The following is a 59,169-nucleotide window of genomic DNA, read 5'->3' as shown; positions in this document are numbered from 1 at the left end:
GAGCCGGCCCTGGTTAGAATGAATCCAATTCATTTAGCCATTCAAGTATGAGCACAGAAATATGTATTTGTCACTGAAAGCTACAGAACTCTGGTGGTTTGGTTTGAAGTATCGTTATTAGAAAAATTGTGACATTGAAGTTCAGGATTTAATCCTCTTTCCTTGCTTTTTTTTTTGAGAATATCAGGTGATCATATTTTGAATTTCCCTGGATACACATTTTCTGTTTACCACCACTCGCATAAACTCAAGCGTAACTTGCAACACTACATGACTCAAATAAAAATATATGCTTTAAACTCTCAAAGCTTAATTTTTGCAGCTGAAGAATAGAAGTAGATTTTTAGTGGTGTAGATTAGTATCATGTACAAATAATGGTGGTTACTTATATGTTTGCTGCAGTGCATTTCTTAGACTGGATGAAGTATTTACTACTACAAGAGCTTAGTTCAACCCTTTAAACAGGCTGTGCCATGTATTCAATATTGTGCCATAAAGTATTTAGTTGATTAACACTATATTAGTAATTAGAGAGCGCCATTTTTCTTTCAGCACCGCTAAGTGAAACACTTTTGCTTCATAATATACAATTGTGGTTGCTTTGGCCTAATGTAAGAGTCTTTCTGACTCTTTGACTTCGTACTTATTTGAGTGTTGAACTTATTTATACTTGAGTCTTATTTTATTCGCACATTAAAGTGCTGTATTATGAACACAACATACTGAAATGATTTCAAGTTGCCTATATTGTTTTTTTTACTATAGAAACCTGTCTATTAGTAAGCAATGACATTAAAGGAATAGTCTGATGCTTTAGAGACTTTGCAAGAATTTTGAGAAGAATGCTACTGCTTAAATTGTTTTAAGATAATTTCATAAAAATGTTAGCTTACTTTAAGATAAGCACCATAAATGGGGGGAGCAACTAACCTGCCCGGAGGCCGCAACAGACTGAGCTAAGTAACATGTTAAATCTAATTTAGGCTTTTTAATTATTTGAATTGTGAAAATATCATTTATGGATTGTTTATTGTGTTTATACAAGCCTCTGTTTATTCCTTCTTCTTCTTCTCTCAACAACCCAGAGCTAGTTAATGAATAAACCGAAGAACAAACTTGCACCTCTAAATGCACAGACACAAATCACTTATGTACCTGCATGAAAATATGGGACATTTAATACATTATTTATAGATTATTAAAGTCCTATTATTTAATAAAACAAGTTATTGGGATACGTTCAAGGTGAAATCTGATTTTTGTTGTTGCCATCACAGGAAGTTATGATTTGGTTGTGATAGAGAAATGTTGTTTTATAAATTGTCTGAATGTATGCATGAAGTGGGTTTGATCAGTGAGACGCTCCCTCTGATCTCTGTTTGAAAGATTATACACTTCAGCTTCCTTCTAACTGGCTTTTGAGACCTGACCAGATTGAACAGATTGGCGGAGTGTGGCTTCAAAGTGAGTAAAGAAAAACTGCAGTTGGTCCGGCCAGAGGTAACATTCCTGGGCCGGGTGATCGCACACAGATCAGTGGGGTTAATGAACACACACAGAGATCAAATTCTGACACATCCAAAACCAAGAACTGTGAAGGAGTTGCTTTCCTTTCTTGGCTTGACAGGTTACAGCAGGCAGTTCATTCCGAACTATGCGGGTAAAACTGCCCCTTTAAGGGACCTGATCAAGAAAGTTGGTGTTCGAAATCTGAAGGCTGAATTGCCTTGGACGCCGGACACAGAGACAGCGTTCATTTCGCTAAAACAGGATTTGTCAAGAGCCACAGATCTGGCCACACCTAACTATGATGAGGCATTTTATCTTGATGTTTCAGAAACAAAGGGAGTTGTGAATGGTGTGTTGTTTCAGAAAAAAGGGGGAGGTAGAGATGTACTTATGTATGTCAGCATAAGATTAAATTCAACAGAAGCAAGGCATCCCACATGCACACAACACGCAGCAGGAGTAGCAAAGATAATTCAGAAAACAGCACACATAGTGAGGGAACACCCACTGAAAGTGCTTACCACACACAGTGTAGTGGCCTATGTGAACTCACAGGTATTCACAATGACTCCACTGACGCAACAAAGGTTGAGCAAAATTTTAGAGGCGCCAAATTTGACATTCACACATGAAGGAATAAATATGGCAGACCTAATGGGGTCAGGAGAACCACATGACTGTATTAAGAAAGCCCAAGTTGAAGCAAAAATCAGGGAAGACCTGAAGGCAGAGCCCATACATGGAGCTGAGGACTGGTTCATGGATGGATGCTGCCACAGAGATGAAGAAGGATTGAAAGCGGGCTATGCTGTAGTCTGTAGAGTAGGAACTGAGTTTCAGGTGAAAGAAGCAGGAAAAATTGAGGGACAACAGTCGGCCCAGAGAGCTGAAGTGATAGCCCTAACTCGAGCCCTGAGGTTGGCTAAAAACATGAGAGTGAACATCTACACTGACTCAGCATATGCGTTTGGAGCAGCTCATGTGGAACTGGCTCAGTGGAAGAGAGCCGGGTTCAGAACGGCCACTAATGCACCCATCTGTCACAAAAAGGAAATGGAGGAACTGGAAAAGGCCCTGGAGGACCCAGACGAGGTAAGTATTATAAAATGCAAAGGCCACTCACAAGCAGACAGTATGGTGGCAAAAGGAAATCAGAAAGCTGATGAAGCCGCAAAGGAAGCAGCAGGCTACAAAGGACAGAGACAAATGGTGCAGGTAACCCCAGAAGAGGAGGTTAGCACTAACAGCATGGAAGAAGTTAGACAGGCGCAGGAGGAGACATCCCAAGAGGAAAAGGGGGTGTGGGAAAACAAAGGAGCCTGGCAAGATGGTGGTTTGTGGAGGGGGCCAGATGGGCGTCCCGCTTTAACGGCCAAAATGGCGGAACAAAAGGTGAATGAGGCTCACGGGCTTGGTCACGTGGGAGTGAAACAGATGGAGAGAAATTTGTGCCGATGGTGGCATCCTGATTTGAGAAGGATGATACTAGAAAAGGCCAGAACGTGCCTAATTTGTGGGGCACACAACCCAAAGCCAGCAGTAAAACCTGAAGCTGGTAAGTTTCTCATGCCAGAAAGGCCAGGAGAAGAGGTCGTGATTGATTATACCGACATGATTGATACAGGCCCAGGTGGGGTGAGGTATTTGTTGGTGTGTGTGGATGTTCTGACTGGATGGCCCGAAGCATGGGCGACCAAACGTGAAGACGCGAAAAGCGTGATTAAGTGCTTAATCAATCATTACATTCCAAGGCATGGGTTTCCCAAGAGAATTAGATCAGACAATGGTACTCACTTCAAGAACAAAGATTTGCAAGAGGTAGAGAGGATGTTGGGAGTGCAACATAAGTTCGGGACGGTCTATCATCCTCAATCTCAAGGAAAGGTAGAGAGGATGAACCTAAATTTGAAAAACAAGTTGGCTAAAATCTGTGCGCAGACAGGGCTAAATTGGGTCGCAGCCCTGCCCATTGCTTTGATGACCATAAGATGTTCTGTTAACCAATCCACAGGTTTCACCCCTTACGAGCTGCTGACTGGGAGACAGTTTCCAGCACCCTGGACAGTGGTCCCGGTGGAGCAGCCCAGGACAAGCAACAGGTCTCATGCAGAATATTTTAATGAGTTGAAAGCTCTTGTGTCCAGCTTTACAAAACAGGTCACTTGTGAGAGACCCACGGGGAACGGAGAGGTCCCGGACGCAAAGGCAGTGTGGCTAAAGGTCATTAAGCGAAAGTGGAAGGAGCCCCGCTGGACTGGTCCGTATGAGGTGACCGCCCGGACGGCTACAGCAGTCCAGCTGAAAGGGAAAGGCGACACCTGGTACCACTGGTCGCAGTGTGCACCCGCACACGAGAGCTTGGTGGAGGAAAATTCGTCTTCAAAGAACGCAAGTGTCAAGGAACAGAGGCAGAATAAACCTCTTCACCTGTGCAACGGGCCGACCAGTAGTCCACCTGGAAGGCCGAAGAAAGAAGAGCAGCCTAGGAGGAAATCGCCGCGCCTACAGAAAGGAGTGGTAACAAACTGAGAGTTTGAAAAGGGGTGGTTTAAATAAAAAGAGTAAAAGGGAAAGAGGAAAACAGAAACAAAGTTTTAAAATTTATGCTAAGTACAAATATACATAACACAATGCCATCCCGCGAACCGGAGACTCGTGAGGAGAGAGGACTGATTAAAATGTTGCTTGTGATTGTTAGTTTGATGACTGTAATGATATTGATAATGGCCCTATGTTTGCTTGTTTATATTTTGCAGGGAGGCCCCCGCGAACTGTCTGAACACAGGGGCCAGTTGAATCCAGCACCAAAAGAGAAACCGTTTATTGAAACAGGGCTAAAAAGGAGATCAAAACGCGAGGTTTCGGGTAAAAGGGATGAGTGCCTCAGTACATATGGTGGTTTAGAGTTGAACTATGTTAATGGGTCCACAACTTCATTCACCTTTGATTTATGCGATGTTTTAAAGTGTGAAGGAGCAGATAGTAGTTGGAGAGGATATAATGTGTGGGTTTGTTGGGATTATGCAGTAAGTACACATTGTGAAAGAGGGAGTAGGCCCTTTGCAAACTGGTGTCGGAACTGGAATCAGGTAAAGGGTTACACTGGGGAAAATGGGGAAACGTCAGGACAAGGGTCAGAGAACGTGTTAAAACTCCAAAGAGATTATAGTCCATCTAAGAATCCTTTGACTATGTCACTGGGCAACTGGCGGCGTAAAAACTCTTTGTATTTAGTCTTGGGTGTGGAGACTGTGGGAACTGACCCGAAGGGGTTAATTAAAATTAACTTTCTTGAAAAGGCCAATCCCGTAAATCCCGTAGAGCCAGTTAGAGAAGAAAAGGAAATACACATGATTAACAACCCAATAAACGCTGTTGTAAATTCTACAGGAAAAAGGGGAAATGGGTCGTCATATGTGGTACCAGAGGAACAGGAACTAAAGGATAGACGAGTCCTGGCGGTGGACTACACTAGACTGAAGCCTCAGGATTTAATTGAGCGCGCCACTGGGTTCAGTGACAGTAATCTCTGGCTGGACTGGATAGCTCTAAATGCTAGGGAACAAGAGGTATCCAATTGTGTTGCTTGTGCCTCTGCTAGACCACGGTTGTTCACAGAGCCCGCTCCACTCCATCCGGAGGACAAGTGGGGTTATGATTGCATGTTGCGTATGACTAGAGGAGCGGTGAGTACTGGAGACTGCACTGTGTTGTCCAGTTTGTTTCCTCCAGTTGACAAGCGGACAAAGGCAGGACCGTTTTTGCCGAAAAAAGGTAATTATACGTGTTTTAAGTTCTCCACAGATAAAGTAATATATAACGTGGGAGAAATCGACCCAAGTTGGTGCGCTGTTACCCAGACGGGAAGAACCACAAACAATGTAAGTGATCCCAACACTTTAATTGGGACTTGGGCTAGAAGTGGACTTTATTATTATTGTGGGCACAAGACTCTTTTGGCTCGTGTTCCTCTGGGAAGTGTGGGGACGTGCGCGATGGTGAGACTAGGAGCACCTCTTATGCTAATTGGAAATCAGGTAAAAAGCATTCTACAGCACGACACACGCACATTGGCAGCTAGGCGGAAAAGACATATCCTGTCCAAAAGCGGGATTGAGGGAACACACGCTTATGACCCTAGGCTGAACTCGCCAACCTGGATTGACTCAATAGGGGTCCCCAGAGGAGTTCCAAGTGAATATAAACTCGTAGACCAAATAGCTGCGGGTTTTGAGAATCTTCCAATAATTTCTGCTCTTTTTCCAGTGACCCCGAACAAAAATGTAGACAGAATCAATTATGTTCACTATAATTTGCTGAGGCTCTCTAACCTTACCAGAGACGGGATGGAAGGGTTAGCGGAGCAGATGGGTCCGACCTCATTAGTAGGGGTCCAAAATAGAATGGCCCTTGATATGTTGTTGGCGGAAAAAGGGGGTGTATGCTCGATGTTCGGAGATCAGTGTTGTACTTATATCCCGAATAACACAGCTCCAGATGGCTCAGTGACGCGAGCTTTGGAGGGGCTAAAGAGTCTCTCTAGAACCATGCATGACCACTCGGGAATTGACAACTCGCTGGAGAGCTGGATGACCTCAGTGTTCGGACGGTGGAAGGGGCTTGCTCTGTCAATTATGTTTTCTCTATCTGTATTGGTGGGTATTTTGGTGACCTGTGGTTGTTGTCTCATTCCTTGTGCCCGAAGGTTGGTAGAGAAGGTGATTGTAAAGGCAGTGGACCCTGGGGCGGTGGCCCCTATGTCCATGATGCCAATGATGGATATGGAAGCAGTTGAGTGGACTGAGGAGTGAACAACAACATATGTATCGACCTCTGGTGTGCCAGAGGACGAAAGGGGGATTGTGGGGATGAACAAAAAGTATTTTACCAGCATAATATAATCTGCAGTATGATCATTGCTTTAACAATGTAACAGATAGCTTTAAGATGGCCTTAAGATGTTTATGCATACAAGTTATTATATTAATTTTGTATTCCAGGTGCAGTTATAACTATTTTATACATATTGCATATCTGTGCTTATTTGAGTTGATGTTCAGGTTCATTAATGGTCTAAAGCTTCACCTAGTGAGAGTGTCTAGATGATCCATGCTGAGGGAAAAACTAGAACATAGAAGGAATTGCAATACATGCTTACAAAACACTTATATCAGTTTATTTTAATATCTTTTATATGTTCATATTCTTGTATTAAGCTTTTAGTAGGGGTTCTTGATTAAAACATTTATTTAGCAGATGACATATACATAGTCTCAGTGAGCCTCTGGTCTGGTAAAAGGTCAGAAGTGCGAGAGGTGACATCGAGGCTGAGTGAGGTCGTGACACACACACTTTTAGTTAGATTTATTTAGAGGAGAGGTTAGTCATGTCTGGCTGTAACTGCAAAATTGTCTCGGTAAAAGAGGAACCGTTTCTTGGTGTCTCGGCAAGAAAGAGGAATAAGACAAGAACTGAAAGGTACACAGGAAGTGCCAGCCATGAAAATAGAAGATGATGTTCTGTGTAAAAGGTCATTGTGGTGTTGATTTGACGTATGTATAAAATGTATCTGTGACGCATGAAGGGGCGTCAGTAAACAAACCCTGATGTTATAAAATAATTGTTTGTGCTTTAGTAAGTCGAAGATCAATTGCTGTTTCCAGTGATCTTCCCACGTGTGAATTAAAATCTTCGTTTGACTTCACCCGGCCGGACCAGTGTGGTTATTTTTCGATCACCTCTTGTACCCTTCCTCAATTTTTGAACCTTAACAATTTCCACATTAATAAATGGCTTTCTATCACAATTAAGCATTTTTGTTGTACTAACGTAATTTGCATTGGTTGGATCAACTCAATTAAATTAAGTTGGACTCAACTGTAGTAAAACAGTTGATTCATCATTAATTAATCAAGTTAGTCCAACTCAAGTACATTAAGTTGGATTAACAGAATTGCTTAATGCTAAAATAAAGCAATATAATTACGTGGAAATTCTTTCCATGATTTTTTTATGTTCATTCAAAGAGTTATTTTTTTGAGTGTACTGGACTTAATTTTGTCTGGTGGCAAGAAGCACACCTCTTATGAATATAAATAAAAGAGGGGTAAATAAAGGTGATGTCAGTAAGTTGCTTCAATTGCCTTTAAATTGTAAATTAAAGACGCTACAATAATAGAGAAAAAACTCCAACAATCAGACAACCCCCTATGAGCAAGCACTTGGTGACAGTGGGAAGGAAAAATTCCCTTTTAACAGGAAAAAACCTCTGGCAGAACCAGGCTCAGGGAAGGGCATGACCAATTAAGGCTAAGGTGTAGGGGGGCATGACAAAAGACATGCTGTGGAAGAGAGCGAGAGATGAATAATATCTAATTATTAGATACTGAGTGGTGTATAAACACTTAGACAGTGAAAAAAGGTGGTGAAGAAACACTCATGGGAAGCACCCGGCACTCTAGATCTGTTGCAGCGTAACTAAGGGAGGTTTCAGGGTCACCTGATTCAGCCCTAACTATATGCATTATCAAAAGGAAAGTTTTAATCATAATCTTAAATTTAGAGAGCGTGTCTGTCTCCTGAATCCAAACTGGAAGCTGGTTCCACAGATTAGGGGCCTGAAAGCTGAAGGATCTGCCTCCCATTTTACTTTTAAGTATCTTAGGAACCACCAGTAACTCCTAGAGCATTAGAGCAAAGCACTCTAATGGGTTGATATGATACAATGAGGCCTTTAAGATGTCCTGGTCCTTTCATTCTTCAGTGAGCTGAGTGAGTATGGAGCAGTTTTAATAATGAGCGAGATACATCAGCATTTCATTGCTTTCTGCTCTCTTTCTCCCACCCAGCTACTTGATTCGTTCGGACCCTCTGGCTCACGTCCCCGAAGAGCCCCCTGTCCACAGCAGCAGCCTGAAAGAGAGACACGAGTCCAGCATGGACACCAGAGAGGACACCCAGCTCTGATACCCTGCCAACCTTTATTGCTACACTCATTAACCCAGCTTCAGCTTCTGTGGGGGTCTCGTTGCATCCATGCGGGTCCAGTCTGAAAGAGGACAATTTGTGCTACAAAGTTTCAGCACCTGCAGTCTGCCACTGTATTATACGAGTGCCTAATGTTTGTCAGGTGACAGCTGATGTCATCAGTGACATTTTCATCCTCTTGCCACAAACTCTGTAAAAATAGTGTGTTGATATTTGTGAGAGCTCTTTTTAGATAGAACTTTATTAACTTTATTAATCCCTCGGGTGGGTTCCTCTGGGAAATTCGATTTCCAAAAAAGCACAGCACCGACAGAAGTTACAGATTTACAGAATATTATATATATATATATATATATATATATATATACACACACACACACACACACACACACACACACACACACACACACACACACACATATATAAATACAGAGACAATATAAATAAAATATACGAAGGGGATAAATAGAATAAATAGGAATAAAAATAAAAATACAAGTGAAAATAGGAATAAAAATAAAAATGAGCAGTCAGGGACATGCTTGTTATGAAGTGAAGTGAGCTAACTGAAGGAATGCCAGTCAGTTTCATCAGAGCTAAAGAGCCGGCCCTGGTTAGAATGAATCCAATTCATTTAGCCATTCAAGTATGAGCACAGAAATATGTATTTGTCACTGAAAGCTACAGAACTCTGGTGGTTTGGTTTGAAGTATCGTTATTAGAAAAATTGTGACATTGAAGTTCAGGATTTAATCCTCTTTCCTTGCTTTTTTTTTTGAGAATATCAGGTGATCATATTTTGAATTTCCCTGGATACACATTTTCTGTTTACCACCACTCGCATAAACTCAAGCGTAACTTGCAACACTACATGACTCAAATAAAAATATATGCTTTAAACTCTCAAAGCTTAATTTTTGCAGCTGAAGAATAGAAGTAGATTTTTAGTGGTGTAGATTAGTATCATGTACAAATAATGGTGGTTACTTATATGTTTGCTGCAGTGCATTTCTTAGACTGGATGAAGTATTTACTACTACAAGAGCTTAGTTCAACCCTTTAAACAGGCTGTGCCATGTATTCAATATTGTGCCATAAAGTATTTAGTTGATTAACACTATATTAGTAATTAGAGAGCGCCATTTTTCTTTCAGCACCGCTAAGTGAAACACTTTTGCTTCATAATATACAATTGTGGTTGCTTTGGCCTAATGTAAGTCTTTCTGACTCTTTGACTTCGTACTTATTTGAGTGTTGAACTTATTTATACTTGAGTCTTATTTTATTCGCACATTAAAGTGCTGTATTATGAACACAACATACTGAAATGATTTCAAGTTGCCTATATTGTTTTTTTACTATAGAAACCTGTCTATTAGTAAGCAATGACATTAAAGGAATAGTCTGATGCTTTAGAGACTTTGCAAGAATTTTGAGAAGAATGCTACTGCTTAAATTGTTTTAAGATAATTTCATAAAAATGTTAGCTTACTTTAAGATAAGCACCATAAATGGGGGGAGCAACTAACCTGCCCGGAGGCCGCAACAGACTGAGCTAAGTAACATGTTAAATCTAATTTAGGCTTTTTAATTATTTGAATTGTGAAAATATCATTTATGGATTGTTTATTGTGTTTATACAAGCCTCTGTTTATTCCTTCTTCTTCTTCTCTCAACAACCCAGAGCTAGTTAATGAATAAACCGAAGAACAAACTTGCACCTCTAAATGCACAGACACAAATCACTTATGTACCTGCATGAAAATATGGGACATTTAATACATTATTTATAGATTATTAAAGTCCTATTATTTAATAAAACAAGTTATTGGGATACGTTCAAGGTGAAATCTGATTTTTGTTGTTGCCATCACAGGAAGTTATGATTTGGTTGTGATAGAGAAATGTTGTTTTATAAATTGTCTGAATGTATGCATGAAGTGGGTTTGATCAGTGAGACGCTCCCTCTGATCTCTGTTTGAAAGATTATACACTTCAGCTTCCTTCTAACTGGCTTTTGAGACCTGACCTGATTTTATGAGAAATGTGTTTGCCCCGATGAGCAGGAGGAAACTGCAGCTGAAAGTCGTCAACTTTCTTTGGTGGCCGCTGAGGCTGACTGCACGAGTGAGTAAATCCCCATAAAGTACCCTGTTTAAAAGACCATTCTTTAGAGTATTAAAAAGTATGTCTGATGCAAAAAAACATACATATATGTAAACCCATGCACCTAACACTGGTGCTATTGCCATGGTTACCTTAATTGACAGGAGCTAGTTGGTGTATACTTTGCTTCACTTCCACTGATTGGCGTCACTAAACTGGAATCTGTAATTATGCTGCTGGTGATTTTTGAAGCATTTTTAATGGAATTTTCTCGCTAAAAAGGGATTTCACATTTTTACTTGTTCTTTCAAATACAAAATGACTTGATAACATTAATGAGAGATAGGTCTGACAGATTATAGGTGAAAAATAATCACTTTTTGGGAAAACAAGGCACACGGTGAGCCATCAGTGTTAGATGGTGAGAGCAAACTTGTCGGTTGATGTACAGTAAAATTCTCCATTTTCTTTAGTGACTTTAATTTATCAGGACTTTTGTTTTTAATTTGATATTTGCTTATTCTATGTACATCATTAAGTGTATTTTCTTTAATAAACGACAATATAAAAGATCATTTACAGCAATTATAATCATTTAAAACATTTCCATATTTGTACTGGGATAGTTTTTTTTTGTTAAAGTCGCAGGGAACCACCGGAGCTATGGATTGGTTGCATATTTCCACTGGCTCCCTGTGGCTCTAAGGCAACAAAATCATCGTAATATTGTAATTAAAATGCAAATTTGATTAAAACCAAATAATCATAAATAGCCCACTGCCGAGTAGCAGTGTGGTACAATGTTTTACTTAGCTACATCTATTAGTAGTCCTGATAGTTTCATTAAGGTAATTATTAAGTCTGAAAAATATGCTGATTATTTTTAAATAATAATTGCTCAAAAAAGTCTGTTTGAATGTACAAGAGACTGGCATATACAGTTGTGTTAAAAAGAAACTTTTCACAGGACTTTTTGCAGATATATTTCATGCTTATAGAAGCACCTGAAATCACCTGCTGCAAAACAAATCCAAATCATGACCATAAATGTTGATAAGCTGCGTTTGCTTTTGTGCCAAAGGGGAGATGTTGACCATAATACAGAGGACCAGATTTGGCAAGAACCAAACAGCATATCAGCAAAAAAAAACCCGGACACTAACTGTTAAGCATGGCCATGTGAGGGTGATGGTTGTTTAGCGGGTGATTTCAGGTCCTCCTATAAATGACTGAATCATGGGATGTACTTACTGGTAACCATAGCAAACAAGTCACAGTTGTGCAGTGTTTTTCTAACTGGACTTAATTGTACTTCCTGATCAGCAACCATAACTATTGCTCACTCTCCTGACCATATGTCCTCCGCAGATCTTCATTTTCTAGCTTTAACTGCCAGCTGCAGGTGCTGACTGTGTGGCATTTAGTAGTTCTTAGCAATCCATAAAAAGGACTTGTGCATCCCCCTCGTTTAGTAAATACAGAGTGGAAACGGAGAGCAGAAAAAAGACACATTAAGGCAACTTTAGCAAGAAAATGTACCTAGCTGCATTTATTATATTTAATCAAAATAAATAAACATTCAATATAACACGGACAAGACTCAGCTCTGTATGCCTGTAACAGAACAAACCTCGAAATAGTGCCTGTTTTTTTTTTTTTTTTGTAAACATAACTTGTACGCAACGTACAAAAAATACTGCTCAAAAACGTACAAAACGCAGCAAACAAATATCAAGTATTGTGCAGTTTTCCCAAACACTGTACCAGCTGCTGACATCAGTCACTGCAAGGAAATTACTAGTGTGAAGCGCCAGAAGCGGCATTAAAAACGAACATCTCGCCAACATCCAGCCAGCGGTTATATGTGAGAGGCAAACAGCTCAGTGGCATAGACCAGTCAATTTTAGTTCAGTGATGTGAGCTAATCGGTGATCTCACAGGGCTCACATCGGAATATATGTTTATATATGTGTGCGATTATTTCCGTAGGCTGCCCTTTAATGCAGTGTTTAAATTGCTTCAGGTTTGAGATAAATACCAGTACAATTTCCCTTAAGGTAAAAACAACATTATTTTGTTTTCCACTGTAACAGCAGCACAAATACCCCCCCCCCCGAAAAACATTTGCTTGGTTGTCAGAAGATTTAAAGCATAATCAAAAGAGTAAACACATTCAGGGCCAAATGCAGAAGAACTGCAGTCTGCTCTCCCCTCCCCCTAACACAAAGACTGACGCTCTTCTCCAAACACACTAAATAGAAAAGAAGACTACCACTTGCTAACATCCATTCCACACGGACATAAAAAAAGTCTGTTCGAAGCTCCCTCGTCATAAAAACACATACGAGTAGTAGAAGAGTCCTCTGTATGCGCAGCCTGGATTAATCACAGCAGTCGGGTACTTCTTTGCCAAGCTGGAACAGTAAATGTTACAAGACACTGTCAGGTTCATCCCTGCGTGTCTACACTTGCACTTGGTACCAGTAGATTCAGTAGTGGGGGTGCTACATAAAAAGAAGTGCCTAATTAAATGTAGGATATCCCCACAAATTAAAACCCTGCAGTGTGACATACAGAATAAAAAGCTAATACAACAGAATGCAATACTTTTGAATATCTGAACCCTCTAATGACATGACAGTCGTCTCCACGCTTATTGGGGCCTGCCCAACAGTAGCAGATGGGACCAGAAATGGTTACAAATGTCCCCCTTTCTCATTTTCTTCGTGCACTCCCTGGTCTCTTGACCTGCCACAGGTGATTGTGGATGGTCAGAGCGTCCACGCTGACCGACACAGTCTTGGCGGGGATGACAGTGAACTGCTTGCGGTCTGAGCTGTACTTGTAGAGCTTGTCGATCATCTTTCGGTTGATGGTGCGCGGTCCTGTGCCTGAAAACTTGATGATCTCCTCAGTGTCCGGAGAGTACGAGTAAATGGCGCGAAACTGGCACCCGCCGTCACGGAAGAGGATGATCAGGTGATTGGACTCGCACTTTTCTAGTTCCTGAGAATTTAAAACTGAATTTTTGAATGTGGTAAAAAGTTAAAAGTACTATGCAAAAGTCTTCAGCTTCCACTTATTTCTTTGTAGTCTGCTGAAAATAGCTGCAGTGATTTATTGAAATGTGCAAACATACATGGTAATATAGTCAATATTTGGTATGACCACCTGTTCCACTGTGTTTCACATATTGTTGCATGTCTTTCCTAACCTCCTCCATATATATTAACAACCATTTAAACATTGGGATGATTTTCAGATAAAGTTCATCTGTTGTATATAGTTTTTAAGGCCTACTACTTCTTCTTTTGTCCTCCACTTGTCCACTGCACACCATGCTGAGATAGAACTTTCCAGCTGATAGCTCTTTGGGAATCACCTTATTGTTGGAAAAATGAAATTATTTGCCCAACAAATTGTGTTATCTTTGACATTACATTAACATTAAACTAATCTAAAATTGTGAGCTTGCAATTTAAAACGGGTCCTTAGCTAAGTTGTCTCTTATGTTAGAAAGTCTGGCTTCTTGAAAGGAAAATAGAAAGGAAGGACGGGTGGCTCAAGACTTTTGCATAGTACTGTTTCAATAACACGTTAAAATGTTTTACTATGATATACACAAAGTTCCCAGACAGTTTCATAGGTATTACTGCTGTGTGTTCACTGACCTCAAGAACAACGCTCTTCTGCACTTCATTAACCTTTCCGGCCAGGCAGCAGTGGGCGATGGCATTGATGATGATTGGCTTGTTGGACTTGGAGCTCGGCTCCTTGAAGAGTTTGGGACCTATAGCATATGAACCAAACCAAGAAGATCAGTAAATGACATACAGGTCTCTAACCGTTTAAGGAGTGGTTTAGGTTATAATAGAAAACAGGCCTAACTCTTTTCTTGCTGAGTTACATGGGAATATCAATGCTTCTCTCATATTTTTAAAGCAATTATAAAGCTAGAATAAGGAGCCGATTAGCCTAGCATAGCTTAGCATCAAAACTGAAGGAGGGAGTAGATGCAGTGGCAAACTGCTGTTCAAGCTTGTAGCAAAGTTTGTGAAGTCATGGCTTGAGGTCCAGTGGATATTACAATCTGTGCTTAAGGCTAAGCTAACTGTTTTGTTGGGCCTGGTTATACAGAAGAGCCATCAACCTTTTCACAGTTTCATTGACAAATAGCATAAAAACACATTTATCTAAATGTCTCTTTCATTAAGAATGTGACAAAATAGAAAATTTGTTTTGCACCAATCTTTAAAAATAAATGTTGGTTTTGTGATGATGGAAATAAATCTTTTTTTCAGCATTTCTATTCACCAGTATACTCATTCGAAGTAATGGAAGAGGCTATAGAGACGTTCTCCCAGTCCCGTTCCATGTTCCTGCTGGAGGCCCTGCTTAGGGGGAATGACTCCATAGAGCACACAGATCCAGCCCTAAAAAAATGCACCAAAATCAAATTAGTGCAAAGACAAACAACATGGACACAAATTTTCTCTGCTTTTATACAGCCAAACTCTCACCTGTTTGACTCTGCCCCTCCGGAGATAACGCTGTCTGCATCAGTTGCCAAAGAGAGCGTTGATCCTCGATGACTGCAGCTCAGATCGGCTGAAAATGGAGACAGAAGGATTTAGCATCAGCTACTTTCCTTAGCCAAGTGCTGTTTGCCCAGTTTTATGCCTGAACTACTGCACTTTCACAGCAATAATTAAAAAAAGAACAATGTAGTTAAAAAAAAGCACATGTAAGACCAAAGAGACACAATAAGCTGCACATAAAACAATAAAACAAGTGTATCAAAGCCAATCAGAAGTGTCTGCTCTGAAAAAAGACGGACTGATCTTCCTATTCTGAAATCCACTCCTATTTTTATCAGTCGTGTCCACATCATGCAGAGCAGCTTAAGAAGGTTCACCTCCCCTGCAGCCTGCTGCAGAGTCCTGGGCTTTGATCAACATGGAAACCTTCAGAGAATTACCTGCACGACACACACGCACACACACAGATACTCAGAGGACGACAACACGATCACATTTTTACTGCTTAAGTACTAGAGACACTCTTACGTGTAGCGGATCCTTTGGAGAGACCGCTGGACTCTTCACGGTGCAGCGATTTAGGCCTGTTCCTGCGGGCTTTGGTCCGTGGGCGAGGTTTGACCAGACCCTGCTCCTCCATCAGGGCTTGTTGCTTCCGCCGTAAGTATTCCTGCTTAATCAGCTCTCGCCGTGCCTTCTCTTCCTCCTTACGAATGCGATCCTCTTCAGCCTTTCGCCTTGAGCAAACAGAAGGAAAGTTAATACAGCGGCCAGATGCCCACCCACGCCTTGGACCACTCCTTATCATTTCTTAACATGTGATTTCATGTCCAAACTCACCGGGCCTCATCACGCTTGAGCTCGCTCTCAGCCTCCTGCTGAAGTTTGCGTAGTCTCGCCTCTTCGGCTTTGCGCTGCTGTTTGAGGAGGAAGGCAGCGCGACGTTTCGCCATTTCGTCCTCTGCCTTTTCATCATCCTGGAAGATTAAAGAAAAACCTCCAATATACCACACTGAAATTAAAACACAGTACAACAAAATGTGTAAACATCTTCATCTCACCTTGAAGAAGAAGCCCAACACGTTCTTCTGCTCGCCTTCTGCCACGCAGTCTGGGGCGTCTACAGTGCCATCCTCGAGCTGATCTTTGAGCTCTGACAAGTCGACTTCAATCAGCTGACCCTTGACTCTTGTGCTCTCCTCCCCACTGGCAACCTCCATCCTTGACCTGACAGCTGCGTCCTTCTCCTGCTCTCCATCCTGTGATGGAAATTGAGTCGTACTGGAGATAACTGGTGGGTCTGGTGATTTGAGTTTGTCTGAGAGGCGCCCTGTTCCCTCTCCTGTGCTGTCTTGGACCCTGAAGGTGGTGTTCCTCTGAAGGCTTCTCTCAGTCCTAGAGCTCTCAGCAGTACTCTCCACCTCCTCCCCTTCAGCACATTCTGGAAGTTGGATGTTTGATTTTTTGACACTCTTGCTGTTTTCTTTACTCTGTTTCAGCTCTGGGGCTTTGCTGCGCTGGCTGGAGCTAAGCTTGGGAGGACGACGAGTTGGTGCAGCACTGCCGGCACTGATATCTACAAAGTGAACTGCATAAGATCTGGAGTCTGAGGTAGAAGGTGTTTGTTGTGTTGGGTTTGTGTCAGGGGGTGTGCTTGGGCCTGACGGCACCAAGTCTGGAGGGGAGGCCACGCTCTGCTTCATGAGCAGGTTTTGCTGTAATGAGAGTTGCATCATCTGCTGCTGAATAGTACTAATAGCTTCATTGAGCAGCTCTATGGAACGGGAGCACTCATTTATATCAGGTTCAGCTCCGTTATCCTGGGAGAGAGCGTTTAATCTGTTGTCTGTGTTCATCGGTCCTTCCTCTCTTTGACCTCCCTTTGTTCGAACCTTTAGAGCATCAAGACAAGAATCATCTCTGCTGGTCTGGCTCTTTGATTTACTCCTGTCAGCAGATGTTAGCGCCAAGGATTCCTTGGAGTGTTTGAGGGGTAAAGGAAGAGTGTCGCTGCGCCCCCCACCCTTCTTAACAATGTTCAAGAAAGCAGCTTTCCCAAGCTTTAATCTCTGCCTGGCTGACACCGTCTCCATCTTTTTCTTCTGATATTCGATTGCGCGTCTCTGCTCTTCCAGTTGCATGTGAAGTTGCAGTAGCTCTGAAGGCACAACTGGAGAACTAAGTGCCGTATTCTTCCCCATCACAGTGCTCGGTTCTTTCCCCAGCAAACCCGAGGTGGAGTCATTCCTCAGTTGCCAGGGAGGGCAGGGGGTGACATCAGAGCCATCAGGTGTTGTCTTTTGGGAGCTGCTGGTACTTGAGTATCCGTCACGGAGACCAAGTTTGAGGAGCTTTCTCTCTGCAAAGCTGGTCATCTTGACACTGGCGCTGCCCGAAGCACTGCAGCTGCTCGCCCATGATATGGTACTAGGGCAAGGGCTAGAGCGCCCACTGCAATCTTCCTTATCCTCCCGCTCGCTTACCTTCATGTCTTCTCTGAGTTTGGCTGACTCTCCCTCTCCAAATTCTCCAAATTCAGCCGTGTCGTCCTCTTCTGGGCACTTTCCCCTCCCTCCCTTGACCTCCTCTTTCATCAGCTCCATCTGATCTTCTTCCTCTTCATCCTCCTCCAGGTCTGCGATGTCAGAGTCAGAATCGGGCCCTGCCTCTGGCATGCAATCTATGGAGAAAGAACTGTGCTGGTCTGGCTCATCTGACAAGTGAAGGAAAAAGCCTTCAGATTGCTTCTTTCCAGGCTGAGAGTCGACTGCTGAATCCTCGATCAGTTGCCTGAGAGAGCTAGGAACTGATTCCACCACTTGCGTGGGTGTACAGCTGCTGGGGGATTTCCTCTGTGAGGTCCGCGGGACACCGGCCGTTGCATTTCTTGCATTTCCCGTGCCTCTGCAGCGACTCTCACCGCTCTCCTCCTGCTTGTTCAGGCTGATGCTTTTCTCTTTGGCCATTTTAGGGATGGCAGGCAACAAAGGCTCCAGATAATAGCTGTCGCCTCGGCAGTCCAGAGTAAAAGGGCCCGCATCGAAACAGGAAGGACGAGAAGCATTACATACTTTTGAGGCAGGAGCTGCACTCTGCATTTCCAGCTCGTCCTGCTCCATGTTGCTCCCGATTCGATGTCTAGAAAATACAGAAGGATGGATAACGGCAACCAGTTCCTCCTCTTCTATTTCTTCTTCTTCATCCTCTATGCGCATGTGACTAAGCAGGCTTTGACCACTAAGTCTATGCTGAGACAGACCCGCACCCAGCATGTGTTTAGGAGTAATGCTCATTATGTTGGAGGCTAAGCTGTCTTTGCTAATGGAGCGAGCAAGACTGATACTGTCTGCATCATCCTCTGGGGCAAAATGCAGGGCATAGGATGCAGGCTGGGATAAAGGCCTGGATGAGATAATAGTACAGAAGGAGGAAAATGAGTTAGGTAAGCTGAACAAAAGAATTTGTCATACTGATAGATTCTGCAACATGAAACTGAATAAACCAATTACTGTATACCACTCACCTCGTCCTTCTCTCTGGCCAGGCCATTTTGGAGCCCTGATGTTGCGCATCTGGGCCTATCAGAGAGTTAGGCCTATGCCTTATATCTGCACAAAGAATACATGATCCATGTTAGGAAAAAATATATTTACTTCTTGACTTCAGGCAGAAACCTCAGCTCAGAACACAGATGATTTTTTTTTTACCTGGAGTGGTCTCCTCAACCACTTTCTGTTGTCTCTGTCTCAGAGGCAGCACAGATGGGCTTGTGGAGCTTGATTTAGTGCTGCATGAGAGAGATAGAGAGAGAGAGATATTAGCTGTGTAAATTATTATTGTATATCTATATCATTGTATAAATTAATAACCTCTTAATTTACTAAGTTTACATTGCTTAAATATTTAGTGCAGAGGCATTTAAAACACTACCGCAGAGACACAAAAGAGAGACACCGCACTCCGAATCATCCCACAGATCTTCATTTAGGAGAAGAGCCAAGATGATGCTTGTCTGGGTCCTGTGACCAAAGACCCAATCAAAAGCTAAACTGGGAAATATAAAAGCCAATCACTTTGCTTAAATGATCTGGTGCAATAAACCCAAGACCTCAATCGTGTCAGTAGTTTAGCCCTAATGTTGTATAATTTTGTATATGTGTAACTTTTAAAACATTAGTTAATTTTGTTTTGTTTTGTTTTTGATCTTAGGGAAAAGACAGCCAAACTCTTTTTTTCTGGACTAGTGACTCAATAGATGTTTTTTGTAATGATACCTGAGGTCAGGGCTTGTGGGCGTGGCCAGGGTGTCAGCAGAGTGCGATGATGTCAGGAAACTTCGTTTAGTGATGTTGGAGATGGGTACATAGGATCGAGAAGTTTTAGGCTGCAGCAGCAGTCTCACTGTGGAAATAGAAGAATGGCATGTTTTCACAACAGCCACTAACATTTCAGTAAATACAAATATATATATATATAGTCATCAAATCAATCTGTGTACATGTAGCGACTGTGCTTTTTGTGTTATTCAATCAAAACTGATGGATGAAGGCAGAAAGTGTGCCATACCATCTCTGATATCCTGAAGATCCCGGGGTTGAACAAAGTCTGGCTTCACAATCTCAAACCACCAAAACAGCTCGGCAATGAAGACCATCACATTATTCTGTAAGACATCAAAAACTGACGCTATCAGGAAGAAAAGCAAGACATGACAAAAAAGCAGCATAGCACAGGATCAAGGCACACTGGGCTTTATATGTATTCTTTAGATTTAATCCATCGCTTAAAGCAATTCACTATCAGGTGTTGAGACTGAGGGCAAGAGGAGCAGGACCACAAGGACAAATCCATAAAACACGTCTTTTGTTGAGGTATAATAGTTAAGCAGTTAAATTTAACGTTACTTTTATTCAAAAATAAATGTACAGTGATTTTATTGTAACTATAAAAGTGTTTTATGTTTCCAAGCTCACCTTTAGTACCGGTGGGGAGTACAGCAGGTCTTCAGGCTTCAGATAGAAGCATTTGTTCAAATACTCGTTTGAAAACTCCATCAGTAGTTGGATATTGTAAACACTTTCACTGATAGAGGGAACCTCCTTCAGACAGATATCTGCACACAACAGGACAACGCTATCAGGCTTACTCTGTACTCTTAAACCTTTTAAATTCATAGATACTGCTCCTTTTGCTTCACAGTCGTATTGATCTTTTAATTCACCTCTTGGTAAAACTATCCTGACTTATATAACATTAGGATAAATTGACAGCTACAGTATGTGCTACACTTCTGGCTTGAATAGAGCTGTGTTACAGTACCTTCCAGTCTAACGAGTTCTGGGCAATAAAAGTGGATCACAGCCAGCAGAGCTGTGCCATCACACATGTCTTTCAACAGGTCGTCCAACAAGGGGAAGTGCTGGAGCATTCGACCTGATAGGTGATCTCTGCGGTAACGCACCTACACACCAAGAGAAGGCCTAGGATTACACAGTGTGCACACATTTGTCTAATGAATCACTGAATCACACTCTCACTTGTCAGATAAACATAACATCTCACATGCTGTAAACTAATCTCTGCTTCTCTTCAGCACTAACTGGGGTCTAGGGCTTCTTGGTTGTGACATGTCATGTGGTGCATAATGTGTGTCTTCGCTGATACGAATCGGGAAGGGTGCTAATGATTCTCATATAAAATATTTAAGCTAAGCATAACACAGATAAGTATTGCGTGGATATGCAAGAGAAAAAGTCATAAACCGTACAATGAAGTAACGAAAGGGGTTAATGATGAATACTTTACCACACGAGAGAACTCCACAGGTTCCAGTAAGCAATGAGCCAGAGCATGCAATATATCAGGCTAGTGAGGTCAGAAAGAAATGATATTGGGAGGAAGTTAATGGTGAAATAAAAGAAGCCATGAGCCATTCTAACACTGGGTGGATAAATGGATGGTTTGGGAGGAGGAAGTTGAGGACTGAATGAGCTCAGCTGAATATTAAAGGATGTAAAAAAGGATTTGAAAATAAAAGCAAACGAGCATGGTGATGTTCCTTCCTTTGCCAGTAAGGGCCACTGTGTCATCTTCCTTATACAATTTACTGCATTTATATAACACCCATAAATATATTCCCTTTTTCCTTCATCCTGTTAGTCTAGTTTTTTCCCAGCTTTCCATTACGCTGCCACATCTGATGCACACACATACACAACCTCACACACCTCCAGTTGACACATTGACATTCACACAGGTGATTGCAAGCAGTGGCACTTACAGGTACAAGCTTCCAGTACCATTTGGAGGGAGACTAGTATCCAAGAGGCACACGAGGGAGTTAATTTGGGAGGGAGACACAAAGAGGAAGAGCAACAGACAAGTAAAGGGTCAGACACAGCCAGAAGGAATCGAATCTTCTCCTGATTGGAAGGAGGCAGATCTGGTCTTAAAGATAACCGGAAAGGGTTCGAATGAAAGCATCGGCAATATCTATTTATTCAGGAATCAGGGGGGAACAACTGAAATGAGACATAGCTCAAAAGACACACTGTGCTACTAATGATGCAGCTAGTTAATGCAAGCGTCAATCCAGCGGCAACTGTCTGCACATCTGTTGATACGTTAAAACACTAACTACCAAAAGCTTACTCAGCACAAACTTAATGATGACAGACACAATTTGAAAAAAAAATCCCTATGTTAAAAATATAATACATTAAAAACTGGTTCCCCACAAAGAATCCCACAGCTTAATTATCCTAAAGCCCTCAAATAATAGGGACAGTAGTTTAAAAATATAAAGCATGATATATATATCCTTTAAGCATGAGGTGCAAACACACACAAATAAAAATGTTTGAATATCTGATCACAGGTTTGCAAGACAATGTCAGTAGAAGACAGAACTGATTACTTGACAATTAATATGTATTTTAAGGACAAGATGCACACATGTAGGACATTAGACAAAGGCAAAAAACATCACTTAAGACAGACTCTTTTCAAGACAGGGGAAGCTACACTCTCTGAACACTTTGTTATGTGCACGTTGCTCATACTCAGACTCCCTTTTGCCTTCAGCACTCCCTTCACTCTACGTAGAACAGAGAAACATCCATCAGAGATTTTAGTCCATATTTACATGTTAATATCATGCACTTGCTGCCTGCTGCACATCCATGATGTAATAGATCAGCAATAATGCTGAGGTGGCGTTTAAACTACTTCTGAATGTCATAGCAGAAAAATAAGGCTCATCAGACCAGGCAATCTACTATTGTTCAATTCTGATGTGCCTGTTTGAATTATAACTTCCATTTCCTGGTCTTAGCTGACAGGACTGGCACCCGGTGTGGTCTTATGCTGCTGTAGCTCATCTGCAAGGGTGTTTGCACCCTACTCTCTGCATTCAGAAACACTCATCTGCATACTTTGGTTGTAAGGAGTGGTTATTGGAGTTACTGCTGCAATCATATCAAATGCAAGCAGTCTGGCTTTTCCCCAAGCAACAGAACATGTGCACCAAACAAAGTAGCCAGTGAGTGTATTTTTCTGAAACTTGTTTTTAAAGGGTGCTATATACATAAAGTTATTATTGTTGTTATTATATTATCATTACCTTCTGGTGACTCGGTGAGTCAAGAAGATGTTGCTTCATTTTACACTCTTTTTCTGTGATCTCCCTCAACTTTATGTTCACCTAAAACACCAAAGAATACAGCAGGTTAGCACAGACAGACGAACACACAAATCCAACTGTCATAACAATAACACTGTTTAATTGTTGCCTTGTTGATCCAAAACAGCATCGCATCTTCCAGGTCATAAGGAAGCTCCTTTGAGGCACTGAAGGTTGAAAAGCGCTTGACACTGGACACCACCTTCTCTATGCTGATCATCTCCACCGTATAGGCCATCATCAGGGAATCAATGAGGTGGATGTGTGCGCTCTGGGAGAACAGATAAAGAGCTATCTTTGAATCCATCATTAGATACATAGCATTTGAGAAGCCTTAGGCGGAAATGACTTTTCCTGCCCCCTACTGTGACAACCCCACATTCATGAAGTCTTTCTATGTATTAAATATTTGGGAATCACAGATTCACTTTAGTATAGTAGTAATGGTATAATGGTAATGGTACAATATTGTTTTTATATAATAATCATTCCCTTTTATGTGTTGTTTTTGCATTTAGAGCACATTTTCAGGATTATGGAAATCATCAAGAGAAAATTGAAAATTCATGAAAAACTTTTTGATCCATTTTGCCTGATGAATAATTCTGTTACATTGGTGCATTATTTATTCCAACACTACTAGCTCACATTTGGCTCTGGAAAGTCAGATTAGCTTGTTAACAGATGGTAAGTGTGGGTTGCCAGGTTACTGGGTTATACTATTACAGAGGAATACTAACCACAATGGGAAAAAAAACAAAGAGATTTTTGGGGAGGTGTGTAAATCAGTGAAATGAAAGCAAATTAAATATTTGTTATTTTGTCACTGTTACAACTGCTACACATGAATCACAGAATCTGGCTTTGGGACGTTGCCGAAATGTGACTCATCTTTCAGAAAACTGAGTCTGCTTTTTCTGACAATCTAGAAAGACACATTTTACCATTTTGATGGGAGAAGCGCTGAGATCCAGATCTGAAACTGGCGCGTTGTCGGTCTCCAGGACATAGATGCCTTTTCTCGACAGAGCCTGGATGACAGACTGGTGGTTTTGGAGTGAGCTGGCCTGCTCGGCGTGAAGGATGAGCCCGCACACACGACAGTAGAGCTCTCCAGACTGCAGCATGCGGATGATGGGGGGTTTGATGTGTTCCTGCTCATACTGGTCTGTGTAGAAGGGGTCCCGCAGGTCTGCAGGAACATGATCTGGGGGAAGGATTGATGGCAAACAAAATGCTTTCAAAATGAGAGCCACAATGTGAGCAGCAAGTTTTTTTACCTATCAAAGTTGTATAAAGGTACAAATCACACTTTACAACCACACACACAAACTATTTTTATACAACACGTGTCCAACCAATGCCTTGCTGTGTTATGTAACAGAGAAGCTCCTAGTACACAGGCTTTAAAGGGTATTAGACCGTCTAAGAAGAAACCAGTGCATGAGGAGAGCACTCAAAGTCAGTGGTTAAACAGCACTTGGGCCTGAAGCCCTAAGCCACTTAGCCAACGGGGACTTAGTGGTGATAGTTAAGCTAATGGTGTCGTCCAAGCCAGCCTAGCACTCTCCAGCTCCTGCTCATGCACATGGACATGCCAAAGCTATTTTTATGTTAATCCAGGAGTTAAGGCCCGAAGCATTCACGAAATTTCTGTGTGTTGAAACTCTGTTGTTTCTTGTCACCCCCCCCCCCCCCCCCCCCCAAAAAAAAACCCAAAAAAAAACCCCTCAAAGCCATCTGATAATGAATATTATAAGCATGCAAGCTAATGTAAAACTGACCTGAACTTGTAGTGGATTTAGTATTTTAGTAGTTCTGTCCATCATAGAGGGGTATGAGTGGGTGTGTACTGCTCTAAACAAAGTGTATAACTGTATAATTTATTTCTGTGATAAATCAGTAAATGGGTAGCAGGCACAGTGGTATCTATTTTACAATAAAAACCAGAAGGTGCTTAGTGTAGGTTAACGTAAAAGTGGATGGAGGGGGAAGCAGTAAATCTGTGTCTACAGCACCTCTTAGCTCAGCTATTACTACATTACATCTTGTTTGAATAACCACAGAAATGAAGGAATGTTGGCAAGCAAATGATGAGGTCTCTAGGAGACTCTAGCTCTTTTTTTAACTTTGAAGAGCTAGGTTTGTTTGTTTGCTTCTGTGCACAGTCTTTTTGCAAGGATAAGCTAACTGCTTCTGGCTCCAGCTTCAGAGATGGTGTGCATACAAGAGAATAATATTGATCTTTGCATCTAACTCAGCAGAAAATGAACAAGTGTATCGCTCCAAAATGTCAAATTATCTCTCTGACAGTACAGCAAACCTCGTAGCCAGATAGAGCTTCCTTGCACATCTTTGTCTTGTTAAAATATTGTAATGTCCGCATACACAGATATGCCTAAAATGCACTGCTTTTAACTGCCATTATCTATGGTTTCTCTATCAAATGATTGGTTTGGACTAGCAGTTACACCCTGCCAGGCTTCTTGAGGGACTGTTTGTTTCTAAGTCAAACATCTCCAGAACTGAGCGATGACAGTGATGAATAAAAGTGTGAGAAGAGAAGATAAGCAGCTATACTTGCATCAGTTAACAAAAGCATGTGTTCTCGTTTTGCTTCACATTAGGGATGATGCTGACTGTGATGTAACAGACAAACATCCATCAGTGGAAAACGCACACACAGCAGGCTCGGTACTACATCTGACTGCGAAGACCTCAGCTGTGTCTTTTACGACAGACTGCTTGCTTGTCATGGTCCACATACAGGATCTATTGCACGCTTCGCTGATGTAGCGCTGCCATATGTGAATGAGAATTCTAGATCATGTGAGAAAACACACCCCTGCATGTCTGAGCTCCTCTGTTTTGTTTTCCTCTTACAAATACCCCCACTTCCTCACTCTTAGCTGTCCCAGAATGGTTCCTCTTCCTCCCTGGTTGCTGTGGTGATGGAGAGGCCGGAGGCGGGGGCTGGGATGCTGTCCCGGCTCCTGCTCAGTGAATTGATTCACGGACCTTGACATCAGGAGATGTGTGCATGTGTATGTGTGTGTGCAGCAATAAATTTGAAAGGAGAGGTTCTCCTCCATAATTCTAGTAGTTAATACTGCTTAGATATTTATCGTCTATCTGATCCAGGACTTAAACCCAGCCCAGTGTGCATGTATGAGTCTTTGTTCTTATTCTTTCAAGCACAAAGGTCAGACTGACCAGCAGAAATCCTGCTGACAGTTAAGGCAGAGCTATCAGACTCCGGGCTCTGCAGGGGTATGCAACATTTCTCTCCAATAAGACGGCTCAATGAACAGTCCTCCTGAAGACAGCATGTTGGGCAAACATAGCCTGTAAGTCAATAAGCCAATCCCACCTGAAAGCATGGCAAAGCAGACAGAACTGAAAAGGTGGGCACCAATTTTCCAGATCCTTTATTCTAATTGTACGCATTTATTATTGTGCATGAGAGATCACTAATACAGCCATCCATCCATGTATCATTTTCTAACTGCTTATCCAACTGAAATCACAGGGGAGCTGGAGTCTATCCCAACTGACACTGGGCAAAGGGTAGGATACACCCTGAACAGGTGGCCAGTCCATCCCAGAGTGAACAGCACAGGCAACCATTCTTGCTACCATCCAAGTATAAAGCCAATACAGATATGCCAAGTAACCAAACAACAACACAAACAAAAACAAAACTTTGCTTCTGGAAAACAGAGCACTTATAGAAAACCCATGTAGGCTTACTGAGGGCAAACAAACTGAGAGCAAGACCTCAGCAAGTTCGAACCTGAAACCCTCAAGCTGAAAGGTGATAGCACTAACTGCGCCCCAGGAGAATCTCAGCACTTCCACATCTACCTAAATATCCAACTATTCCAGTATCGGTTCATTCAAACGGCATTCAGTTTCCATTTCAAAACTATTTTTTTTATCAAGTAAAGCACAGAACAAAAAATCTATGGACTGTACTGATCTGTACAGTAGGTGACAGAGCACTTAAGCATTATGTGGGAGAAAATATAAAAGCAATATCCCTGACCTTTAGAGCCCACTATTGTACAAATTATACAACATAAGACTGTTGACTCCAACTGTTAAAAGCTATTAAAACTGTACATAAAAAGTAATTATGTAGTTTGAAAGCGACACACTTTTACTATCCGTTTATCTGTTTCTTCTTTGAAACTGTTTCCAGTGCAGGAACGTTCAGTGTTTCTCCACAGGCCATTAATAAACATGTCATGAGTCTAAACAAACGGGCTGTGTTGTTCAGAGACACAGGCCTTCAGGTCCAATCCCATTAAACACTTAATCATGTGACTGCTGTGCTGACTTTCACAACAGACAACACGGTCCTCCCGGCACTGCTGTGTCGGTGTGTTCGTCAGTTTGCACTCTAATAGGAGTTCTGATAGTGTGGTTCTGTCTTCCACACTTATCTCTTCTCTCCAGATGAACATTTTTTTTAAAGCTGCACGATACCCGAGTATTGCTAAGCGCCCAGCTGTTTATGACCACAGCATACCCATCTTCTGATGGTTGCTTCCAGAAGACACTTGTTCTTAAACATAACAATAAGCTCACTTTACTCAAATGGCCTCCGCAGTCGCTAGATCTCAATCTAATAGAGCGCCTTTGGGATGTGGTGGAACAGGAGATTCACATCATGGACGTGCTGCTGGCAAAGCAATTGCATGATGCCAATATTAACCAAAATCTGAGAAATGTTTGTTGAATCTATGCTATAAAGAAATAAGACAGAAGGCAAAACGAGGTCCAACAACAATCAGGTATATCTATTGAAGTGTTCAATTTATCATTTAAGTATTTCTTTAAAGGAAAAGTGCCAAACATTTACCACTTCCTGCTTAATTATGGTCTCAGTTGCTTCTTTGTCGAAGTGATAATTGCTAGCTGCACACCACATTAAGCTAAGCAGGAACAAAAACTGACTGTCATGATAAGCGCCACATGATTGACAGCTGCGAATAAATGGCGGCGACAATCTAGCTCATCATTTCCCTACTACCTAAATAGTTGTGATAGCTTAATAAACTGAGGAGTCCCATGTCATATAGTATTGGTATAATCCTCATAGACTTTTATATCAATGCCTGCATAAAACAGGACACCAGAGTCCCTGGCACACATCAGGAAGAGCCAATGAGATTAAGGGAAGCAGGAAGCTTTCTGAGATAATGGTAATGGTTTGGTGTTTATTATGGACATCTTATCTCTGCCCCGAACAAACACCAAGCTCTAGTCTACACAACGAAAGCATACAATATTTTGCGCATTCATGGTAAAACACTAAAATGCTCCATCTGTTTATGTGAGATTGCTCATGCTGACATGACTGATGGAAGATGACAGTTATATTGTCATCTGAAAGATACAGTAATTCCCAGTGTGTAGATTGGAGCAGAATTTAGCATTCGGCTTCATTTCTATGGTATTATAAGCCCTGCATTTTCAGTTTTAGTTCCCATGTCAGCGTCAATTCCCTGAGTCATCTACAGGAATGGATACACTTTAATTGCAGGCACTCCAACTGCTTGACTCATAAAGTGGATATGAGAACAATGAGTTTTCCGTTCCTAAATGACTGCCTCCGGATCAACTTCCAAATACATTATTGTTACTGATAAAACAAAAACTGAGACTTGCAGAGCACAGCTGACCTCCTGATCACATTTCTGATAGATCTGCTAGTGCGTGGCATAAAAACCCACATTCAAAGAGTGATTTCCAGACATTTGCAGTACTTACAGCCTGCCTATGTAGAGCAATCATTTTTAATATTTTAACAGACCTCATCAGAGCTGACAAAGCCAGTGACCTGTGCATGAAAGACTCATCACGAGATGTCAGCCCAAGGATTCACTCGCAGGAATGACGCTCTGGAGTGCTGCTATGTTGTCGCGGTATGAAAAGTTAATTCTCATAAAATACATTTGCAATTGTTGTGGTCGAAAATCAACACTCAAAAAATAGGATAGTGGATTTCCAAGTAGACTGAAGTCTCAATCTGCATAAACAAAGGACTAGTAACTGGAAACTTGAAACCTAACGTCAACATATCCTGATGTTTTCAGTTATTCTGACTGTTTAATAACACAGTTAGAAATCAATAATGTTTAAACTGAAAAGGTCACAAATTTCATTTTATTAAAATTGTCATTTGTGTCATAGTAGCATCTGTATAACTACACACAACTCAGATGTGATTCTAGACATGGACCTTTTGTAGGGTATATACCTTTCTCTCTTTCTACTACTAGGACAAAATGCACAATAAAATATTCATCCATATAAAAAGATATGAATCCTCTTGCATTCTTGACATCCAAGAAGGTCTCAGCAGCACAAGAGAAAGTCTTACCTGTGCCATAGGCTTTGGCAAACAACCAGCGGAGATTTGCGTCTATTTTGGCTCTTGCACAGTCGTACAGCTCCAGCGGTACAACCTGAGCCTCCATGACCCCTCCTCCTCCACCACCACCACCAGCACCATCATCATTTGCTGTTGCTGTCGCTGCTCTCCTCCAAGTGCTGTCCCTGCCAGCACTCACCTCCACATCCATCCTGAACATAGAGACACACGGGTATTACTTCTTCTCATGAAGCCAACACCATTACATCATCGATTTCAGGACAACAACCGGGGCCCTGCTCACTGACAGCACCGGCTCCGTTAACATGAAATTCACAAAGACTCACCTCGTCTGACCTGCAGGTGCTGTAGTCGCCTCTGCTGTCAGTCAGCACGACCATTCATATGAGCCCAAAACACCTTCTATATGTATGCTGTTGGCTATTTATCTGATTATCAGCTAATAATGTCTTAGACTGAAGTAACTATAGGGCACTTCCGGGCATAAATGATAGCTCTGTGTTCTTTTAGAATTAGCTTCAAAAATGAAACCAAAAAGAATTTTTTTTTAGTAAATGACAGCTGGTTCTTGTGAGTCCAGTTGAACAGAACGACCCAATATTAACCTAGCACCGCTATGTCCACTGTATCAGTGGCAGGTTAGCTAGCGTTGCAACATTTAACAGCAATAATATAACATGTAGCAAAGACTCACCTCTAAGAGCACATTAGGATCCTCTCCGAAGCTTTGTATTTGAGATGGATGTATTGTTAAAACGCCGACATGCTGGCCTGGCTTCAGCTAACGTTGAAATAACAGACTCCTCCCTGCCCAGCGACACAAATCTCCGGCCTCTCAGGATAAAGCTTCGCCTGGTGGCTGATGGTCGTTAATCCAATAATTATAATAATAACAGTAATAATAAAAATTCCGATTGGCAACCACCACAGAAGTCTGCTTTCGATGGAATCATTAATGTCAAATAGCTGGCTCTTTCATACTGAGGCTGTCATCGTCTCTGACGGAGGACTGGCGATTCTAACGGTGCACGAGCAACCCTGTTGTAGGAGCCTGTCTCTATGGGGACGGGTGTTACCGCCAGTTACATATAGCCACCTGGTGAGGGCGCTGCAGCGCTATTTAAAAAAAAAAAAAACAGCTGTGAAGATTAATAAAAGATAAGAAAAAAAATCAGGAACAAATTAACGTAATAAAAAAGTAAAGCCTAAAACATAAGATTGTTGCATTAGGCAATCATTTAGAACTAAATAATTTATACCAAAAGTTAAAACTAATAAGACTGGATATAATTAATAAAGCAATTATTTGCTTGATTTAATTTCCTATTGGATATTGTTGTAATATTTGTTTTAAACAGACAAAAAAGTTCATAACTACAAGTAATGTTATTTATTGTTTTATTTATTTATTATATCCACTGTAGAAATGAGCACGTGTGAGAGTCAGCACACAGAGCTCGGTGACTTATAAGGCACAGTAAAACGGTAGAGATGGCAGCCATCCCAAACTCATAGAACAGGGAAAGCAGTGAATGTGATCTTGTGCAGGATCACCATGCACAGAATGAAATTGATGCTTATCTCTCTCGTCCATAAAACATTGTATTTTAAACATTTATTTTTGCTGTGGATAAAAAGCTGTTTATTCTAAAATATATTTTGTACGAAACGAAATGTTTTTCTTTAATTGCTGTTTTTACCTAAAATGGTACAAAGAGGTATATGAAAAATCGACAATCACTGCATTTGGTGGCTCACACATCAGTTTTCACCGTCATCATGTAAAAACAGTGAAAGAAGAACCCTCTGCCTAGGTGAACCCAGATTAAGGTGTAATATTCTTATTTTTCCACGCAGGGGAGTGGGTCTGAAACTTCACACAGTCAGCGAGTGAAGCCAGCCTCCAATAATCAAAGTGATTAAATGTGGCTTTGTCACAAGTGTGCTGCTTTTCATTGAGGAATACATCCAGGAGGGGGCGGTATTGGTCAATTTATATGTCTAAAACAATTTAATTGTAAATTCATGGCAAAAAAAGTAAGTAGCCATAAATGTGGTTACATTGGACGAATGCTGGATAATGGTGTGAAAATGACAAAGATATAAATCAAACAATCAAAAATAAAGCATTTTTAAGTGTAAGTACTTATGTTAGGATATCACATTTTATAAGATGTTTTAGGTGAAAAAAGGGACGGGGGGCTCAGACACTTTATTACGTATACGTGTTCAGCTGATTCAGATATCTAAGCAGTCTATTACATAGTGGCAACTGAACTTGAAACTGAGAATCAGAATGTGAGTGGCTATGAACATACTTCGGTTGGGTTGTGGGTGTAAAATGGACAGGTATTTCTTGGTATTTCAGAATCTGTTGATCTTGTTAGATTTTTCCACAAAACCATCTTTAGGGCAACTGCAGCTGTGTGATGCTATCATGTCAATATGAACCAAACTCTCTGTAGAATGCTTCCTGCACCTTTTTGAATCTGTGCCATGAAAATTTAATGCAATTATAAAAGTAAAAAGTGGACGAGCCCGTGTTACAAATAGCGGGCTGTGAGTGTGCAAAACGTGTACACTCAGTGGCTCAGATAAAAATTAAACATGTTCTATCTGACTCAGAATGGTTCACATACAGCAAAGGAATGAAATATTGTACTTTAGGTTTATCTTTAGTTTAATTAAGCTTAAGCAAACATAGTGCCAGTTAGCAAAATTATGTACTTAAAAAAAGTATTGCATTATAATGTGACAGCACTGTTGGTACTGGCCTAAACCTGTCTGGTAGGCACCAGGAAGAAAAACTGTCAGCTCTGTACATGCACCATATTGTTATAAGTCCACTGAAACTTGAAGAGATGTAAATAATGACATGATTCCTTTGTGGCATACTTTCAAATCAGCTATAATCTTCAGCAGATTAGCTAGCAAGCCCACTGCATGAATAGCGATAGTAGCAAACACACATTTATTCTTATCTAGTTCAGTTAACATCATGTTTCACACAAATGTTTATCAGCAACCCTAGCAGGCATTTTCTTTTTCAGAAAATAAAGTAAAATTCAGAAAGACACACATTTTAAAGTTTAACAATAGCTTTTATTGAATCAAGCCCATTTTTACAAAACATTTTTATTCAGCAAATATTTCTTAGCAAACTACAACTTTGCATGAAGTTTGATTTTGAATTCATTATTTTTTCTTAAAAAAAAACACCTTTACCTCTGGATTAGTTTATAAAACGTGACATTTAAACACCTTAAACCACACTCCTTTAAAAGTGCAGGTGATTCCATTAAACATACAAAGGTCCCAGCTTCCTTCACAATTTCTGCCCCACATTTTTTACAAGAAAATTCACACACACATACACTGCGTTTCAAAAAGCACTGGCACTATTTGAAATTGTGGCAAATGTAACATTTCAGTGTTCTACTACAGGTTTGCCATTTAACACAAAACAGGTTAAACATGTAATCATTGATTTGTGATATAAGTATGCAATAAAGAAACAGTCCTTGCATCACGAATAACCACAAATCTATTACTCATTGCCAGCCAAGACTGCTATTCAATAGAATAGGCTCAGATTTACTGAGATGATTTAAACTCATTCTCAAAAGCAGCTCTCAGCCGACAGGACATAGTTGTTCTGTGCTTTAAGGTCCAACATTTTTAAAGTATTATATCTTTGATACCTTTGCTCAGTTACTGTCTCCACCATTATTTTTTACAGACAATAGTGTAGCAAGCAACATCATGAAAGGTGATGCTTTATGTACAAATCTGATCAAAGCAGACTCTGATAAGACTTAGTGAAATGTAGTTTAGTAACAAAAATTGTGGAAATTAAAAGGACAAACGAGGTTAGAATATAATTAATACTGAAACTTTAAAATAATCTATAATTTTTTTTAAAAAGTACAAACATAAAGCAACCCAAGGATAAAATCTGTCAAGATCGATACGTCAAATATTAAAATAAATCGAGTAAATATACCAACAGAAGACAGAAATAAATAGCCAGTGTACACACTCAGGAGCTGTTTTCTGATATACACTCCCTTTTATGGGTTCTAGTCTTCCCATACATAAAAAACAGAACAAAAAAAACCCCCAAAACAATAAAAATTTAAAAGCATAAATATAAAAACATCTTTATCTTTCAGTCAAAAAAGCACATAAATAAATACAAAATTACTAAAATTGTTCTTGTCATTAGTATAAAAACTGAAAATAGAAAAAAGAACATGTTCAGTCTTGAAACAAGTTTTTTCTGTGTCTTTCATGGTGAACATTGGATATTTTTTATGTAGTCCACACAAGAGTTCAGTCCATTTTACAAGTTTTTACTTAAACTGGTCTGGGATTAGATTCATCTGCGAGTGGATACTTGTGGGAGGGCTGGAGATGCCCTCTGACCAATCAGACATGTTGGAATGTGGGGAAGAGCTGGACCATTGGTCAGGGGACCCAGGGGAGGGGGTTAAAAATGGGTGGTCAGGCACCTGTAGCTGGTGGCTAGGTGTGTTGTCCATTGGGCCTGAATAGCTGTGCTGAGATGGAGGGGTGAGAAACTGGGTGCCAAGAATCTGGGTCTCCTGCGGCATCACCGTGTGGATGGGCATGGTGCGGCCTGAGCAGTTGTTTTGCTGCATGTCAGATCCATTCAGCTCAACAGTTGGGAAACTCTGGTTGAGGGACTGAGTGGCTGTGGTGTTGTTAGAGTTCTGGTGCTGGAGCTGCCGCGAGTGAGCCTGTTGCATCATGTGAGCGGACGAGCCCAGATGGCTGGTTTGCAGATTCTGGTAGCCCATTATCTGAGACAGAGTGGCAGTACTGACACCATGCAGAGGACCCATCATGTTATGGGTTATCTGTGGTGGTTGGGTGAAGCTTCCTTGCTGGCCTATGCTTGAGTGCATCCTGGAGACCCAATCACACTGCCCCCCTCTGCTACCACCTATAGATGCTGCGCCCTGACTGTTGGGGCTGGACACAGGCAAATGGGAGAGACGGGGTGGGTTAGGATCAAAAGCCATGCAACTCAGATCCTTACCCATGTTCATCTGGCCAGGATGGGAATCTCCATTCCCCTGCAGGTGATTTAAAGACATTGGGGGCGATTGCTGAAAGGGGGAAGCCATGGGAGGCGAGGCAACATCGGAAAGGTAGCCATGGGGTGACTCGAGGGAATCAACTGGTGAGAGGACACCTGATGTGTCTAGCAAGTTACTCTTCCCATCCACTGACTTTTTCTTCTTCAGCCTATTATCTTTGCCGTTGTCCTTTCCTCCTTTTCCACCCGAGCTAGGCTTACGAATCTTCTTGCCCGAAACGTTTGGCTTGAGGTTGCTGAGATAGTCATTGGGGGAACAGAGAGGTGGGGAGAGGGTGGAGGTGCTTAAGGGTGCACTATGAAGCCCAGGACTCCGGACCACATTGTATTCATCCAGAAGACGCACAATGTCATGGTGCATGCGTTCCTGGGCAATATCTCTGGGCAGCTGGTCAAGATGATCGGTGATCTCGCGATTGGCAAAATGCTCCAGAAGAACTTTCGCTGTCTCATAGCTCCCTTCACGGGCTGCCAAGAAGAGCGGCGTTTCTTCCTATAAAGAAACCAAATATTGAGATTATCATTAGTTAAGGCAGGCCACAAAGTCAGTGTAAATGGGGATTTCTGCTTCAGCAGGAATTCTACACCACTGTAACTACAAACCTCTCTGAAGCCCCACGGCATAATCTGATTTGTACCTCACTAGAAATGTAACTACACATCGCAGTGATGCAGCCCATAACTTTTGTGATTGGCCGGTTCAGTTGATTCCAACTATGCATTTACGGCTGCTTTTTTTCCTCTGTTTTTTAATTTATCAGTGTGAGAATAACAATTACTGAATAAGTATAAGGAATAATAATGATATATTAATGTATCACAGATGCTCAGATTTTTAGCAATGTGACTTTTATATATCCTGCATTTAATTGGGTAAAACCATTGACATTTAAAAATTGTTTTTCATGAGAGATCTGGCCAAGAGGACAGCAGAAATTACAACGAATATAACATTAAATTTATAACAAAACAGGCATTTCTTTTTTTTTTTTTTTGGGCACACCACCACCAATGATGTTGGCCACTTACGTAGGTTGCAACAACAATTGACTGTAGACGTCTAGACAGCAGCTGATAACAGTTTTTTTTGTTTTGTTGTTGATCTAACTAACAAATCTCAAACAGGACTTTTATACAGTGTTTAAGCTGCTTAAGATTGCCTACCTTTGCTGCATCTCTAAGCTGCTTTTCACCGCATCTCATGTTTTTTATGTGTATGACTTATTATACCTGTTGTTCTTATCAAGGATATACAAGTACATGTTCTAGCAGGGAGATATGCTCTCCTGGGTGGAAATACCCACTTCTCATTAAACAACACTTCATACACTAGATAATCACTGTAAATGTAAGGACAAAGGCTTGTGGAAAACCTCCATTAAATGCATATCATTTCACATACCTTATTATCTTGCATATCTTTGTTGGCACCATTTTTCAGCAGTACCACAGCAGCCTCCACATTGTTTACAGCTGCAGCCCAGTGCAGAGCAGATTTACCTGCAGAGAGTGCAAATTCGGGGTTTATTATCATGACCCCTAGCACAATAAGCCATTTGTGAAAACTGTAGAGATTGTAGTTTGATAAAACTTTAGCTACCAGATTCATCAGTGGCATTAGCATCGGCGTGACAGTTGATAAGTTCTTCAACCATGCCCTCAACTGCTAAACGGGCCGCCAGAATCAATGGTGTTGTTCCATCGTGCATGCGGGCGTCAAGATCAGTAGCACGGTTTCGGATTAAAATCTGCAAGGACACAAGATGTTTTCTGTTAAATTAATTTAAACTGTTGGGTCAAACTGGGACAAACATTGTCCTGAAAATAAAATCCTGAGGGGATTTCCAGGGCATTTACCTGGAACACTCCCTGTGCATCTGCTGCCACGGCTGCATGAAGCGGTGTGCGACCCATGTTGTCCTGAACGTTGGCATCTGCGCTGGATTCCAAGAGGCGTTTGGCAGCATCTGAGCGGGCATAGCGGGCAGCCAGGTGGAGGGCAGTCTCGCCTGTACGGTCAGTCTGGTTATGGAGGTTGGCGCCCTGGTAAATAAAGTCAGAGATTATTTCTGCCGATGGATCCTCTTCCTCTTCACTGTTGCCATTCTCCAGTCCTCCACCGCTGCAGGAGGCGATCATCAAGGGAGTAAAACCATCTGAAAAGAAGGGGGAGTGGATCAGTGAGTATATAGGCATCTTCAGTCAGTTGTAATTCAAAAGATAATTTATGTTTTATTCGTTTGTGACACCCTGACAGAGAAATTGTGAGTTTTCCAGTTACACACCTGGTCCTCTGACATTGACATCCATGCATCCATTCTCTATGTCTCCCTGAGGAGGTGTAGGAGCAATGGATTCAATCCGCAGGTCCGCTGCATCCAGATGTTGCTGTGTCCATTTCCTATGATCTGTATGATCACCCAAATCCAACATGGCCTGTTCCTCAAACTGAAAGACACACCAGTTAGTGTCAGTGTTAGTATCAGAGATGATAAAATTTAGAATGGACAGCTTTGGTGCAAAGGAAAACTCTTCTTACCCTGAAGCGTTTGCACTCCGGATCCTCGTCCTCCCATTCATTTTGATTGTCATCCATGAGGTTCATGTCCGAGTGTTTCATTGGCCTATTGAAAAGAGGTTGCAGATTAGAGCACCTACAGCAAAGCAAATACAAGTCAAGGAAATATAGTGACCCACTGCCAGTGCCAATAACCTTCACATTCCACTTTCAGAGTGCACTTACTTTAAGCCAACAGAATCCTCTCCCAGTGGCTCGCTGCGTTTCTTTTTGCTTGGCTCCGATGCTTTGAATCCTTCAGGAAACCAGAGCTGGCCGTGCTCTCGTCGCCGCTTACGGGACACCAGAACACCCAGACAGATGAAACCCAGAGCAGCCAAACCGAGGAAGATTATATACATGGGGTAGAGCTCTGAATCAGAGGGAGTGGGTCTCACACCTGGAATGATTGTTTAAAATAAAATTATTTTACATGACTGAAATGCATTGTGTTTGTGTATGCATATATGTGTATATGTATGGAAAATCTTATGGCTGAAACTGAGACACGTACTTGTGACAGCTTCAATGTAGGGAACATTGAGATTCCCACTGGTGGCCAGTGCTCCAAGGAATGCAGCTACATCTGTGGCACTCTGGAAGCATTCAGTAGACTGCTGGTAACACTGACGGTTGTCAATCTCCAGGTACACCACAGACCTATGAGCAGAGATAGATAGTCACATTAGCATTAACCTTTTTTAGCCTTTTTGTGATGTGAATACAAATCAGTGTAATTATTTAGTGATTAAATGTTAAACATAGCTAAAACTCTCTATGTTGTGCCCTACCCTTTGATTTGCAAAGGATCCAACTCTCTGCGTTTCCGGGAGCTGACGATGGATGACACACCCTCTTTAACTTGATCCAAAACACTGGCTGGCATCGAAGCCCAGTCAGGCCACCCATCTGCAGAGCGCTTCAGCACATTATGCTTAACAAGGTCTTGCTCATTGCCATAGTAAGGGAAGATCATGGGTTCTCCTTTGGCGTCACGGCGGAACACCACATTAGTGTGAAGGACACTGCTGAGCTCTCTGAGGAAGGCTGAAGAGCGGTTCTTAAGCTCATCTGGTGGGATGTGGACCACAAGAACTAAATGTCCATCAGCCAGTTTCTCTGGCATGTTGTTGGCACAGTCCAGTCCATCCCATTCACATTCTGCGTTGTTGCAGCCCTGGTCACAGTGACCATCAGCATAGTGGTCTTTACAATACTGATCATATAGAGGGCTGAAAAACAAAATAAGACTGGGTTAATATTCTGATACCGCCCCACAAATCTTAAAAAAAAACACCCAAGACATTTCTGTGACACTTACTTGCATTGTCCTTCTTGTCCTTGGCAATCAAAACCATCATAGAGACACCCAGGGCTATTACACTGCCCATCACACTTCCCATCATTGAAGTATCGCCAACACTGTAAAGCAGAGGAGCAGTTTTGCCACGGATCATCAAAATTAAGCGAACAGTCTCCTCCATCCCAGCCGCAGGCGTGGTTGTTGCACACTGAGTTGCAGATGTGGTTTCCTGCAAACTCGTCACACTGTGGAATCTCGCAGCTCATCTCCACCTCCGGAGGTGGGGTGATGTCCCGGCCAAACCCGCCAACGAACGAGTAGTCAAGTATATGGCAGAGCAGACCATTGAAGTTGCTGGGGCAGCTACACTGGAAAAACGGAGGGTCTGGAGTTATCTGACAAGTGCCACCATTGTAACAGGGGTTCGAGATGCAGAGGCTGTCAGTCGGAGTTTGGCACTCAGGCCCGGTGAAGGTTGAAGGACACAGGCAGCGTGGACTTAGGTGGCCTGACACACACGTGCCACCATTCCTGCAATTCAGACTCCCACAGGCACGAGAGTCATACTCGCAGGTGGAGCCAGTGAAACCCTACAGGGGCAGAAATGACACAGACTTTATGATTAGTGTGCTATGCTTTGGTTTAAAAGGACTTTTTAAGTGCTAACATTTAAGTAGACGCTATAATGTTTTACTCACAGGTGGACATTTGCAGACAAAACCATGAGGTGTGTTACTGGCAACAGCACATGTCCCCCCATTTCTGCAAGGTCGCCCTTTGCAGCCATCAAATACCTTGTCACAACGCTGGCCTGTGGCACAGAAGCAAAAAGCATGTGTCAGCTACTCTTAGAAAACATTTAGACTTTTGCTGTACTTTTGCTGCTGATCCACATTCAGTACCTGTATACCCAGTGCGGCATTCACACCGGTAGCTGTTGGTGAGTTGGATGCAGTTGTAGGAGCCTCTGGGGTCACAAGGATCTGACAAACACTCATTGACGTCCCCTTCACAGCGCTCACCTACATAACCCGGTGGGCACACACACTGGTAGCCTCCAATGCGGTCCACACACTTGCCATTGTTAAAGCACTTGGGCTCATTAGTGAGTGGGTCTCTGAAGGGGTTGCAGTCATCTAAGTTAATCTCGCAGTGGACACCTACGGGAAACAGATAAGTTGGGTTACACACCATGGATACCTAGGTATTCATTTATCAAGTATATTTTTTGGAATGTGTGTATGCACATATGCTAAACTATAAGATACCTTGTGTTCCTCTGGGACACGAGCACTTGTATGTGTTGATTAGGTCGATGCAGGTCCCTCCATTTTGGCAGGGCTGAGACTGACATTCATTGATCTCTTTTGAGCAGTTCACACCATGGTAGCCAGGGACACACTGACAATAAAAGATATTCAAGCATATTTTGTTATTTAAATGAGAAACAAGTTTAGAGGGTTACCAGAAATAAACAGCCTCTTGATGTATCTATTATATCATATTTCAGAGTGACTATTAAATCCATATCAGCTGCAATCCCTTCAGAACAGTTTGTCTTAATGCCAACCAATCACTTGGTGGCTCAGCTGATTCCCATATGCATCTGCAAATCACTTTGCAACCCACCTCTATCCCAGCTCCTCATTTAATGCTCTAACTGACTTAATCACTGTTATAACGGTTGTATTCTCTGCTACTGCTCTCACTGCTCCCTGCTTTCCATGCATGTTCATGAAGGGGTTGGGAGGTGCCTTACGAGTACCACATATATAGGAAGTTCCCAGAAAAGAGTCATAGCACCAAATATAAATCAGTGTCCTGGTGACAATGGTTTATCAAGCTGGCTTAGCTGACAGAGTCCTGTCCAGGACTTTATTTAAGATAACTTAAATAAATCAATTCATCTTTAAATTACTCATATATCCTTTTACCTCACAACTGTAGCCTCCTAGATAATCAGTGCAGGTGGCTCCATTTTGGCAAGGGTTGGGTGAGCACTCGTCCACCTGTTCCTGGCAGTAACTGCCAGTGTAGCCAGCTTGGCAGCGGCAATAATGCGTGTTTCCAGCATCCAGACACTGGCCTGAATTCCGGCACAAGTGAGCCACGTCAACACCTACAATCAAAGACAAACGAGGAGTTTCAGAATGTACAAACTGCCCACCAGACTATAGCAAATTTACTATCAAAAGCTTCACCTTATAATCGAAATGAGCGTACCTTGCTGTTTAGCTGCCACCTCACAGGAAACACTTGGGATGTCACAGTAGAGGCCAGTCCATCCAGTCTGACACTGGCAGGTGTAGGAGGCACCTTGCTGCCAACACGAACCTCCATTTTTGCAGGGAGCAGAGTCACACCAGCGCACAAGATTCTAATTTAGGATAAAAAAGAGAGAAGGTACTTAGATGTAGTAAAGAAGCCTAGGCATGTGATAAGACAAAGATAAGAGTATTTCTCCCTACCTGACAATTGATCCCTGTGTAGCCATGAGGACAGGTGCATTTGTAGGTCCCATAACTGTCAAGACAAGTGCCTCCATTGAGGCATGGCTTGGAGTCACACTCATTGATATCATATTGACAATAGCTCCCTGTGAATCCGGGTAAGCACAGGCAGGTGAAAGTGTTGATTCCATCCACACAGGTGCCACCATTAAAGCAAGAACTATTGAAACAAGAAAATAGGAAATGTTAAATCCCTTACTTTCCTCTGGGTCAGTTCATCAGAACAGTTTAATAATAACAGATTGTAGTGAGGGGAGCTACCTGTCAGTGCAGTCGTTTGTGTTGATCTCACAGTTGATACCGCTGAAGCCAGGTGGGCAGGTGCAGGTGTAGCTGTTCACACAATCGGTGCAGTTGGCCCCGTTCCTGCACGGGTTGCTCTCGCACTCATTTATGTCCTGCTCGCATCTGCCACCACGAAACCCGGGCGGACAGGTGCATGTGAAACTGTTGATGCCATCGCGGCACAGGCCACCATTACTGCAGGGATCTGAAATGCAAGAAAAGGAAGTATGATTGCCACTTTTGTTTTAAGTCAAACACAAAGTGGGAACTTAAAAGGCTTTAGATTTGCTTCTTACTTGGTTTGCAGTCATCGATGTCTGTCTCACACTTCTGGCCAGAGTAACCCGGCTGGCACTTGCACTGGTAACCTCCCATGGTGTTGAGGCAAAGGGCGCCATTGCGGCATGGGCTCTTCACACATTCGTTGATATCGATCTCACATGTTTGACCTGAAGGGGAAAACAAAAAAAAATGTATTGTACTGTTGGGTAATTATATACTAACTGACTACACACACATTCAGCCAAACAATCAAAAAAAAAGAAAAACACTAGCTGGAAAAATGTATACCTTGCCATCCTTCAGGGCAGATGCAGGAGAAGCTTTGATAATCTTCCGACTCCTTACATATTCCACCATTTTTACATGGCCTGGAACTGCAGGGGGCCAGTAGAGTCTCACAATTTTCCCCTGGTATGACCAAAAAAACCAACATTGATTGAATCACTCTGGCATTACATAGGAGCTCCTTTGAGTACCTAACTGCATGTAATAAAATAAGCACCACAGTTTCAGTGACTGCAAAACACAATTTCAAAAGCAACACAATTTTTTTTAAATTCCAGTTTCCATTCCACTTCCTTATTCATTTCCATGACATCTTAGCCAAACAGGAAAGGCCTTCCTGTTTCCTGCTATTGTTTGTTCATAGACAGGAAACAGGACATGGCGGAAGTGGGACTAGTGCTCGGAGCAGTGTCCGGGTCTCTGCGTTACATTAGCCACAACGGCCTGTTATTCCAAAAAGCACACACACACACACGCTATTATCCCAGCAAAACAGACGAGCAGATCTTTCCACACAGAGACGTCAAAAACCAGACATCCCTGTCAGTAGCCGCTGGGTGATGTTTTCAAAAACAACACGGAATATAACAATCTAATCCTTTTTCAGTGGAAACTTGGAAGATTGTGTTCATGCTATCAGACCTGTGCAAACAGCTAAAAGCAGGTGCTAGTTAAATGAACAATCCAGTTAGCAGTTGTAATTCTCACAGTGGGAGATAAGCAGTTACATGTCGTACCGGTGTAAGGAAGCAAACAATTGCACTTGTATCCAGCCACATCATCGATGCAAGTGCCCTGGTTGAGGCAGGGGTTGGAGGCGCACTCATTGATGTTAGTTTGGCAATTAGGACCTACAGCAGTTGGAATTAGAGAACACACTTTGGTTAGATGTTGGCCAACAAGGCTCTCCTCATTCAATCTGTGCGCGAATAAAAAAGAAAAGTGCAGGTAGGGCCAAACACTGACCTGTGAAGCCAACTCGGCACGTGCAGTGGTATCCGCTGGTCATATCCTTGCAGGTTCCTCCGTTCATGCATGGGTTGGACTCACATTCATTGTTATTGATGTCGCAATTTTGGCCGCTCCAGCCAGAGTCACAGGTACATTTGTATCTTTAGTAGAAAGGCTTGTTCAGTAATTGATATATATAGAAATATATATGTGTGTGTGTGTGTACTTTTTTTTCCTCATACAACCTGGATCCCTACTCACCCATTAAGAAGGTCCTGGCATCTGCCATGTATGCAGGGGTTGCTGCTACACTCGTCAACCTCGGACAAACAGGTGGCATCATTGTATCCCTCTGGGCACAGGCAGGTGAAGCTATTGATGCCATCCACACATGTGCCTCCATTGTGACAGGGATTGATGGCACAGTCGTCAATGTTGATGTTACACATTGCTCCTGTAAGACAGTAAATCTGGTTTTAAGAACAGTGTCACAAACGTTTCTTTTGGATGAACTGAAGTGATCAATAACTAAGCTGGCCATTATCGAAGCCAAACAGCTGGATACTCCCATGTGATATAATTTAAGGCCTTACAGTTTGCTCACTGAGATAATCTGTGCAGGGTTTTTTTTGCATATGAAAAACAAAAAGACAAACTCCCTCAATATTCAACAAATACAATGTGTACCAAGCCTGGTGGCCCCTGGAGGCTCTTTTACCTCTCCTACATTGATTGAATAGGGCCCTGTTGAATAGGCAGAAGGAGCCCTTCAGCTGAATCACAGAGAGGGGGGAGCACACACACACACACACACACACACACACACACACACACACACACACACACACACACACACACCACCCCCATCCAGGAGACCTAACCTCACCCAGGGCTGTTTACAGGGACAGAAGGCCAGACTTATTTCACACATGGCTGAGTAACAATTAACCCCACCCCCCTTTCTGATCTTGTACCCGGCTCCCTCCTCCTATGCTCTTCATCAGTCAGGAGAGGAGGGCCCAACTGCCTGATCTTCAGTTACAATAGCCCTCTGTCCCTCTGTGTCTCAGTCCTGCCGTGCCCTCTACACTCAGCACAAAAAGTTGTTTTTTTTTTTGGGGGGGGGGGGGGGGGGGGGGGGGGGGGGAGGCAGCCTTCACATCCACACACACACACACACACACACACATTCCCCCTAACCACACATCCATCCCTGGTTTTAGCACAATCACATAACCACTACCAGTCAGAACCGGATCCATGTGACCTGCCTGGTCTATTTCTTAAAGAGTGCCTGTCACCAAAGTTCTGTATTTTAGTGCATTACAGGTTGGCTTGCTTAGTAAATCAAGTGTTAACTGGCTTGTTGTGCAGACACACTAATAATCATCAGATATGTGATTAAAGGACAGCCTCTCTTTTCCTTTCAAAGTATCAGTTTACAGAGTCTTTGCAAGCTCAACGTCACAATCTTTTCAGACGGGAAACAAAGTCAGTGCTTTGTGTGTGCTGTGTGCATGTATCAGGCTGTGTTCCCTTTCTCTTCTCCTCCGTCCCACATAGGCAACATGACACCATTGTTCCACAGGAATGGGTCCGTCAGCCACCTGTTCTACCTGCCCCTCCCAAAGCTCAGGTGACCACCCCCCTGCACCTGTAAACTCCACCCAGCGCTCACCTGTGTAACCGGGCTCGCATGCACATTCATAGCCATTTATTTTGTCGATGCACTTCCCGTAGTCACAGGGCTTGCTCTTGCAGTCATCCAGGTTCACTTCACAATTGAAACCTGTAGATCAGAATATACATAAGGGGCAGAAAAAAGGTGAAGAAAGTGCAGGCATATTTCACTGGAAGAATTTCAAAGTTGTATAATATTAAAGTCTCACCCGCAGTGCCTTGTGGGCAGGAACAGATGTATGTATTCTCCCTGTCCTGGCAAATGCCGCCGTTCTTACAGGGCTGGCTTAGACACTCGTTGATGTTAGTTTCACACAAGCGGCCAGTGTAGCCTGGGCGGCACTGACAGGTGAAGGAAGCCAGGCCATCCCTGCAGGTGCCATAGTGGCAGGGATTGGAGTAGCACTCATTGATGTCAATCTCACAGTGCTGCCCTGTGTATCCTGTAATGTAGGAGAACAGCTTTAACACCCGCAACTTTTTTCTAAGAAAGACAAACAAGATTACGCAATAAATTAGAAGAAAGGATTAGTCTGGTGTACCTTCAGCACATTCACAGGTGTACTTGTTGGGTCCATCGGTGCATTTAGCTCCATTCTTGCAGGGTGTGCTGGCACACTCGTCAACGTCCACCTGACAGAGACTCCCTGAAAAGCCTGCAGATGCATTTTTTTAAAACAGAGAATTAAACTTCTTTCAATATTGAGAGGAAATATATTTGCAGAAATGCAGAAAATTGCTGAAATTTGCATCTAAAAAAGGCCACGTGGTGCTGAAAGTCCTAACAAATCATTCCACAACACTCCCTTCACCCCTCCTTTTTCGGGCTCTTACTGTGCAGTGAAATCTTTCTTTCAAACCACATCACAATAGTCCACAGCTTACCAGCTAAAAACCAAACCCTACCCCCCCAATTCTGGCGCTAAGCTCTTACACAAACTCTCCAGCCCGCCAAATATGCTAATGTTTCTGCAGCCCTGTCTGTTCTGTCCAGCACACTCGTAAATGCTTCACTGACACTATTAGAAGAAGTAAATCATTTACGTTCAATCGGGGGACTGCATGCACGGCACTCATTGACAGATAGTTAATAATCCACCCTCTTTTCTTAGCTCCCATTGTCTTGCCAAAAAAAGGGAGGGTTAAAATGATACCATGGAAGCTATTTTTGTGGCTGTTTTTACTGTAGTAATCAGATTATTTCTCACCTTTGGGGCACTCGCAGTGGAAGGAGTTGATCTTGTCAATGCACTTGCCATTGTTGAGACAAGGTTGGCTGGCACACTCATCTGTGTTGATGTGGCAGAACACACCCTCATATCCTGAAATGGGAGTTATAGGTCAGGTCACGTTTCTTTTCTTACCACAAAGTAAAGGAAAAAAACATGTCAAAAGAAAAGTAGTCTTCTTGTATTACAAACCGATGCTTTACCTGGCATGCAGATGCAGTGGAACCCTCCGATCTGGTCCAGGCAGGTGGCATCATTGTGGCAAGGATTAGACATGCATTCGTTGACATCCATCTCACAACGAGGCCCTTCATACCCTTGGAGGCACTTGCACTGGAAGGAGCCCTTTGTGTTGAGGCAGCGACCGCCATGCTCACAGGGGTTGGCACCTAAAACATTAAATATGCAAGTTGTAATAAATAAATGTAATAAATCAGTTCTGCGTGTTAACTGCAAAGAATCAGAATCATCAGAGGGTTGTAATCCAAACTAAAGGAGACAAACTGGTAGCTTAATAACATACCCAGAGAGCACTCATCGATATCCAGGTTGCAGGCCGATCCAGTGTAACCTGGGGGACAGGTGCATATTGCCTTGCCATTGACTGGGTTGGTGTCGCAGTTGGAGCCCTTCTGGCATGGGTTGCTGATGCAGGCATCATCAAGGTGGCACAACAGACCTGTAGCCATGGATGTATTACATTTTACTCTCTAAACATTAAGATCATGATATGTCTGCATAGCATTCACAGAGGGGTCACAAGAGCCATACCTGTGCGTCCATGGGGGCACTCGCAGAAGAATGAGGCCACGCGGTCGTGGCAGGTGGCACCGTGGTGACAAGCTGCACTGGCGCAGTCATCAATGTTCTCGCTGCAGTCGTCGCCGGTCCACCCATTTACACAGACGCAGTGATAGCCACCATGCGTGTCATGGCATGTCCCGCCATTCTGACATGCATTGGGCATCAGCTCGCACTCGTCCACATTTTCTGTGCAGTATTGACCTAAAAGAGAAAAAAAAAAGTTGGTATTTATTATCTTAAAATGTTATTGGATGATTTTTTTAAAGCCTTTAAGTGAAAGGTACCTGTGTAATGAGGTGGGCATCGGCAGTTGTAGGTGTTCACCCCGTCCACACAAACACCACCGTTCTGGCAGCTGTGGCCTGGACAGTCATCGATGTTGATCTCACAGTTGTGGCCTGTGAAGCCTGTTGGATTGGCGTGGGGTGAGAACAAACGAGTCAAAATGTAGAAAAGCTCTTGCGACACTTGATTGCGGGTAATAATCAGACCTTTCCTTCCTGCATAAAAATAGATATACAAGCTCGTGGCAGAGCACAGCCTGTCCCCTCTGTTAACATCAAAGGCTTGTGTGGGTGTTTTATAGGCACAATAGCTCCGCTTAACAATCAACCCACAGCTCCACAGGTGCCTGTACTGGTGCGCTATCTAAACGCATTCCAGCAAAGACACCCGCAACTGGCACGCAGCGTGACTTAAAACTTCGACACACAACATCAGTTATTCATCCGCATGTCCAAACAACGGGCTCTGTGCTGACCACATAATGAGACAAAAACACAGGCAAGTTAAAGCTTGATCCAACCACCCTTTTATTTTAACTGATGTGGTGTGCTAGGGATAAGGAGGTAATACTTTCCCTAAGAGTCCGCAATGTACACTGCTACTACTCCAAAGTAAGATTGTGACCTTTGGAACTAACTGTGACCTTCTATGAAAAATTATACAGTACTTTCTAATAAAAATTAGAAAGCATGGTATGAATAATTTAAACATAAGTACTGTATAGGTTTGATGCAAAATCCCTAATTGTTTTTTCTCCTCTTTATTTCCCCACATCTACACGTATGTATTGTGTGTGCACTTTCTACACATCTGGTGTCCTGACTCTTAACAGCAGTTACCACAACATTGAGCAATAAATGTGGCAGACAGGCTGGCAGTGTTGATGTGAAAAACAAGCTATTTTTGCGAGTCTGTGATCTCGTGAATAGGGTGTGTAAATCTATAGGTTTGTGTGCATGTGGGTTTCTCTGCCATTGTAGGGGCTCGCTACCGATTATCAGAAGGAAACGTCTGTGCAACTGCATCCTGCCTGTGCAGGCTGGCAGAGAGAGAGGGGAAGAGCGGTGATTCCAGATTACTCCACTCCACCCAATCAGATTTTACTACAACAACAGGCTGGTTTGTAGGTCAACTGATGTAACAGGAAAAACAATTGTGTGTTTTGTTACCACACTAACCATCCACAACTCCACGTGGCAGCTACCATTACTCTGTAAATTCATGTTTGTGCCATACCTGGAAGACAGCTACAGTCGTAAGCGGTGTCCCCCTTCTGGACGCAAGTGCCTCCATTCTGGCATGGTGACGGGCTGCATGGCAGATAGGGGTTCTCGCAGTGCTGGCCTGTGTACTCTTGAGGACAACGGCAGTGATACGAGCCCACCTCATTCACGCATACGCCGCCATTGAGACAGGGAGAGGGAGTCTGGGCACACTCGTTTACATCCTGCTTGCAGGTTTGACCAGTAAAAGCGCGTGGGCATTTGCAGATGTAGGTGGATTCTAAGGCTGAGCACAGGCCACCATTTGCACATGGATTGGAAGCACACGGGTTGGCAGCCTGGCAGGTTTTACCTGGAAAGTAACATAGTAAAAGTGAAATAATCATAAAAAGGGCTTAAAAGAGGGGCAAAAGATTTGTAGTCACAAAACAAGTTTTGAACATTTCCATACATACCAGACCATCCAGGTGGACAGTCGCAGCGGTAGGCATTGAGGGCAATGAGATGGCATGTTCCTCCATTGCGACAGGGGGAGCTCATACAGGCGTGGTTGGTGGGGGTCAGGCACAGTCGGTCAGTGAAACCCAGGCGGCACACGCAGCGGAAATCGAACGTGTTGCTATGGGAAACAGCGCGGCATTCGCCACCGTTGCGGCATGGCGAAGGACTGCAGGGATTTGGATACTGGCACCGGCTGCCTATGTAGTCACTGGGACACCTGGGAACAGACAGCGAAGAGAGGGAGCAGCAATGATTAGAAAAGCATGACTTTTTTTTTAGCATGGGAACAATTATCTAAACAAAAGGGGAGTAAAATGAGGGGTTTGACGTGTAAGGGGGAGGTGTAGAAGGGAACTAAAAGTTTCCCGCCCAACAAAGTCCCACTGCAGTGTGACAGGGATAACATGTTGTTCTAATACGTCTCTCTGGATTAGCTTCCCTCAGAACCTTGAAAATACATTCTGCCGGGACAACAGACGCCACAAAATAGTCTAGCAGTCTAACAGCCTGTTCCCATCTACCTTTCGTCCCCATGCTGTCCATACTCATCCACAATGACCGTAGAGATCAAGGGGAATGTGCCGCTCATGGATGACTGATATGAAGCTCTGCATTCAGGCCCTAAGCCTGCTTCCCTCCTATCCAGACCAAGGACTGTTACTGCTAAGTCACACAGCTCAAAGTGGCTGATTAGTTGAACAAATTCTCTCATAAATTTCACAAAGATGGGTTCTGCCCACTGTGGTTACAGGGTGTTTGTAAAAAAAAAGAAAAGAAAAAATCAATACATTTTGACCAAAGAGTACAAGAAATTGACTGTTTTAGCATTGTGCTAATGAAATGCACAGACATTATTTGATATGCAGCCCGTACATAACACTGCAGTCCCATCTGTCACGTGAGGGAGCATTTAAAGTCACCAGAAAAGTGTTTACATTTGAATTGGGAGGCTTGTGTGACTGTGTGTAGCTGTGACCTGAGTGTGTGAGTGGTTATGTGTAAAGGAGGGCATCTGTTGGCCTCCTAGTATCTCCACAGGGAGCAGGTGTGCATGTTAATGAAGGCAGCTGTTGGTCAGGACTCCTTCTCCTCCCCCATCCTCGTGTCCCCTCCTCCTTTCCCCTTCCTCCTCCCCCTCCCTTCTGTCCCCTTCTCAGACAGGGGTGCTGACAAAGCCAACCTCTCCTCCGGGGACATAAAGAACCCATGTGAAGTCAGCTGTTGCAACTTCTGTGCCTCCAAACCACACGACTTATTCTTAATTCCTCTCTTACTTACCTGTTCCCTTTTTTTTTGTTTATTTCCCTTTTCACATAAAATATTTCCTTCTAGTTTTCTCTACTTTAGCTCTCATTCAGCTTACCATGGGGAATCATTTTTTCCTGTTAAAGGGACATTTTTCTTTTAAACTCGTAGCTGTTTCCCTTTTGCAGATTTCCCCTTGTGTTGCACCGGATTGTTCAAAACTCTATTGTTGACTTAGATAGGTGAGACCAACAGGGAGTTTTTAGCAGGGCCTCTACAGGGAGTCCAGACAGTTGTAATTGGCGCAAGATTGTAAAAGCATTTGAGGTGACTTTGAAGTCACCGGGAAAACACACTGAGTGAATTATAAAGGTAATTCACTGCTGAGGTACAAAAATCTCACCCACTATGATAAAAACGAGGTGTTAATAATGGTGTGTGTGTACCATCCTGTGTGTGTGTGTGTGTGTGTGTGTGTGTGTGTGTGTGTGTGTGTGTGTGTGTGGTTAACTCCCACGCAAACTGACTGTAATAGACCTTGTTTGTCCTGAAGTCAGAGATAAAGATCCACCCACACGCTGAAAAGACCAGCAGCACACACCACGGCAACAGGTCTCTCCCAGCGCTGCAATGTCCCCTCAGGCCAGAGCAGATGCTTCCCCGACCTCTGACCCTAAACACTTTTGTGACTGTGGGACAGCCCCTTTGCCTTCTCTTCCCTCTCTCCACTCTCCCTGCTGGGCCTGATCTACCATCTGTCACTCTGGGGGTGACTTTATGCTCTGACACAAAACGTGCCCAACTGTGCGCTGGAAATGCCACCGCTGTGGAAAATGTCATGTGAAATGACTGAGGGTGGCGTACAGTAATCAAAGGCATGTATAATGTTGTCAGTCTTGGTTTTTCCTTTCATGATACTTGACAACGTTCCAAGATCACCGACTATTTTTCTTCTCTCTTTTGATTTTCACTCGTCCTTTTGTCTTTATTACATATTTGTTTCTGCCCTTTCCTCCTCATTTGCTTTGTCTGGTTAGTTGATGTTCCCTTGAATGTGTCTCATCATTAGCCAAGATGTGACCCCTGGGGTCCACATCTGTTAGTAAGACCAAGAGCGGAGCAATGTAGCCCAGCTAGAGAAAATGAGAAATGCACTGGATTTGGAAGCCTCTCAAATCCCACTACAGCAATAAAATCCATGAGAGAGAAACACTGTTATATTAAAAGGGTGTATAATAGTCATACAAAGATTGTGCACTCTCAGGCTGTTGAACCTAAAAAGGGCTAAACTGCATAAAGTGTTTACTAAACATTGAATCATGCTCATTTGGTTTGGTAAAATGCGCATTATTGCTTGGAAATCAAACCACCTTCCTAAACAAAAAAATTACTCTCTACAAGTAACATATATCTTCAAAAAAGGGGATCTTAGAAGAATCATTGGACAATAATAAAGCGGTTTCTGTTCCACTCTCTAAAATCAGTGAAGTTGGTAGAGGCGGTCAGAATGAGAAGAATTTGGCACCTGTCTGAATAACAGCACAGCCTGACAGTGAGCTCACTTTCATTCATAAAAGTACGGTAAACAGCCGACGGCATAACTCTGATTCCCTGTGTGTGTGTGTGTGTGTCATGCACCTTGTTCTGCTGCACTCACTTATCAACGCTGTAAAAACATCCCAGCTCACGATCAAAACCAGGAAAAACACCTGCCTGCCATTCCACCTCTTGTGATGATTATCAGTGAAAGCCGATGGAGTAGTCTGGAGTCTATTACTTCAGATTACCATCAAGTCAGGTGGGCACAAGTGTGTTACCACAACATATTCATTCATCATTACTTGTTTGGTCGCTATAAAGGGTGACTCACATTCCAACCAGATAACATTCCCCCCCATGCACATGCAGTTACTAGAAATATCAAGACATGCACACATTTTCTGGCTAGAAGAGTTATTTCATTTGATAGCCTCTACTGCTAGATATGAACTTTCAACACCCACTAGAGTGACACAGGCCCTTATCGCTCTGCTCTGACAGCATTGCATCAGCATCTCCTGCTTTGAAGGTTTCCAGATCAGTCTCCAAAGTAGGTGTGAAAAAATATGCCTTTACATTATATATGCAATGCGTTCTCTTCTGGGAGTTCTATATCTGAAAATTGCACATCAACTGTAAGAAGATGGGACCTTTTTTTTCCCCCACCAGCCTCTTTCAGTACTATATCATGTGGCCCCTGGCATCTGGGGAATGGGCCCAACCAGGGGAGTGGCAGCATTAGAGCTTAAACCCCAAATAAAAAGGCAACACCAGCAGGCACCTTAAACCCACTAAGCACTTGTATGTCCCTGATTCAGGGAGCTGAGCTTTTATAGAGACCTTCCTGGTAATCCTATAGGAGGACAAAAGAAGAGCAGCATTCTTAGAGGAAGAGTGTAAAAATCATTTCAGGTTGTGACTGAGACGCATTATCGTCAATAAACAACACCATACAGCTCCCTTTACTAGCTACATCACATTAAGTGAAATTCTCTCGTCTGGTCTATTTCTGTCAGTGCAGTATTCGAGACATGTGGGGCGACAGTTGAGATGTTTATTCTTAACACTTATCTCTGACCAAAACGGCACCCATTTCAGCAAAGCAGCAATAACAGTGAGTCTGTCACGTAAAGGCCAGACCGAGGGCAACAACCTTTTAACCTGACTTTGCCCTCATTACAGTCTGACAAATGGAAACTAAATTTGACTCACACTATGCTTGTGCCCTCAAACTTTAAAGTTGCCTACATTAAAAAAGACTGCTGCAGCTTCGTGGGAAACAGGAAGCCCCAGACCTTGAGATAACCTCTTAATTCACAGAATCGCAACCGAGTACTTCCCCACTGCAGACACTCGTTGCTATTTCCGTGTCCAATATCGCCACAATTTACATAAACTCTCCGACTTCCCCTAAAGTTACTCAGTCATTTAATGTAAAGAGATTTGTCTTCAATCGAGGAAACAGCATTAAAGGTTTTAAAGCTGGTTCCCCCTTTGTTCCTTTTGAGTGTTTCGATTTTCTCTGGAGGTGTATGCTGTCACACACATTAAGACCATATTCTTGTTCCATTTTTAAAACCAGCATGGGAACCTTACTATCTCAGCCAATCAGTCAACCACACAGCTAGCTGTTATATTTCTTTTAGCTAAATCTAACCTTACTCTACCAAGCTGACTGCTGTGATTGTAGAATGAATTAAAGCTACCATCTTTAGAGGTTTTGACTCTTGTTGAATTTACAGTTGGTTGGGGTTAAAAATCACCTTAAAATCCTTCATTTGAATATCAGCTTGAGAAAAAGCAGATTCTAGTGAATGCAACATGAATAAAGAAGACAAATCTAATCCTTTTCCTGATTTCCTAAAGGTATGACGTAATATTGGGGGAGGGAGGAAGGGTGTAATGTTGTTCATCATTGTCGGCATGTGATTCGACTCTCGCACTCGTGAGAACTGTGCCGAAAAGAGGATTCAGATCTGTCTTAACCACTCAAAACTGTGCCACCATATGCTGCATAACCACAAAAGCAGAACATGATTCAGTGGTATCTCCGATAGTTGGTTCTGTGGGTTTGATGTGTTATAACCTGCTGACCTTCCCCTAAACATCACGTGAGGGCGACCGCACAATTTAGATGCCCTCAGCTGAACTCCACCACTGCTTTCCTTTTTCTTGTCGCAGTGCAGGCATCCCCTCCTTTCTAACTCAGCCGACTTTCCACCTATGTGTCAGCAGCACAAAATTTAAAAGCGAATTTGATGTGACACAGCATGGCACAAAAATATGGACCACTGCTGGAAGATTCTCTGCTACAGACACTTTACCCTGACCCCCCGAATCTCACAGTGTCCCCATGACTGATAGCTGCTTAGCTTGGCAAGGATGAATGATGAATGAGCGGGAAGCCAGGAGGAAGAGAGAGCGCGGGTGGGTGAAGTGATGCTCTTATCCTGTCTGTTTTTAATTGGACTGAGCAGAGATGAAGAACACAATAACAGCTTTGTGGGATCGGAGGGTGGAGAGAGTTTCTGTGTGAGAGCGTGCGCACACGTGCAGGGCGCTGTGTGTGACTGTGTGTGTGTGCAGAGCGTGCAGATTCACATATTGTGAATTGGTGCCCCTGGGCTACTCGCGTAGGTCCTTCAATAGCTCTCCCTTGTCCCCGCAGACCAGAGGAGAGCCTGCCATGATCACATGCCCCAGGGCAAACCAGGCCACCTCTGAGTTTCTTTCAAGAGGGGAGAAAAAATAAAGTGACGCCACAAGTAAAAATCACACATAAAGATGCTTTCAGAAAGGATCAGTTTCCAACTCAGACCAGATAAAAGTTGGTGTCTCATTACATTATATTAAAATTTACAGGAAGGCCAGCTCAAGGGAATATGTTTGCATATTAAAACGTCTCACCCAAAAACATCAATCCACACTCTAAACAAACAGCCCCACAAGCTGCCTCCCTGTCTATTCCCACTTGTTCGCCCTCAAATTTCTGCACTTTATTCCAATTAATCTCACTCTCTTGACATCCAATCCAATTACATTTCCCAGCCATCTGGCTTTCAAATGGAGATCACAAGCGGGTGAGGTGGGGGTGGTTGGGGGAGAGAGCCATTCAAAACGACGGAGAGAAGCCTTTTGGAGGAGGGGGAGGTATGGCAGGGGTTTGGTGTGTGTTGTGGTGTTTGGGGTGGCTGTGGCATGATGGGAAGCCCCACTCAGATTAGTCACACAGCATTATTCTGACTGCAGGACAATGGGTGACGGGCGGCGGGCGAGCCCCAGCTGTCGCCCATGAAAGAGCAGAAAAACAAGATTTAGGACTGGACGCGTCCTCTCACTTTGCCAGGTGAAGGGGGACTTGCATTCATTAAGGGGCTGATGAAGGGGGGGGGGGCTTTGTGTGTGTGTGTGTGTGTCCGGCCTCCCCTTTCTCATCTCCCCAGCACTCTGAGGCTGCTCTCTCTTTTCATTTCTGCACTCCTTTAAAGTCTTTTCTTTTCAGGGAATGTGTGCAGAGAGCAATGCAGCTCTCGGAGGGGTACAGGAGCACAGCAGCCCAGAGGCAACTTAAGGGCCTCTGGTTGCTGAGCAGAGAGACCGCTCAAAGGCTGGAATTAAAAGGGGGAATATGTGGCCTCTTTTTCTTCCCCACCCGTAAAGAAGTACCACGATTGCCCCACAGTGCACTACTACGACCATACAAGCTCCAAGTAACACACAAAAAAGATAGCTATGGTGTTTCCTCACTGCCTGCAGCAGCATCTTCATGTGTTGCTCTTAGGCTCCCTGTTACTTACTTGCATTCACCATTTCCGTTTGGGGTGGCTTCACATCTTCCTCCATTAAGGCATGCCTCGGTGGGTAGAGAGCATTTAAGACCTGTTGAATGCATAAACAAATATATAGATCAAAACATGTTTTACCCAGCACAGTTTCTCTGTGCACACAGGACGGAAATGAGCACACTGGGATTAATCGGGATTAAGCTGCAGGTGAAATCATGAGGGAATTATCCAGCAGTTAAGTTTTGTTTTTTGGGTTGTTTTTTTTTTTAACACAGCTTTATTAGCAAATTTTAATGCACACGCGTCGTGATTTTTAAATTGATTTGTTCCACAAGTGTCCGCAGGGGATATTGGGAAGCCTGTTCGTGGACACTGGTGAGGCGGTGAGGCTAGAAGCGCGTGGTGCGTGGCTTTTTTTCTTCTTTTTTTTTTAATTCAGGGGAGGGGGCTGCGGGGGGACGCACGCTTTTGCGGGGAGAGCGCAGCAGCTGCGGGGCTCAGATGCTGAACAAAAGAAATCGTGGTGCAGCACGAGCCATAAAACACCCTCCTCGGGTATTGTTTACCGGGCAGACGGGAATAACAGCACCTCCTCCTCCTCCTCCTCCACCCCCCGCCAACCCGGGACTCACAACACTCTCCCACACTTGTAGACAAAAGGTGCTTGCAACCCCCCCCCCCCCCCAAAAAAAAAAAAAAAAATCCGCGTCCCTCCGCACCAACTTCCATTATCTCATATTTTACATGAAAGTGGTCCAATAACAGCTTACAAATAGACCGTTTATTGTCTAAAACTCTAAATGTCGTTTTTTTTTTATAAAGCATTAAAAATATTTGTTGATAAAATTCTTGATATAAATTTAGAGTAAGAAAACAAATTAAATGTTGTGTTCAGTTAGTTAGCTTTTGATCGTGGTTCCAACATTGCTGCATCTACCGCATAAGCTCAGCTGATTTTAGTGTGACTGCTCTGCAATGAGCGGACAAAATAGCTCGCGACATCTTCATTTAGCGCACACCGGGGGAGCCAGCCAAGCGCACTGCAGCTTCTGGTTTCTTCACTTTCCCACGGCCAAGAGAAGCTGGAAAACTTTCATCGAGATTTATTTATGCAACTTTTTAATACTCCGATCATAATTATACAGCATGACATTTAAATCACTCAAATCAGTTTAATCGAGTGTCTTTCTCTTCCTCTTTATAATTCACAAACTTCTCTAAAGCCCACTTTAATTGTTGCGAATATCACAGATAAGTCTCGGTCATGCTCTGTGGCAATGCACGCTCAAAAATAAATAAAAATTGTTTACCTTGTGCGATGGCGATTGCTGGAATCAGAAATGTTAGTTTCACAAAGAAACGATACATTCCTCCTCTTCAACTTCACAAATGTTGTTGACTCCCGCGTTGGGTTCGCATAGATCCGCAGTTGATGAATCCAGGTGTTGTCTTGAAATAAATATCCAAGAAAAAAAAATATGAAGGTAAATCCAACAGCGAGAGATGGGTGAGAGAAAGTCTTCAGCTGGACTCAGTTCATAGATGTTAACCTGCTGCCTTCCGAGTTCTCAATGAAATCGGTGGGCAACTCTACAAGTTCCTCCCACTATTCCTCCACACCTCCCCTCCTCCCACACAGGACGAAATCACGCTTCCTCTCTGGGGGGAAGAAACAGTGTCCCTCTCAAAGTAAACTTGGTAATAGTAAACAGCAGCATTTTATAGGGATTTTTAACCATTTTCTTTGCTTCATTAAAGCTTGCATCTACTTCCTAGCCTGCCAAAGAAACATACTTAAATTTTCACTCATAATAAATTGAGACAATGAAAATCAAGATACAGGATAACCATTTAGTTACTAACATTAACCTTTAAAGACAGCCGAAATGGCATTCAACCATAACAGTAACAGAAATCAAATTATAATGTAATACCATTATAGTATAGTATAATATACCATATACTATATACTTGGTAACAACACATAATTAATGTCCAAATGTACATAAGAGTATACTGAGGTTGTAATGGCATATTTTTACAGTGTGGTGCTATTGCTTTGACTAATATATCAAGAAAAAAGATCTGAATGTTTCCCCAACACTCAGCAAACAACTACCTAAACAACTAAGCAAACAAAGAACACTCATTAAAAGAAATACTTACACTTGTAGCTTTCTACTTCCACAACCTTTATTTGACAGCTAAATTTGCCAGAAATATAAAAAAATAAAAATAAAATAAAAAAGGTAAATGTTTACAGCCTAGTCTTATAAACAATTTTTAAAAGTGATAGGTTTGCTTTAGGGGTGTTACACACAGAGCACCATGCAAAAGTCTCAAGCCACTCCAAATTTCTTTGCCAGGTAAAGGGGACATTGTTTGTTTGTTTGGAATTTGTGTGATTGTTTGCAGTGTGCAATACTGCAAATTGTACTGCAACTACAGCACCAGTATTGCAGCTGATACTGATACTTTTAACCTATAAACACATTTTATGTAGGAGAGAGCTGTGTGTCCTGAGTTACGAGATGAACCATCATCAAGCTGGTTTTTACTTTCCACAATAATTAGCTAACACGAATAAAACACACCTTTCAGCTTTTCATGTTTTTTGAAACTGGTTGTTTTGGAGACCTGGGATGCAAATGTGCCTGTCTTTAAAGTGCTTTGGGTTCACACATCTTTCAAATTGCATGTTTGAAGTATGTTTTTTACAATAATATCGATATTTAGATGGCTCCACTCATCTCTAACTTGTGTATTTCTAATGAACTTTAAATTCAACACTTGGTATGGCCGCCTTTATTCTTCAACACAGCCTGAACTCTCTTGTGCAAGCTTTCTAGTACCCTTGTATAAGTGTTAAGTGTTAAAAGTCACTTCTTTGTCACTTCTTTTCAGGTTGTAAACCATTACATTACATTTATCAGGAAAGAAATGATAAAAGATGCTTGATTGCAGGGCTAAAAAGTTAAAAGCCCATGTCACAAATGTTAGTGTCATGTTGACTGAGATCTGCGTTTTTAAGGCTATGACTAAATGAGCAATTTATCACCTTAAATAAATACTGATGTAACCATAAGTCTTGTGTTCAAACATGATTCATCAGGAGGTTGGAAATGCGTCAAACAGACACTTTTTGTCTTCCTAAAGACACAGTCAGATGACTTCAGCTCATTCAAATTGCTGCTGCCAGAGATTAAATGAGAACCAGGAGAAAAGAATGCTTTAGTTGTTTACACTGGCTCCCTTATACACACAAAATTTATAGAACAGGCTTCTTAATCACGCTGTAATAACAGGGCCATTAGATCCTGCACGAAGGAGTCAAGTAGCAGAAGTTTGGAAGCAAACAGGATGAACCTGCTTTTTCATATTGTAAACCACAGATGAAACCAACTGTGGCACTGATAATCTCAAATGCATCCCATCTTTAAACACCTTTCGTGCATTTTAAAACTTACTGCTGCACTGAAAGTGAATGACAACTCAATTTCTGTTTGTGTGTTTGTTTTGTGTGTACGTGTGTATTTCCTTTTCAATGCATGTGTTTCTTTTAATTACTTTAATCACAGTTATTTCTCTTAAGATGAATCGAAAATGAATAATTCAAATGGTTTTCCTTTTCTAAATAAGTATGCTGTATAAAGAAACCTAAATAAAACCATCTTGTGTCATGATTATCTACTAATAGAATACAGAGATTGTTTTTATGCATGAAACCTTTATGCAATTTAAAATATTAAGACTAAAGGAAGTAAAACTGCCTTAATATAGTCCCAGGATGTGGCTTTTACTTCATGTAAAGTCAAGTGCTAAAGCAACAGCTCAAGCTTGACATGTCCATATGAATTTTGATATTCTGGAGCAAAAACTACAAAAACATTATAAAATATGGATACATTTCCAGTTTTGCATGCTCTTCAACACACATCTACGTCTTTCTTGTGCACAAGTAGGCTGCACATTCCGTTGCTCTGTATTTCACCTCGAACGTACAGCATTGCACGACAAGCGAGAGTGCATGTCTCTACGAGATTTCAGCGATTCCTTTTTTCTCTCTCTCAGGGCAAGTGAAACTGTCTGGGAGTAGCTGCAGAGTTTCAGCACCCCAGGGCAAAGATTATTTTATTATGAAGCCTACGCACATGTCGGTCCTTCTGTTGTTATGACAGCCAAATGGATGAGCGCCAAAGGGCGCTAGATCTCTCAAGGTGCGCGAAGTGTGGGAAACACTGGGAGAAATGAGGAAAAAAAAGAGGGAGTGCGTGCAGTCACCTTTAAATGTGTTGCACAAGAGAAAAGCAAATTTGGAGTGGTGAGGGAAACTGCTGGAAATAAAAGGGAGATGTGCATGG

At 42.5% G+C, this 59,169-nt stretch overlaps 2 protein-coding genes across 2 annotated transcripts; both read right to left on the bottom strand.

Moving 5' to 3' along the window:
• Positions 1–13,318: 13,318 nt before the first annotated feature.
• Positions 13,319–29,412, bottom strand: camsap1a (calmodulin regulated spectrin-associated protein 1a). Its single transcript, XM_085358404.1, has 19 exons — positions 29,211–29,412; positions 23,767–24,029; positions 22,932–23,093; positions 22,763–22,843; positions 20,947–21,006; positions 20,461–20,602; positions 20,115–20,254; positions 19,708–19,804; positions 19,416–19,542; positions 18,849–18,928; positions 18,665–18,749; positions 16,203–18,543; positions 15,982–16,118; positions 15,670–15,878; positions 15,519–15,581; positions 15,124–15,211; positions 14,918–15,036; positions 14,275–14,393; positions 13,319–13,609 (listed from the first exon to the last, which is right to left on the bottom strand). Exons 1-19 carry the CDS (start codon positions 29,410–29,412, stop codon positions 13,319–13,321), a joined length of 4,806 nt encoding a protein of 1,601 aa, XP_085214530.1.
• Positions 29,413–33,574: 4,162 nt separating this feature from the next.
• On the bottom strand, positions 33,575–56,247 carry notch1a (notch receptor 1a). The gene is made up of 34 exons (XM_085359904.1): positions 56,119–56,247; positions 54,821–54,902; positions 48,194–48,456; positions 47,752–48,090; positions 46,515–46,637; positions 46,198–46,431; positions 45,950–46,105; positions 45,630–45,815; positions 45,406–45,519; positions 44,740–44,853; positions 44,407–44,640; positions 44,196–44,306; positions 42,779–42,971; positions 42,533–42,678; positions 42,304–42,417; positions 41,570–41,689; positions 41,296–41,448; positions 40,976–41,204; positions 40,673–40,874; positions 40,428–40,581; positions 40,139–40,323; positions 39,473–39,605; positions 39,107–39,364; positions 38,903–39,015; positions 38,223–38,794; positions 37,693–38,133; positions 37,416–37,561; positions 37,088–37,301; positions 36,884–36,968; positions 36,630–36,792; positions 36,202–36,500; positions 35,945–36,092; positions 35,747–35,844; positions 33,575–34,837 (listed from the first exon to the last, which is right to left on the bottom strand). Exons 1-34 carry the CDS (start codon positions 56,174–56,176, stop codon positions 33,575–33,577), a joined length of 7,443 nt encoding a protein of 2,480 aa, XP_085216030.1. The 5' UTR covers positions 56,177–56,247.
• Positions 56,248–59,169: the final 2,922 nt, after the last annotated feature.

The sequence above is a fragment of the Diplotaxodon limnothrissa genome, linkage group LG7 (assembly GCF_057381915.1).
Source record: "Diplotaxodon limnothrissa isolate DT_005_m linkage group LG7, D_limnothrissa_male_GT1.1, whole genome shotgun sequence".
Taxonomy (NCBI): domain Eukaryota; kingdom Metazoa; phylum Chordata; class Actinopteri; order Cichliformes; family Cichlidae; genus Diplotaxodon; species Diplotaxodon limnothrissa.
The sequence above is the reverse complement of the archived record's forward strand: the minus strand, read 5'-3'. Positions and strand labels throughout refer to the sequence as shown.

Coding starts and splice junctions, on each gene's coding strand:
- camsap1a (XM_085358404.1), bottom strand. CDS start 29,412: ATGGATGTGGAGGTGAGTGCTGGCAGGGACAGCACTTGGAGGAGAGCA. Junction 20,255..20,460: donor AGAACTCGTTAGACTGGAAG/GTACTGTAACAC, acceptor TGTTGTGTGCAG/ATATCTGTCTGAAGGAGGTT. Junction 18,750..18,848: donor GGTTGAGGAGACCACTCCAG/GTAAAAAAAAAA, acceptor TTCTTTGTGCAG/ATATAAGGCATAGGCCTAAC.
- notch1a (XM_085359904.1), bottom strand. CDS start 56,176: ATGTATCGTTTCTTTGTGAAACTAACATTTCTGATTCCAGCAATCGCC. Junction 35,845..35,944: donor TAATGCCACTGATGAATCTG/GTAGCTAAAGTT, acceptor CACTCTCTGCAG/GTAAATCTGCTCTGCACTGG. Junction 34,838..35,746: donor AAGATATGCAAGATAATAAG/GTATGTGAAATG, acceptor GTTTCTTTATAG/GAAGAAACGCCGCTCTTCTT.